The following is a 72,089-nucleotide window of genomic DNA, read 5'->3' as shown; positions in this document are numbered from 1 at the left end:
GTGACTATATAATTAATTACCAACTTGCACCCTATAGTGTATTCTGGTGCCAGACACACTTACGTTCGAACATGGTGTTCATTATGGACTAGCTGTGGCTAGCAGAATAATGTCCAGGGGTGCAGGGGTAGGCAGGGTACAAGCCATCCTGCAAGCAGGAACAGGCCGAGAGACAGGTTCTGGGACGAATACAGGATGAGAGAAGTGATCAGATTTGGAGGTGTAAGTGTCTATAATGACAGTTTTTATTGAAGTTGGTTGATAATAAACAGTCGTAGGTTTTGCTGGGCTAATGGAATGTTGAATAGTCAGCAGACTGAACAGCAGTCTTTGGCTTGTGATAAGCAGGATGGAAAAAATCTGACTCACCCTGGGGAACTGTTCCACATGAGAAGAGTGGCGATGATCGGAGCCTCACCTCCTCTTGGCGGAGACAGTGGAGTGACTGGATGACTGAGCCACCAACAAGCCGAGATAGGAGGCTGAGCTGCTAAGCTACACCGAGACAGAAGAGCTGGTGAGTGAGGAGGCAGGTGGACAAGTGAAGACTGGAGAGGCGGGAGATCGGAGATCAGCAAGGAGGCTCGCATGCAGACGGAGCAGCAGGAGGAGGAGTATGGTGCCTTTAAGGAACCCCCAGAGCCAGCCGACTACCTTCGAAGATGTGCTGATACTCAGGGATTAGATATGGCTTTATGCATTATGCTTTGTGCATTATGTTTATTATAAAGACAGGATGGATAGAACATGAAAGGTTGAACTAAACTGAACAATCGGACTGGACCGAAAACACACATATGAAATTGATAATGATGAGACAAGGAACTGAGGGAAACTAAGGGCTTAAATACACTGGATAATGATGATGAATGGAAACAGGTGAGAACACGGCTGAACAAAGTCTGATGACACAGGAAGTAGAACTAAACATATTGCACACAGACAGATGACCAACACAATAAAACAGGAAAAATACATGTGAAAATAAACAGTGACAAAATGTCCAGAACTGAAAACACTCTTTATCCTCTCGAGGATACTCGAGGGCGCATAGGAGTTTGCCCAACCAGTCTACATGTGTTTTGTGGACTTGGGGAAGGCATTCGACCGTGTCCCTTGTGGGGGGTCCTGTGGGGGGTGCTTCGGGGGGTATGGGGTGTCTGGCCCATTGCTACGGGCCATTCAGTCCTTATACGACTGTTGCAAGAGCTTGGTCCACATAGCCGGCAATAAGTCGGACTCGTTCCTGGTGGGTGATGGGTTCCGCCAGGGCTGCCCTTTATCACTGATTCTGTTCATAATTTTTATAGACAGAATTTCTAGTCATAGCCAAGTGGCGGAAGGCTTTCTCATCTCTGCTTTTCGCAGATGATGTGGTCCTGTTGGCTTCATCAGGTGATGGCCTCCAGCTCGCCTTGGAACAGTTCTCAGCTGAGTGTGAAGCGGTGGGAATGAGAATCAGCACCTCCAAATCTGACGCCATGGTCCTCAGCCGGAAAAGGGTGGAGTTCCCAGTCTGTGTCAGGGATGAGACCCTGCCCCAAGTGGAGGAGTTTAAGTATCTGAGGATCTTGTTCAGTGATGCGGACGCTGTACCGGTCTGTAGTGGTGAAGAGAGAGCTGAGCGTAAAAGCGAAGCTCTCAATTTACCGGTCAATCTACGTCCCTACCCTCACCTATGGTCATGAGCTGTGGGTAGTGACCGAAAGAACAAGATCGCGAATACAAACGGCGGAAATGGGTTTCCTCCGAAGGGTGGCTGGCCTCTCCCTTAGAGATAGGGTGAGAAGTTTGGCCATTCGGGAGGGGCTCAGAGTAGAGCCTCTGCTCCTCCACATCGAAAGGAGCCAGTTGAGGTGGTTCGGGCATCTGACAAGGATGCCCCCTGGGCGCTTCTTGGGTGAGGTTTTCCAGGCATGTCCCACCGGGAGGAGGCCCCGGGGCAGACCCAGGACACGCTGCAGAGATTATATCTCTCAGCTGGCCTGGGAACACCTCGGTGTTCCCCTGGATAAGCTGAAGAATGTCACGGTCCTGGGTCTCCTGACCCAGCGTTTTTAGTTCTTTGTGATTTTTGTATTATTGTACTTGTGTGTGATTTATTCTATGGCTTCTAGTTTTGATCCCTTGCCCTTCATGTCTCTCTGTGTCCCCTCTGTTCTGTGTAATTGTGTGTCTTTGCATGTTTGAGTTTCTTGTTTTCTGTCACTCTGCATTGTGCATTATGTTCTCATGGTTGGTTTTTTGTTACTCTCTCTAGTCTAGTCTCTTGTGTTCCCAGCTGAGTATTTCCCTGTGTATTTTGGTTCTTAGACCTCTGCCTTATGGTTTATGTCTCTGTATTTCTTAGTTGCTGTCTCCACTGTGTCAAGTTCGCGTCTCTGTGTGATACTTCCTGTTTTACTTTGATGGTCCGTGTCTCATGTGAATGCGTCCTGCTTTGCTTGTCTCGTCAGTCCTGATTTCTCCCAGCTGTGCCCTCCTTCTGTGTCTCATTCCCCTCGTTACTTCCCAGTGTATTTAAACCCTGTGTTTCTCTGAGTCAGTGTCGCGTCGTCCCTCATGCTGTGTGTGGATCTCCCTGTGTCTCCCTGTGAGTTCTTAGTTTATGGTTTCCCAGTTTAGTCTAGTTTTGTATGTTTGTTCTACCAGCAAATAAAGCTGTGTTTTGAGTTCACCTCCCCGAGTCTGTGAGTCCTGCATTTTGGGTCCAACTCCTGCCTGCCGCACAGCGATTCATGACAAAGAAAATGGATGGATGAATAGATTAAAACACTAGGTCAACGAGCCAGGAACCCTGACACTAATTAGTTGTAATTTAGCTGTTTTCTTTTAGTTCCAATTGCTTTCTCAATCTATTATTGTCCCATGCCAACTTTTTTGAAGCTGTTGCTGCAAACTCAAAAGTGGCTTTTTTTTGTTAATATGGTATGTTTTCTCAGTTTAAACATATTCATTTTTTTCTGCGTTTTATTGTGACTTAAATATCTAAACATGGTATTGAGTTTTTGTTTTTTTGTTTTGTTTTCAACATTTCAACATTCAACAGCATCCCAGTTTTTGGAATACAAAACCTTGAATTTGTTAAGCAGAAGAGAATGGATGGATAGATGGATGGAAAGTTGTAAACCAAGTTAATTATGTGATATCCTATGACAGAAAATAGGGAACACCTTAATTGGTCAACTTAATGGATTAAGAAAAACATGATGTTTTGAGCATCAAGGAGAAAAAGAGAGGAAATAAGGTTTGCAGGATGGTAAGCAAGCTCAGAGGCAATCTGATTAAACCCTGCTGCATTATTCATCAATAAACCCAGAGTCCATAATACATGACATGTCATGACCATTTTCATTAAGGTAGGGAACTCTATATGTGTAAAAGCACTCAATCAGATACATCTGAGCCAGCTCTTCTCAGACCTGGAAGCAGAAAAAGCAGATGTTTTATCACAGTTACACTTGTTCACTTGGCCAGGGCCCTATGCTGTCCTGTTTCACTCTGAGGGCAGAGATAAGGCAGTTTCTGGCAGTGAAAAAACTGCCAGATGAAGAGACTGTGACCCAGATGGCCTTCTAGATTTGGCGCTGTTTAACTAATCTACTGGCCATTTGAATGCAGTCAACACAGAGAGGTCTGCATAGAGGCAAGGCAGAGGTCTTGTGGACATGTTAGCTGTGATTAACTAGGAACTTACCTCAGAATTATTATTTTTTGACAGAATCTGATAAGTGCAAACAATTTAGTTTTGTTAAATGAGACATATTGAATCAATTGATTTAGTTGATTAAGTGTCACATTTTTAAGGTTAGATTTCCTGTCAGAGTGGTGCAAAGTGGTTAAATCAAGTCAATAATAAAATGTATCATTTTTATTTTTATTATTTAAAGAAAACATATACTTCCATTCCATTTTAGGGGTTCACTGGGTTAAACAGAGCACACCTTAAACTTTTTAACCTTTTTAGGCTCACTCGTCTTTTTCAATGAAGCATTAGCTTACAACATCTATATCTACAGTGCCATGAAAAATAATCTGTCAGCTGGTCTGCACATTCTCTGAGCACTCTTCCAGAAGGACCATCATTGAAAAGAGGGGGTGGCTTATGATGCCAACTCTCTGCTACCTATAATGCAGTTTTGAGATCCCTTCCCAGGTGCCTCAACTCACATGCACACCTTGCTTCAGTTGACCTCAATAGCCCACATGATAGAGCGAACCAAAGTCTCACAGTGTTTTCACCAGAAACCTCCCTTTTTCACACCTTGGCTCATGTGACGAGACACATGTTTGATGGTTGACCCTCTCAAGGAACAACCACCACTGGAGTTTAAATACCCGAGCCTTTCCAACACTTGATTTTGGACCTGAAGAAGCCTCCTGGGCAGGATATGAAATGTCTTCAAAAAAGTTGTGTGATGGTCCTTGGTCTTTGACCCAGGTTTGTTATGTTTTTATTTCTTAGTTCCTGTTTGTTTTGTCACTCTCTCTGTTCATCAGAGAGAGTGATGTTCTTTGTTTTCCTAGTCTTGTCTCTGTCTCCTCCCTCCTTTCCCTATTGTGACAGTCTCTTGTCTCGTGTGCATTATGTTCAGCTTTGCTTCCCCTGTTTTATTATGCCTATTTGCTCCAGCTGTGTATCCATGTGTCTCCACTTTTCCTAACCACACTATACACTGTGTATATATTGTTTCAGTCTCCCCCTTGTGTTCCTGTTTTCTAGCATCTCTACTTTTATTTTTTTTAGTTCAGGTTTCTTAGGGGTTTCCTATTTCCCTTTGTTTTTGTGTGATTGTCTTAGTTTTGTTTTGGACATCAGCCCTAATAAATTTGACTTGTTTTGCATTATCACTGCCAGCCGGGGAGTCTGAGTTCATTGTCATGATCTGTGTTCCTACATGACCAGTGCAAACTGCGCATGATCTGATATCCTCGTGTCGGTATTGTTCCCACATCATCATAATAAATGTTGTTCCAGGTTCAACATTGCAAGTGACCAATCACATTGTTGTGACGTCATACTGTTGCAACTTTGGAAAAAAAACGCCTTTTCCCCCCCAAAAAATCTACTTAACTTGCAAGAAACCGCCTCTGTCCGCCAATCCAGCAATTTGAATTCATTGCATTTCAGGAACTTAGTTCTGTCATAAACGGTAAGCATTATACAGGGAGTGCAAAATTATTAGGCAAGTTGTATTTTTGAGGAATAATTTTATTATTGAACAACAACCATGTTCTCAATGAACCCAAAACACTCAATATCAAAGCTGAATGTTTTTGGAAGTAGTTTTTAGTTTGTTTTTAGTTTTAGCTATTTTAGGGGGATATCTGTGTGTGCAGGTGACTATTACTGTGCATAATTATTAGGCAACTTAACAAAAAACAAATATATACCCATTTCAATTATTTATTTTTACCAGTGAAACCAATATAACATATCCACATTCACAAATATACATTTCTGACATTCAAAAACAAAACAAAAACAAATCAGCGACCAATATAGCCACCTTTCTTTGCAAGGACACTCAAAAGCCTGCTATCCATGGATTCTGTCAGTGTTTTGATCTGTTCACCATCAACATTGCGTGCAGCAGCAACCACAGCCTCCCAGACACTGTTCAGAGAGGTGTACTGTTTTCCCTCCTTGTAAATCTCACATTTGATGATGGACCACAGGTTCTCAATGGGGTTCAGATCAGGTGAACAAGGTGGCCATGTCATTAGTTTTTCTTCTTTCATACCCTTTCTTGCCAGCCACACTGTGGAGTACTTGGATGCATGTGATGGAGCATTGTCCTGCATGAAAATCATGTTTTTCTTGAAGGATGCAGACTGCTTCCTGTACCACTGCTTGAAGAAGGTGTCTTCCAGAAACTGGCAGTAGGACTGGGAGTTGAGCTTGACTCCATCCTCAACCCAAAAAGGCCCCACAAGCTCATCTTTGATGATACCAGCCCAAACCAGTACTCCACCTCCACCTTGCTGGCGTCTCAGTCGGACTGGAGCTCTCTGCCCTTTACCAATCCAGCCACGGGCCCATCCATCTGGCCCATCAAGATTCACTCTCATTTCATCAGTCCATAAAACCTTAGAAAAATCAGTCTTGAGATATTTCTTGGCCTAGTCTTGACGTTTCAGCTTGTGTGTCTTGTTCAGTGGTGGTCGTCTTTCAGCCTTTCTTACCTTGGCTATGTCTCTGAGTATTGCACACCTTGTGCTTTTGGGCACTCCAGTGATGTTGCAGCTCTGAAATATGGCCAAACTGGTGGCAAGTGGCATCTTGGCAGCTGCACGCTTGACTTTTCTCAGTTCATGGGCAGTTATTTTGCGCCTTGGTTTTTCCACACGCTTCTTGCGACCCTGTTGACTATTTTGAATGAAACGCTTGATTGTTCGATGATCACACTTCAGAAGCTTTGCAATTTTGAGACTGCTGCATCCCTCTGCAAGATATCTCACTATTTTTGACTTTTCTGAGCCTGTCAATTCCTTCTTTTGACCCATTTTGCCACAGGAAAGGACGTTGCCTAATAGTTATGCACACCTGATATAGGGTGTTGATGTCATTAGACCATACCCCTTCTCATCGCAGAGATGCACATCACCTAATATGCTTAATTGGTAGTAGGTTTTCGAGCCTATACAGCTTGGAGTAAGACAACATGCATGAAGAGGATGATGTGGACAAAATACTCATTTGCCTAATAATTCTGCACTCCCTGTACATATTGTCCTTGCAACATTGGAATTTCATAAATGAATGAATCGCTTGGCTTGCAAAAGTATGATGTCACAACAATGTGATTGGTCACTTGCAATGTTGAACCTGGAACAACATTTATTATGATGACGTGGGAACAACATCGACACGAGGATATTAGATCATCCGCAAACTCCAGTCACTTTCTACCATGACCTGAATAACTGAGAACATGCACAGAAAACACTTCCCCGAGTTCCAACAACTGAAATCTGCACTAGAATCAAAGATGAATGTAGTAAATAGCCAGTTGCTTTTGAAATAAAGAAAATCATGCACCTCCGAAAATTAACCACCAGACTTTATAAAGTTTCCACTTTCAAATATTGAGGTAATAACAATGCTACTGATAAAAAATTTTTTGAAAAAATGGCTCTACTCATCTTGTTAAAAGTTCATTTGTTAGCCCTCGGAAAACTATCAAGGAAAATTTATAATTTTTTTGTGTTTTTATTTAATTGACTTATTTTACTTGGTTCCCATAAATAAAATAAGTGTTCCTGTTTCAACTTGCTTACCTGTGTGTGTGTGTGTGTGTGTGTGTGTGTGTGTGTGTGTGTGTGTGTAACATGTAAGCATTCTGCTGTGCCTTTGTGTGCCAGTTTTCTTATACCAGCTCCTTTGTCAGCAAAAACAAATCCATTAGTTTGTATAAAAGCTGGCTAGCACTGCTCTTTGAAGCTTTTTGTGTCAATGCATGCATGGAGAAATGTAATTCCTCTGAGTTCAGTATACAGTCCACGCATGTCTAATTGAAATGTTTTTACAAAAACAATAAAGTGATGGAGAGAGGGTAAAATCCAATTTAAAAAGTTGATGAGGATGGGCTTTTCTGGCTGGAATAATTCCTAACACTTCAAGGGTTCAGGTTAATTTCAGTAGCATTTTGTTATACACACACACACACACACACACACACACACACACACACACACACACACACACACACACACGTGGACACACACACTCACACTAGTGGCACATTTTAAAGTAGTAAAAATTCAAAACCTAGCACTCTCATTAAAACTGTCATGTTCTTATAGTCGTGTACTTTTCATGCAGATAGGGCAAGACTCTGTACATTAAGAGATGAGGAAAAAGGAAGCAATTTCTATTACCTGGTTTAGAGGCGAGTAGGGCAGTGGAGTCTCTTGGTAACAAACTTTGCTGTTTTATAGAGTTGCTGATGATCTGTTAACCAAATGTGTTTTATCATTAGCGCCTCGTTGCAAATTACCCTCTTAATTCTTATGGAAATGAAAGCAATATACTTACAGAGTTAACTTATTTCTTCACGCACTGCTTGGCTTCTGTTAGCATTTTTGTTAAATAATGACATAAATTAAAAAAATCAGGTAAATACAACATTTTATGTTGTATTTACCTGATTTTAAGGCCTGCTAAAATGCCAGATTTAACAAAAGTTAAACTTAATAATTGAAATAGGGCATATACCTTCTTTCTAATAAAACTGTATGGAGAATGGGAAAGAGGCAGATTCCTTTCCAGGACACTACAGCTCACTTCCCTGACCTGTGTTTTTTTTTTCACTTTCTTTTTGTTTAGACATTCTTTTTTTGTTAAAATATTTTTTAAGTACTGTAACAAAAGAAAGAAAAATGCCAAAACGTTCTAAATAAACACATTCGACATGTGTTTGTTGTGAACGTTTCTATCTGTACAGCCCCCAATCTATCTCCTTATCAGTTATGACTATGCACAATTAATGCTGACCACTCATTACATAATGTGCTTCAAAGCTACACCCTTACACTGATAGTATGATAGTATGATTAGCTTATCATTCACAATTGTTGTTTAACCATAAAAAAGACAGGATGAATTTATTATAGTGTGCCTTCAGTAAACATTCATGACTTTATGCAAAATTCAAAACTGGTTTGAACTAGCGTCACTCTAGTCCCATCAGTATTGATGAGTATTGATTTGAATTTACCAGTGCCTCATTAATCTCTGATCAATATTTATGTATAACAGAGACCTTTATCTGACCTGGACTTGAATTTCCAATTTTAACCTCAGACTTAAAAGCCTTTAACACTGTGAACTTTTGAGGACAGAATTACCCGTCAGACTTGCACCAAGAAACTCAAGTTTGTTGGAATGAAGACATGGATTCACAGTGGGGATTTTTTTCTCAGAGTCTGACCTGGCTATGAACTCTTCTCTCTTTGGATGTATGTGTATGTGTGGTGACAAATGACATGTCAGAAGGACTTTGATGGTTTTTTTCCTGTGTATTTTAGACAGACACCACCTGACCAGATTTCTTTCTTTTTATCTTTCTCTCTTTCTAGCTATCAAAAAAGATCATTACAGATGGTGAGGCGACTGCATCTAGTCTAACTATCTGTAATGATCTCATACTTCACATGCGATCTAATAATATTTAAAAGTTCCTTTAAAAGATGAGCTCATTATATAAAAGCCTTTTAGTGTTTTCTCTGCAATAACTTTTGATATGCATCCCAGGCTGATTGAAGTTTGTGTATATGCTCCCAAGCCAGTTTAATGTAACCTCATTGTCTTTTAAACATGTTTAATGACAGAACATGACCTCTACAGATGAAAAGAAAGAAATGGTAATTGTTCATGCTTTCTGCTTGTTTCCCACTGACTGTCTTCGTGTGATAGAAAAAAAAATGTTATACAGCATTTAGAATGACTATACCTTGCTACCATCATGTGCCATTTACCATGAAAAGTAGTTCCTGTTGAATGCATTATTCCATTGAATAACTCAGGTTTAAAACACCAGTACACCAATAGGCACTTCTCTAATGATGTGCCACCATAACAAGAGACCTCTTTTCAATAATCTTTTGAGGCAGGTTATAGTGAAATTGTGCATATGCAAAATTTCAACACACTGGGGTACAATCAATCTGTCTGCTTCATCTCATTAAAGTACTGAGCATATGTCATGCTCCCAGCACAGATGTAAATTGTAAATTGTCAAACACAGAAAATGTAACTATGAATGCCATGTACTTTTCTCCTCCTCCTCCTCCTCCTCTCCCTTAGCTTCCCTGCTTAGCCTCTTGTGTCCTTGTCTAGTCTTGTGTTTTTTGTATTACTTTTCCCTGGAACACTCTCTCACAGTCTGTTCTCTAAAACCTAAAAGAGGAATTATGGATTTGATCAACTGGTCCCTGAATGCAATTGACAGCCTTTTCTCAACGAGAAGTCTGGGCTCGGGTGAGCCTGAGTGTCCTGGAGGTACTTTCCCAGCCGGATACACGATGGACGGGTGGCATAACTGGAGGGTCGTGTGCCTGGCGGGACTGTTGATCAAAGATGCTGAAGATATCTACCTATTTGGAACCATGATAACAGGGTTCTTGCTGATCGGAGCTGGCTTTGCACTGGCTTATCGAAGAATTAAGAATGTGGAACCGGCTGTTGAAACCCCAACAAAGCTGCCCACTCTGATTGAAACGATGGGACGAGGCATGAGTTCTCAAAATGGGCTCATTGAGTGCAGCACGGATAAGATTTTGGAGAAGCTTGCGGCTGCCGTGAACACTCAAAATAAGACCTCTGAGCGCAAATTGGATCACATCTTGGAGAAGCTCACTGCGGTCGTGCATTCTCAGAATCTGCTCTTTGAGCACAAGAATGACAACATCACGGAGTGTAAGTTTGATAACATCATGGAGACCTCCAACCTCTCCAACGGGAGATTGAGAGACCAGTGTCGGACTGTTAGAACAGCTTTGAAATTCATATGAGTTGTTCACACTAAAGTAAAAACCACCATCATTTCATGCGGCTACCACTTCGGCGCCAGCTGTGATCTCAAGGCTGGAGCTGAACAAAAACACCCTGATAACAGACTGTGCTTAGACTGTTCCTCCCCTATGCAAGGCCACCTGGGTTGGCTGGAAGACTGTTTACTTAGCCTGGCAGGGTGAAGGACACTGTTTCAGCTGAACTCTGGACACACACACACATACACATACACTGATACACACTCATCCCCCCCTCCCTTTCCAAACGCCTTTGATGCTTGTCCCCTCCTGGGGAAGATGGCGGTCGACTGGACCAGTGCAGACATGCTGCAGGACCGGATGCGCTGTCTACACCCGCCCCTGTTGCTTGCCTTGTGTTTCTATGGTGTATTGATAGTCATGTGCTTTTTGTATGCACTGAGGTGTAATTTCTTCTGTTCTCAAACTGATCTCCCTGTTGGAGCTCAGTCTGGGGGGAGTTCTTTTTTCTCCTCGTCTTTCCTCATGTTGTTTATTTTCCATTGTTATACCTCTCTGACCTGTCTTCCCCATGTGATGTTTGTGTAATGTATGTATGGTCGGAAGGGTAAGATGGCGCTGGCACGTCTGGCAACCTTAACCCAATTTCCCTCGGGATGAATAAAGTATGATCAATCAATCAATCAATCAATCAATGAAATCAAAAATAAAACAAAAATATGAAATAAATCTAAAATGCTAACTTAATAATAATTTAGTTTCTCGTCTCCAAAACATGAGCTTCTCTACACTCTCTGATGCAACAGATCGTGCTCTCCAACAAAACAATACTGCCTATGGAACATTGGTTTTAGCAGCTCTTCAAATTGTGGATTATTTCCCCAGAAAGACAACAACACACACTTACACACACCAAGATGATGGAGTAAACCTAAACTTTTTATTTCACTTTCTTACAGTTTATCACTCAATCCACATATCCCACAATCCCCACATGACTCCTACTCATAATCCCCTTGGAGGTAGCTGTCAATCACTTTCCTCCTCTCTCCGTTTGAATTAGCAGTCTAAATTTTAATCTGCTCCACTCCCTTTGCCTTCCTCCTGTCATTGAAGCCAACAGAGAAACTAAACACTGCACTCCATCTACTTGTTCTCTCATGTACACATTTCCACTCTAACATTATCTCTTCTACTGACACTCGTTTTCTTCCACTCTGCCTAAGGCTTTGGCATTTTTCTCACACTTACACGTTTCAGATCACAGAAATGTTAAATTCACAAAGTAAAAAGCTATCCAAAACTACCTGGCCCCAACTGAATAAGTGAACTTGTGAGACTAACTATGTTATCTATGTGTGTGTGTGTTATCTATGTGTAGAGATACACATAGATATGGTCAGTTTAGAGTCACCAATTAACCTGTCTTTTAACTGAGGGAGGCCACTGAGGCATGGAAAGACCATGCAAACCCCACACAGTCTGGGCCATGGAAGAAATTAGATTCACTAGCTTTTCAGTGTGCAGTATTCTTGGCTTTTAAGTCAGATCCATGCCTTACTCATTACATCTGGTTTCAAAATGATAAGAGAGCAATGTTAAAAATGCTTGCTTGAGAATTCACAACAGTGCTCTGCTTACCAGTGAGCATGACAGTGGAGTTTTTTTTATAAACATGTAGCCTCTAGGAAGGTTTTTATAAACATGATGTAGCCCCTAGGTCATTCTGTTGACCAAACACAGTGACCTAGGACCTACATTAAGGCACAGTATGAGGAAAAACAATTTTTGTTCATGCAAAGCAACTCTAGTAGCGTGCAAGAATAAAAATAAGGAGAAGGAAATGAGCTTACACAGCCTACTGTATTTAACAAGCACCAGGACGGTTTTTCCCTTTGCAGAACACTTCTGTGCATTCCTCTCTTTACCTGCTGGTTAAAACCTAATCTATGCTTTCATTATATCCATATTTAACTACTGCAATAGCATCCACAAAATCCAAAGTAATTCCAGACAGTTCACCTGCTCACAGCCTTCACTAGGTCCCTGTTCCTTAAATCATCAAAGTCAAGGTCATTTTCATCTCTGACAAAGCTCTCCATAACTAGTTCCCTCCACCTGACAGACAGTCCATCACTGCGCTTTTCAATGTCATTTAGGTTCATATGACACACCGACCTTCCACATTAAATGAAAGACTCCTCTGTTTTTAGTGTGTGTATATTTCCACTATTTTCTCATCTAATTTTTTTTTGTCGAAAAAGCTCTTAAAATAAAATATATTTTGATCATTTTTTGACATGCATGGACACTGATAAAGATAGTATTTCATCTCTTCATTCACATAAAAACATGTACAAGATGACATGTGAATGAGAGCCTGACATTTTAGCCGATTCGTGGAAGCAGTAGTTCGTCATTCCATCATTCATCAAACATTCCACACTTGATGGGTATCACAAAGCTGAAGGTGGGTAAAATGAAGAGAGACACATGAATGAAACAGAGTGAGGTTAGTACAGAAAATGTGACAAATCAAGACAGCATCATTCCCAGGCACATGAAAGCAAACATGGCACAATGGTAGATGTGTCAAATGAAATGTGTAATTTGCGCTATTTGTGTATGCTGACATGCTGTCCTCTGCTGTCTGTGTCTTTTTGATTTGGGTAATTTTCATTTTAAATTTCGGAGCTCGTCAATGACAAACTGTCTCTTCATTCTATAATACTAATCCACGCTTGCCTCATAACATGAGGAGAGGTAACAGTGAATAAATACCACCTATTACCAGCTTACCAATAGTGGGCTGTTCTTTTACATGAGCTAAAGGCTTCAGGTCAGTGTGAAGAACAAAAGTATGGTAAATGGTAAATGGCCTGTATTTGTATAGCGCTTTACTTAGTCCCTAGGACCCCAAAACGCTTTACACTACATTCAGTCATTCACCCATTCACACACACATTCACACACACAAAAGTATGTCTGTTTCCTTTGCATAACTTCAAGTATGAAACCCTGACAATGTATAACTTTAAATACACTATAATCGGACAGACTGTGCATCTGCAAATACTTTCAAAATGTAACCTCAACTTGTTGACAATGAAACTCTAGAGCTGGATACATTTAATGTACAATGCAACCAGACAGAACAGGGAACCAAAAGCATTTTCAATTAGTCAAGGTTTTTAGTTTTTCTTTTGTAAAACAACTGATTACTTCAAGTGAAAAATGTAATTGTTGCATTATGTTATGTTGTTTTTTGTTTTCTTTTTAAAGTTTGAGTTTCACTGTCCCGAGTGTGGTGCTTACCACGGGGACTACTGTTGCCTTCACTCTCCACAGGCTCTGGTATTTTTTGATCATCCTTAGGGTGATCCTTACCAAATGAAAGCAACCTGGTGTAGCTTTCATTTGGTATTACTACATCTACACTATGACCTTATTCCTTCTCTGCTATGTCCATTTGGTTGCCCAGTTTGTCCGTCTCTATCTGGAAGTCCCACAGAATTTTAGACTGGTCTGCTGACAATCCTGCACAGTGCTGTTATGTGCTGGGTTGAAGTGTTTTTTTTCTACTGACTAAAGAGCTTTTTTTCTTCCTTCCTTGTGTTTATGTACAAGACAGAGGTGGAGTCTCTTGTTTCTGATGCAGCACCAGTCTGGAACTGTCTGTCCTTTAATGGCTGGGTGAGGGAAGTGGCAAACACACACACACACACTGTAGCAAAGAGTATTTACCTGAGTTTGCCCCCATCATCTGTTGGCTATTTCATTTCTCTCATGGGTCACATCTTTTTCAGCAAAGGGTGAATTCCTAAGAGCAGGGGGAGCAGATAGAGAAAAAGTGGCCACGTAAAATAAAAGTGAAGAGCAGAATGTGGACAGTCTCACAGAATATTTGGTCCTAATTTTGGAAAGCCAAGGAAAAATATGCAAACTTAAGTCTTGGTAGAACACAGAATTCTAGTATAACACTAATATGGCTAAACACTATAATATGTGGTAAGATTAGATGTTCAGGCTACATTTACATTTGATTTAATAAAGGTTTGTATTTTACTGTCATTCAAAATAGTGTACACTCTTGAGATCAGGCATTGTTGTCAAAGCTTTCCTGAAAAGGGTTCTTTAAATTAGCCTTTAGATCACCTGTAGATAATAAATGACCCACAATTTCAAATTAGCTAGTAGTACCTAAACTGCTGTAAAGCAGACCCTTTTCCTGGGATATATTATTGTAGGGTCTACCTTACAATATTAAGCGTCTTGAGGTGACTGTTGCTGTGGTTTGGTGCTGTATAAAAAAAATGAAATTGAAATTGAAGGATGCATCAGATATACAGTATGCTTTGCAGCCCACCCTATCCCAGGATTTATTGCAAGCCAATCACAGCAGATTTTTTTCCCAAAACATGGTGAAGTGAAGCAGCCAAGAAATAAAGTATTGGGTGTAATCCCTTTTCATGACTGCATCCTTGCTGCGGACACGTACAATACAGAATACAAAAAAATGTGTGTAATGCAAACACAGAATGTTGTTTTCTTTTTTGACACTTCGTCAGTTGATCAGCTACTTTAATCTGGAATAAAGGTTGCCACATTATTTAGTACCAGAGGCTGAGTTTTACGATTATTACATTTAATGAGCAGCTGTCCTAATTGAGTCTTTTGAGTTGATGTAATAGGATAAAATTGGAATCTCCTTAATACCTGAACAAGCTGAAATTAGAAAATGAATTAGAAAGGTTACATTTTCTGAAATTTAGTATACTTATAAAAATAAGCATTTAAGTACTAGAAAAGGCAATCAAATCAATCAGTGTATTGTGAAAGCTAGCTAAACACTGAAATGTAATAGTAGAAGTGATACATAGAACAAGATTAGTCTTTTTAAACCTTTGACACTCAGGTTGTCATGGATCGCTGTGTGGCAGGCAGGAGGAGGACCCAAATTGCAAAACTCACAGACTCGGGGATGAACTCAAAAATCACAGCTTTAATGCTGGAGAGGCAGAACGTAGGAAATACAAAACTAAACTGGGAAAACTAAATACAAAGCTCGCCGAGGAACACACACAACATGAGGGAGAACGCGACACAGAAGTGAGGGAGACGCAGACATAAATACACAGAGGGTTAACGAGGGAAGTGGGAGCACACAGGAAACACAGGTGACACTGATAATCATAACAAGACACGGCAGGAGTGAACACCACACTGACGGGGGACGGGCAAAGTAAAACAGGAAGTACAGAGGTTCAGACAGGAGGAGAGAGCACGGGGAAAACACAGACATAACGGGCTGGGGAAAACATAGAATAAAACACAAGGAGAGACGAGGGCTCACAGATACACAGGGGCACACAGGAGGTAACCAAATAAGGAACATCTTAACTAAATAATCCTAGGAACCAAGGCATAACTAGGGAATAAAATACAAAACACACAAAAACTGAGAATACTGGGCCCACATGGCCCAGGACCATGACATCACCCCCCCCCTCAAGGGCTGGCTCCCGACAGCCCAAACCCGTGAACCAAAACACGACAAACAGAAAACAACCCACCCAGGGCGGGAGGCGGGGGACCAGGACGGAGGGCCCAGAACAGGAAACAAAACAGCCGACAGAAAACACAGGAGCAAATGACAACAGTCCAAACAAAGTTCAGGGGGTCGGCCTGGAGGGCGGCAATACAACAGGCCACGCCCTCTCACATCAGGAGGCCGACCCGGAGCCCGCAGGCACAAGAGTTCAAGGGTCACATGGTCGGGGGGCCGACCAGGCGGGTGACACAGGTGATAGAGCCGGTCTGGAGGCCAGCCGTGCGGAAGGCAACGGCGGCGATAACGTAGAGACAGGTCAGGGGGCTGGCCGCGCGGAAGGCAGCGGCGGCGGCGGCGAAGGAGACGACGGAGCAGTTCAGGGGGCCGACCGCGCGGAAGGCAGCGGCGGCGGCGAAGGAGACGGAGCAGTTCAGGGGGCCGGCCGCGCGGAAGGCAGCGGCGGCTCTCCAGTGTCAGGCGTACTGGCCGAGGCCCGGTGGGCACAGGACCAGTCGAGGCTGGACCAGACGAGGCAGGACCAGATGGTGGCGTGGCAGCCACAGGCGACGCTGAAGCAGATGCAGAGGCTGGACCAGGCGACGCTGAAGCAGATGCAGAGGCTGGACCAGGTGACGCTGAAGCAGATGCAGGGACTGGACCAGGCGACGCTGAAGCAGATGCAGGGGCTGGACCAGGCGATGCTGAAGCAGATGCAGGGGCTGTACCAGGCGACGGCGTGGGTGGAGACACGAAGGATGCAGCTGGTGAGGGTGGAGACTCCGAGGCTGCAGCAGGTGGCGGCGTGGATGACACTGCTGCTAACACGGATGAGGTTGCTGGTGGGGCAGCGGGTGGCTGGACGGGCCCCTCGGACCCTCCAGCGGAGACAGGCGGCTGAACGGGCCCCTCGGACCCTCCAGCGAAGACAGGCGGCTGAATGGGCCCCTCGGACCCTCCAGCGGAGACAGGAGGCTGGACAGGCCCCTCGGACCCTCCAGCAGAGACAGGGAGCTGGGCTGCGAACTGGACAGGGAACTGAGCAGTAAACTGAGCTAGTGACCGAACAGGCAATGGAGCAAGAAACTGAGGTGGTAACAGAGCGGATGACTGAGCGGGTAATGGAGCTGCTAACTGTGCTAAAGACTGAACTGGTGACAAAACAAGAAACTGTGCTAATAACTGAGCTACTGACTGCGTTATGGACAGAAATGCCAGTTGTAGTGGTAGTTGCGCTTGTGGTTGAGCAGGTGTCTGACTCTGGGCTGCTCTCCTTCTGGGAACAGGAACAGGTGCTAGGCCTAGCTGAACACCAGCCATCCCCACCCGAGGAACAGATACGGGTGCAGGGACGAGCTGGGCTCTGGCTGCCTTTACCCTGGGGGCCGGTGTAGGTGCAGGAGCTAGCTGGACCTCTGCTGCTCCCACCCGAGGGACTGAGACGGGTGCAGGAGTCGGCAGGGTCATGGCTGACCTCACCCAGGGAACCGGAACAGGCACAGGCGATGGCTGGATGTCCATCAACCCCACCCGAGGAGCAGGTACTGTCATGGTCTCCGTGCCTGCCCGGTCGGCCCCACAAGGCTACAATTGCTGTTTCTGTTTTCTCCCTCTCTGCCTGGGCGGAGCTCACTGTGGGCTCCCGCCCTTGGCCCACACACACACCTGACAACACTCACCCATCATCACCGGGAGCACTATTTGAGGCTGGAACACAGATCCTCTCGTCGCTGGATGATTGTACCCCTAACGTTAGTGTTCTCACAGCTCTTGTGCTTCATGTTCGTGATTTGTGATTAGTTGGTGACCTGCCTTCTCGTCTGCCTCAGATTTCCCCCCCGGACCTGCGACCTCCCTGCTGCGGGAACGTGTGTGAGTGTGAGCGAAGAAGACGTGAGCGAGTTACCCTGTGATTCCCCCCGGAGTTTTGGATCCCTTCACTGTACATTTATTGCACTGGCACTGTAAATAAACTACACCTTGGAGATACCTTACCGCTCTGTGTTTGAATCTCTGTACCAGATCGTGACAGGTACGGGTGCCGGGATGAATGGAGCCTCTGCCAGGCTGGGGACAGAAGCAGGGACCACCTGGACCTCAGCCACCCTCTCCCGAGGAACTGATACGGGTGCGAGGGAAAGCTGGGCCCGCGCTGCCCTGGGTACAGGAAGTGGAGGTGGAGAGCGAAGCACAGGAACAGTAACAGACACTGGGAAAACCAAGTTAGTGGAGCCAAACACAGTTTTAGCAAACAGAGACTTATGGCTGGCCACGTTTAGCAACTCCGCCGTTCTTAAGCTGTCCATGCTAGAAGTAGCAGTCTTTAAAACAGTCACAGTACAGAAGGATCCCGGCTTAGCAAAGTCAGGGTCCGAAATTCTTGGCTCAGGAGGAGCGGTTGTAGAAATAGAAGCATTCCTATAGGCTGTTTCCGAATACGCTGGTTGGAGAGCAGCATAGTCCAGGAGTGAAGAAACACCATCCACAGTCTTATACTCAGCAGGTATAGGAGTAGGGGAGTTAACACAGGTGGTGTCTGAGGCAACTGGGTGCGAAACTAACCCAGGAATAGTCAACCTGGGCTCCCTTAGCAGTTTACACATGACGGACGATAACTTGTTGCCCTTAACCTTAACAACTGTGATTGAATGCACAGTCTTAGTGTTTTCACAACCTGAGTTAACAGACATCGCATCAGCTATAGTAAACTCGAGAGGAGCGACATTCTTTATCCCTGGAGAAACAGAGTCAGAGCTAACAGACAAGGCAGGAAAAGCTAAATGTGACAGAGGGTCGACAGTAACCTGAGGAATAGAAAGTGCAGCCTTTGAAGGTTGGAAGACACACAGGTCAGTTTCCAGGTGGTCCCCTCTGGTTTCAGCAGGAACAGGAACCACAGGACTGTTTGTTTTAATATTCGGTTCACAAGTATGCCACTCAAAATTAGTCTTTTGCTTCTCTAAGGTGAGATTATCAGTCTGTGTGTTAATTACTGCTGACCTGGGAGGAGCAGTCACTCTCAAACATGGGCGTGAGGGTAGGTAATGCAGGCTCTGGATTAACCGACCCAGAATCACCAGACACAGAGTTAATGGCTTCTGGGGTGACGCCCATGGAGCTTACAGTGCCAGAATCTTTTAATTCAGCATGAACAGCAGTCTCTAGGGGGGCAATGAACTCAGTCTCGTGCTTAAACAAAGGTATAACACAGTAAAATGAGCAGTGGTAACGCAAGCCTAAAATAATCCATTTCAACGAAGAGCCAGTGAACATATGGTCCAGCCCCGTACAGTGTAAAAGTTACACTGATCTCTATGTTGAATTTTCAGAGTCAGTTTTACTCTGATTAGAATTAAATTCAGTTATAGAGTAAACTGTCATTAACACTCACAATTGTTACTATATTTTCACTCTAAGAGATGAGTAATTGTCATGGAGAATTGGGTTAAAGGACTCCTTGCAGAGTGACAGTGAATTTATTCACAGTGAAAAGGTGAGCCAACAGTTCGAGTCTGTAATCCAGAAAGGGCAGTGCAGAGACTTCTGACTTCTCCCTGCGGTGACAGTGCAGTGACAATCCAAAACAACTCCTTGTGCCTGCTCCTCCTCCGATCCCTGAATCCTGGAGGCAGATGAGAAAAGCACACGCACAGTAACAAAAACGTTCTCTCCTTCACAAACTGGGTATGCTAGCCGCGACTACGCTACCCGGTTTAGTTCAACATTCCAGCGTTGGTTGTGACTCGACCGCACCGTTAAATAGGTCTGCTTCAGATTAGTTGTAGCCGGCGAAGTGATTACGCACAGGTGCGACGATTCCAGCTCAGGACACTCCCCTCGGGTCAGCTGCCGTTCCGTGCCACGGCTTCCGGAGGTACATGTTCCAGCAGAAAAACACATGCACAGGATGGAGAGGAGAACACGACACAGTACACACAAACACCACCAAAAATTGGCAAGGCGATCGGTGAGGACCGTCTAGCCGTGACAGTAACCCCCCATTAACGGGAGCCTCCCAGCGACCGACCAAACTTGTCAGGGTGCCGGCGGCGGAATTCCTTCACCATAGCATCATCCAGAATCGCAGACCGCGGCACCCAAGCACGCTCTTCCGGACCGTACCCCTCCCAATCCACCAAAAACTGGAAGCCCCTACCGCGACGCCTGGCATCCATAACTTCGCTGTATGGGCCCAGTGTATAACTCTGCTCCGGACCGTTGTGGGGACGAACAGCCGTCCATCAGGGCCCGTCCCTGGGTCTGGTTCCTGTTGCTGGGCCTCTTTGACTATCCTCTCGATCTCCCATGTGATAGCTCCCACGATGCATGTGGCGGGCAGAATGGGTTTCTGCTTCTCTCCGTCGTCCGTGTGTGGTGCAAATTGGCGTGACAGAGCATCGGGTTTTGTGTTGCGTGATCCTTGTCTGTATAACCTGTAAATTGTAAATACTGTAAAACCACTGTCATTTAATGGTCGGGCATTGCATTGCACAGCTACAAGCATTTCACCTCATGTCAAACTGTGTATGGTTGTGTGTGTGACAAATAAAATTTGAATTTGAATTTATGATCTTTGAGTCTGACCTGTAGCCTTTCCTGCATGTCTTCTCCTGCTTTACTGTCAAATAAAGCCAAAAGTCCCCAAAATAAATCTTAAAAAGAAAGAAAGAAATATTTTGGGCTCAGATCTAAACACTCTGAGGACTAAATAAAGAGTGCCAGGACAGAACCATAGTTTTGGCACTGCGCTTTGAGCCATCCTCCAATGCCAATTAAGCATACATTCTGTTTAACATTTCCCTGTCTTATTCCAAATAAATGAACACTCCCAGCAGCAACTATCACACACATAACTATCACACTTATATCAGGTTCAAAACAATAAATGCTTTTCAGCATTAAATTTGTGTAACTTCCGTCCCTTTGGGTGAAGCTCAGAGCCTTTCCACTCCCCGGCAGGTTCACCTGTGCCTCATTGGTGCCATCAGCTGCGGTACAAAGTGTCCAGCTCTGCCAGCCAGTCTCTGCCAGTCTGTTTTTCTAGTGTGATAACCAGGCTGTTTAGTTGCTCTTCATGTTACCATTTCCCCTTTGTGTACTAATGTCATTATTCCTTGCCTCCAGTGTTGATTCCTCCTTTGGCTGTGGGAGTGGTTTTCAGTTTTTACATTTCCTTCCTTCTTCTAGAAGTTCTGATCTTCCTCTTATCAGATGCCAGATTTTGTCCTGTCTTACTCCCCTCATTCTGTTAAGAGCTTTTCCTTCCCACTGTCTCCAAAGCACTTGCTCATCTGACTGTGGGGGTTTTCTCTGTATCATTGTATCATTGTAACACCGCTTTATATTATCCCTTACAATATAAAGCACCTAGAGGCGTGTAATTAAGCTTTTTATTTCCATCCCCTACTGTTTCTGTTTGGATCATGAACTTGAGTTGTGCTAGGTTAGCCAGTTCATGACATCCAAACCTATTACTAGACTTTGACAGACCCTTTCCATTTTACTCTTTGCTACTTTTCTTGTCTTTCTGGTAAAGTTATTTTAATCTGCACAGCCTTTTCCTTTATCTTTATAATATTCAGTGTATGCTCACAGGAAACACACAGACCAATTGCATGCATTGTAACTCACACGTGACGCTTCTCAGCCAGTCAAATCCTTTATTCATTCAGCGTGTGAAAACGGAAAACTCCAGATGGAGATGGAGACGTAAATCAAAAGGTCTTTATTTCTTTGTCAAAAGGTGTTTCATTTTTTAATACAAACCTTATTTTAGTTAAAATGAGAAAATAACAGCTGGCTTAATTTTTGTTTGTTTTTCAACATAAATATTCATCAGATGTCACAGAATGTAATGTTCATCCATGATAGGAACCCAGGGCATTTATGATTTATGTGAATGTTGGACTGAAGTGTCATTGTGTTTCAGCCATCTGTATTTTTTCCAATTGAAAGCTGGGACAGTGACAGAGAAACGAGTGGTGGTGGTGTACTGTAACACACATATTTAATACTTTTGGTAAATTATATCCCTTTAAAGTTTTTATGAATGCCTTTGTTTTACACTTGTATGAATAATTTAAACTGAGAAAATTAAAGCATTTATAAATGAAGTTGAATGCTGAGGGAATTGTTGCCCTCAGAAATGTAATGAACCATGATATGGGCTGATTTACTTTACTGGGATTGTTAGAAGCACTTTTTTCATTTTGTAAAATAATGTTTAAACAAAAGCAAATAAGCTGCTAAAACAGCTGAAGAAAATTGGAAAAGAAGGGTAGATAGGAATACACGTGTTGAACTTGATGTGCAATATTTATGACGGTGGTGATGTGTTTCAAATAAAAATCAATTTAAATCCCAATGTTTCCCAACACAACACAGTGGTCTGATGAGATGATCAATAGGATTCAGCTGCCACCAGGTCCAGTGTTGTGGCACATCCGTGTGTCTTTGTCTTTTGAAACATTTTGACAGGTACTTTTATTACTGAATTAGTCAAGTCAAACTCAAAGTCAGCTTTATTGTCAAAAACCATATGTACAGATCATAACACAGGAATTTGAAATTGCAGTGCTCCAACGGCCCTCAGTGGTCTGTGGTGCCGCTGCAGGGGAGGCAGACAAACCTAAGCAGCATCCGCAATATGCCTTGTCGGTATAAAGAGTCTGTACCAGGTCCTGTCAGATATTGTTGTTGGTGATGTGTTTGTCTGGCGGCTGGAAAGCTGCAGCCATGTGTGTAAAACAGCAACCAGAAGAATAAAGATGCTGAAAAGCATGCAAACGTCATCAGGTCTGCCGTGGTTCATTTACAAACACAAATGATAAAAAGATAAAAATCTTATATAGAGTACAATACAATTTTATGTACACAACAGTGTCCAACACAGTCCAAATGTTTCGTGTGCAAGTGGAGTGGGGGAATCAGTGAAGGGCAATGGTGGAGGTTAAGAGTTTTGTATGTCTGGGGGGTATAGTCGAGAAGGACAGAGCAGGGAAAGAACTCAGCATCCTGACAGCCTGGTGGACAAAGCTTTCTCTCAGTGTGTTGGTTGTAGCCCGGAGGCTCTTCAGTCTCCTTGCAGATGGCAGCAAAATGAAAAAGCTTGTTGAGTAGATGAGTGGAATCACCAGAGATTCAGAGGGCTTTTCGGGTGAGGCGGGTGAAGTAGATGTCCTGGTGGGAGGAAGAAAAAACACGATCCTCTCCGCTGCTGTCATTGTTAGTTGTAGCTTTTTCCGGCAAGTCACAGTGCAGGATTCATACCACAAGGTGATGCAGCTGGTGAGGATACTCTCAACGGTGTCTCTGTAGAAGGTGCTCATAATGGGAGTCGAGTCTCTTCCTCTCCTCAGTTTGCGGAGGAAGTAGTGTCATTGTTGGGTTTTCCTGACCAGTGATGTCATGTTCTTTAACCAGGAGAGATCTTCTGAGATGTGCACACTTAGAAACTTGGTGCTGCTTACCCTCTCCACAGTAGCACCATAGATGGTTTGTTGAGTGTGCAGAGTGTGATCTCTCCTGAAGTGTATCAGAATCAGAATACTTTATTGATCCCTGGGGGAAATTATTTTTTTGTTACAGTGCGCCATTATAAACCAACATAAACCAACATTAAGACAAGACAGACAATACGCTAACTAAGAATAGTACAATATATACATATACAGTGGGGCAAAAAAGTATTTAGTCAGCCACCGATTGTGCAAGTTCCCCCACCTAAAATGATGACAGAGGTCAGTAATTTGCACCAGAGGTACACTTCAACTGTGAGAGACAGAATGTGAAAAAAAAAAAATCCATGAATCCACATGGTAGGATTTGTAAAGAATTTATTCGTAAATCAGGGTGGAAAATAAGCATTTGGTCAATAACAAAAATACAACTCAATACTTTGTAACATAACCTTTGTTGGCAATAACAGAGGTCAAACTTTCACTATAGGTCTTTACCAGGTTTGCACACACAGTAGCTGGTATTTTGGCCCATTCCTCCATGCAGATCTTCTCGAGAGCAGTGATGTTTTGGGCTGTCGCCGAGCAACACGGACTTTCAACTCCCGCCACAGATTTTCTATGGGGTTGAGGTCTGGAGACTGGCTAGGCCACTCCAGGACTTTCAAATGCTTCTTACGGAGCCACTCCTTTGTTGCCCGGGCGGTGTGTTTTGGATCATTGTCATGTTGGAAGACCCAGCCTCGTTTCATCTTCAAAGTTCTCACTGATGGAAGGAGGTTTTGGCTCAAAATCTCACGATACATGGCCCCATTCATTCTGTCCTTAACACGGATCAGTCGTCCTGTCCCCTTGGCAGAAAAACAGCCCCATAGCATGATGTTTCCACCCCCATGCTTCACAGTAGGTATGGTGTTCTTGGGATGCAACTCAGTATTCTTCTTCCTCCAAACACGACGAGTTGAGTTTATACCAAAAAGTTCTACTTTGGCTTCATCTGACCACATGACATTCTCCCAATCCTCTGCTGTATCATCCATGTGCTCTCTGGCAAACTTCAGACGGGCCTGGACATGCACTGGCTTCAGCAGCGGAACATGTCTGGCACTGCGGGATTTGATTCCCTGCCGTTGTAGTGTGTTACTGATGGTGACCTTTGTTACTTTGGTCCCAGCTCTCTGCAGGTCATTCACCAGGTCCCCCCGTGTGGTTCTGGGATCTTTGCTCACCATTCTCATGATCATTTTGACCCCACGGGATGAGATCTTGCGTGAAGCCCCAGATCGAGGGAGATTATCAGTGGTCTTGTATGTCTTCCATTTTCTGATGATTGCTCCCACAGTTGATTTTTTCACACCAAGCTGCTTGCCTATTGTAGATTCACTCTTCCCAGTCTGGTGCACATCTACAATACTTTTCCTGGTGTCCTTCGAAAACTCTTTGGTCTTGGCCATGGCGGAGTTTGGAGTCTGACTGTTTGAGGCTGTGGACAGGTGTCTTTTATACAGATGATGAGTTCAAACAGGTGCCATTCATACAGGTAACGAGTGGGGGACAGAAACGCTTCTTACAGAAGACGTTACAGGTCTGTGAGAGCCAGAGATTTTCCTTGTTTGAGGTGACCAAATACTTATTTTCCACCCTAATTTACGAATAAATTCTTTACAAATCCTACCATGTGAATTCATGGATTTTTTTTTCACATTCTGTCTCTCACAGTTGAAGTGTACCTCTGGTGCAAATTACTGACCTCTGTCATCATTTTAAGTGGGGGAACTTGCACAATCGGTGGCTGACTAAATACTTTTTTGCCCCACTGTATATATATACATATACATAAGTCACTCATTAATAAATAGCTGGAAAAGAAACGTGTAGTTGTAGCAGTAACCAGTGTGTTAAGTGGATGCGTTGTACAGGGAGATGGCCACAGGCAGGAAAGATTTCCTGTGTCGTTCAGTGGTGCTTTTCGGTAATCTCAGTCTCTCACTGAACGTGCTCCTGTGACTGACCAGCATGTCATGGAGTGGGTGGGAGGTGTTATCCAACATTGTCTTTATCTTGGACAGCATCCGCCTCTCCGACACCACCTTGAGGGAGTCCAGCTCCATCCCCACAACATTACTGGCCTTACGGATTAGTTTATTAAGTCTGTTGGCATCTGCTACCCTCAGCCTGCTCCCCCAGCATGCAACAGCATAGAGGATCGCACTGGCCACAACAGACTCATAGAAAATCTTGAGCATTTTCTGGCAGATGTTGAAGGACCTCAGTCGCCTCAAAAAATAGAGACGACTCTGGCCCTTCCTGTAAAGTGCTGTGGTGTTTTTAGCCCAGTCCAGTTTATTGTCAATGTGTACTCCAAGGTATTTATAGTCCTCCACAATGTCAACACTGCCCCCCTGGATTGAAACTAGAGATGGCACGATACCACTTTTTTATGTCCGATACCGATACCGATATCATAAATTTGGATATCTGCCGATACCGATATGAATCCGATATAGTGTTTTTTTAATCAACAAAACTGTTTTTTTTAAATATCTTGCTGCATTTTCTATAAGTTCATACTCAAGTTTAAAACAACAACTACACTAAAGCTATTCTGTTATACCTGTATGCAAAAAAAAATTTTAATAGTTCAGCAATACTGATCAATCTAATAAACTTAAACCTACACCATCCTCCCAATTCTGGTATTTTAAAGAGTACTTAGCGTAAATATTAAGCAACCTAACTAATAGGGTTCCAACTCCCAGCAACAACAAAAATAAATAAATAAAAAATAGGGAACCACCCCTCACGCTCCACCTCATGATGCTTAATCGACGTACTCAACCTTAATTTGATGCAGTGTGAAAAAAAATGCACAGAAATCAATTATTTTTCAAGAAATATTAAATAGATTCAACATCTTTCTTCAACAAAATTACAGACTGCACAGATGGTACCTGTCACGGCTGCCGGCGTGAGCCGTGTGGTGTAGGAGGAAAAGGACCCAAAATGCAGGCAGTTGACTGGTGATGAGAATGAAGTTTTATTTGCAGAAGTGGAGCGACTGAACAGGTAGTGAGACAAGACGAATGACTGAAAAAACCTAGACTGGGAAAACTAAATAACAAACCTAAGCATGAAACGGGGAGCGGAGAATGCAGAGAGACGTAGTTACACCGAGAAACACAGACGATCCGACGATGAACAGAAGCCAACACACACTATAAATACACACTAGGTAATGAGGAGATGACATGCAGGGGTGGACACAGCTGATACTAATGGACATGATGAGAGGCAGACCTACAAAGTAAAACCGGAAACACCCAGACTGTTTTGCAACAAAAACACAGGGACTTGAACGGAGCACAGAGGGGAGACACAGGTAGGGATAATAAACACGACAACCAACCCAAAGAATTAATACAGAATAAGAATAAACACCAAACACAAGATGAACCCAAAAAGAAACACAAAACGCTGGGTCAACGACCCAGGATCATGACAGTACCTTCCCAAAGGAAAAAGTACTATAGCTTACTAGGGTATATATCCATCCATCCATCCATCTTCATCCGCTTATCCGAGGTCGGGTCGCGGGGGTAGCAGCCTAAGCAAAGAGGTCCAGACCTCCCTCTCCCCAGCCACCTCCTCCAGCTTGTCCGGGGGAATACCAAGGCGTTCCCAGGCCAGCCGAGAGATATAATCTCTCCAGCGTGTCCTGGGTCTGCCCCGGGGCCTCCTCCCGGTGGGACATGCCTGGAACACCTCGCCCAGGAGGCGCCCAGGGGGCATCCTTGCCAGATGCCCGAACCACCTCAGCTGGCTCCTTTCGATGTGGAGCAGCAGCTGCTCTACTCTAAGCCCCTCCCGGATGGCCGAACTTCTCACCCTATCTCTAAGGGAGAGGCCAGCCACCCTTCGGAGGAAGCTCATTTCCGCCGCTTGTATCCGCGATCTCGTTCTTTCGGTCACTACCCACAGCTCGTGGCCATAGGTGAGGGTAGGGACCTCACCTAGGGTATATATATTAGACTTAATAGTTACTATATACAGTAATTGACTTCTATTCATTTTACATCAAATTAAAACTTTGGGTGTAAGATTTGGATAATTATTTATTAAAAGCTAGACATTTTAAATGAGAATAAGAAAGAAAAGTATGTCTTTGTGCCCCCTTTTCCCTGTTAATGCCCTATCGGCCCCCCTGGCTAAACTTTGCTAGTTCCGCCCCTGCACAGTTACCAGCTGTCAGCTAAGTAGAAAAAGATCCTCGAGTAGAAAGTAATATTAAATAAATTCTAACAACAGCTTATCAAGCTTAAACGTGCTGGTGTTGTTCAGCCGCTGGTTTCCTCTTTCTTGGTGCAAAGTGGGCCAAAAACAAACAAGAGAGACGGGCTCGCGACAGAAAAGCCGATCAGCTGATCATTAAGCAGTTTCATGATTGAAGTAGCAGCAAGAAGAGGCAGTCGCTTGTTAAGCTTAACGCAGGAATGCTTTACAAACATTCAGAGATGGACTTACACACTTGCTTTACTTCTCTCGGGATAACTTTGTCGGAGATGAAATGCCGGGTTGCTAGCGAAGCTCCAAATGCTATCCAGACCACCGACAGGTCCCGCATGCCACAGCCGCTCTATCACGTGATGCATACTGCTCCAACGTGCTAACGTTCTGAGGTGAGTTACGGCGTGTTGCAAGTTTTGTGAGGTGCTTTCGTGATATTTAATGGATTGGATTACATTTTTTATTTTTCTCCGATATCGGATCTAGTAATTTAGGTCAGTATCAGACCGATACCGATACGTAATATTGGATCGGTCCATCTCTAATTGAAACAGGGGTCAAGTGTTTCCTGGTCTTCCTGAAGTCCACAATCAGCTCCTTGGTCTTTGCCACGTTGAGCTGCAGATGATTCTGCTCACACCACGTGACAAAGGAGTCGACCACAGCCCGGTACTCTGTCTCATCATCCCTGCTGATGCATCCAACCACCGCAGAGTCATCAGAAAACTTCTGAAGATGGCAGGTCTCTGTGCAGTGGCTGAAGTCTGTGGTGTAGAGGGTGAAGAGGAAGGGGGGGAGGACAGTCCCCTGTGGTGCCTCTGTGTTGCTGATTACCTTGTCAGACACACACTGTGGGAGACGTACATATTGTGGTCTTCCTGTCAGGTAATCAACAATCCAGGACACCAGAGAAGCATCCACCTGCATCGCTGCTAACTTATCACCCAGGAGGGTCGGCCTGATGGTATTGAAAGCACTAGAAAAGTCAAAAAACATGACCCTCACAGTGCTCGCCGGCTGGTCCAGATGGGTGTAGACACGATTGAGCAGTTAGATGATGGCGTCCTCTGAACTGAAGGGGATCCAGATGTGGTTTTACTATGGGTCGCAGCTGGTCCAGGATGAGCCTTTCCAGGGTATTAATGATGTGGAGGTCAGTGCCACGGGCCTGTAATCCTGGGGGCCACTGGGACGTGGCGTCTTTGGTACAAGGACGAGGCATGATGTCTTCCACATCACTGGTACCCTCTGCAAACTCAAACTCAGCATAAACAGTTTATGAAAGACTCCACACAGCTGGGGGGCACAGGCCTTGAGGACGAGGGGACTCACTCCGTCTGGTCCAGCAGACTTGCCTGAGTGAAGTCTCCTCATTTGCATCTCAACCTGGTATTGAGTGAAGGTGATGGGTGGGGGAGGGGTGTCAGGAATCTCACAGGAGGCAACAGCGCCATGTGAAGAGAGAGGCTGGCTCAGTGGTGTGGCTCTGGATTCCAGGCTGACTACAGGTGAGGTTGTGGGGGTGGGAGCAGACACTGTGGTGTCGAATCTATTGAAAAACAGATTCAACTCGTTAGCTCTATTCTCACCTCCCTCAGCTCCCCTGCTGTTGGTTGGCCTGAATCCAGTGATGGTCTTCATGCCCTTCGACACCTCTCTCATGCTGTTCTGCTGGAGTTTCCACTCCAGCTTCCTCCTGTAATTGTCCTTAGCCTCTCTGAGCTTGTCCTTTAGTAACACCTGGACCTTCCTCACCTCCTCTTTATTGCCCCCTCTGAAAGCCCTCTTCTTGTTGTTGAGGAGGGCTTTGATGTCCTTAGTCACCCATGGCTTGTTATTTGGGTAACAATGAACAGTCTGAGCTGGAACAATGGAGTCGGTGCAGAAAGTTATGTAGTCTGTGATACACTCAGTAAGCCCATTGATGTCCTCGGCGTGAGGCTCACAGAGTGTTTCCCAGTTGGTCACCTCGAAACAGCCCTGTAGTTCTGCTAAGGCCTCCTCTGACCACCTTCTAACAGTCCTGGTGGTCACAGGTTCCCTCCTCACAATTGGCACATAGCGGAGGTGAGGTGAATCAGGTTATGATCTGACCTACTAAGTGGGGGAAGGGAGGAGGAGCTGTATGCATCCTTGACATACAGTAGGTCTAGAATTTTTTCTCCCCTGGTCGGACAGTCCACATATTGTCTGAATGTTGGTAGTGTATTGTCCAGTGATACATGGTTGAAGTCACCCGAGATTCCAATAAAGACACTCGGGTGCTGAGTCTGTAACTGGGCTATGGCAGAGTGGATAGTGTCACATGCAGCTGTGGGGTTAGCAGAGGGAGGAACATAAACAGCCACCAAGATGACGTGAGAGAATTCCCTGGGTAAATAATACGGCCTGAGTCCAACAGCACACAGTTCAATGTCTGGGCAACAAATCCTTTCTTTGATTGTTATGTTGGCAGGGTTACACCACTGGTTGTTAACTAAAACAGCAAGCCCACCTCCTTTCCGCTTACCGCTAGCGATGCTGTCCCTGTCCGCCCGAACAGTGTGGAAGCCTTCCACGGAAGCATTCTCATTGGGAATGTCCTGGTGTATCCATGATTCGGTGAAACATAACAGGCTACACTCTCGGTATTCCCTCTGACTCCATACCAGTGCTGAGAGCTCGTCGATATTATTCGCTAACGATCGCACATTTCCCATCACGATAGATGGCAGACACGGTTTATACCTCCTTCTCGCTTTGAGCCTCCGCTGTCTCACCGTCTCCTTCTTTCTTCTCTTCTGTCCTTGACCTCTGCATCCCCGATGTGTTTTCCTCCAAATTTCAGCTGGTACTTCTGAGGGCCTGGCCAGCGAGCCGGCCGGCATCAGGGTGATCAGCTGATCTCTGGAGTAAACAGTCCATGAGTGTAGGAGATGTGGCGCGGTCGAGTTGAATGTCGCTGTCGGGAATGTTATTGTTAAGCCATGTTTCCACAAACTTACTTACCCCTCTTCTATTTTCTGTTGCACCACCTGAGACGTATCCACTGTGGGGGAGATCTTGTAGTGGGGGTCGCATTATGGTAAATGCCTCCAAAGCAGTCCTCAGTTCCTTAGTGTAACTCGTAGCGCTTCCATGTATGAAATGTTTATCAATTTATTCCATGCTGATTTTGAGCAGGAGCTCACAACCGCTGTGTGTCCACGCCACCGTTTTTAAAATTTTTCTGAATTACTGAAATTCTGAATTACTGAAAATTTACAGACCTGTGAAAGGATGTCTAGTATTGTCCAGCATGTTTGAACAGTGATAAAAGCAATGTCTTTTTTTGATACTGATATATTAAGACCAGTATTATTAGTGAAAAAAGGGAAATGTTATTGTGGCTCTTTTCGCATACTCTTTTCCCCCCTATTGGTGCTCTATTGCAATTCCAGCTCATTTACACACCTTTTATTGCTTCATAGCTTCCACTTGCACATTGCTTCCGCTTTTGTGTCACTGCAGCTGGGTTCCCTACCTCACTGGGAGAGACACACTTCACACAACAAACACACTAATTTAGGCAGAGTCACAAACACAGGTGCAGTTAGCCATTGTTACCTTGTAAAGAACTTCTTAATTACAATACCAGTTTGTTTTCTGCTCTTCACATCCCTCCTACTTCTCTTTGTTATGGTAGATTGCCACTGTGGTCTGCACCTTGACCTGCAGGTATACCTGCTGTTGAGGATAGCAAGATTGAGTCACTCCAGATTGATAGTTGGTTTAAATTTCAAGATATTTATTTATATAGTATTTGCTTCTATAGCATCCAGTTGTTTTGTTTTTGTTGCTTTTTACAAACTAGTATGAAATATATCACTGACATTAATCTGCACTGGTTTAGCCAACGTAATGCTTTAACCAGCCTTTGCCAAACTTCTGCTTAGACGATCCCTCAAGCTTATTCTGGAAAGAAAATCTATCACATCAACGCAGTAATGTACTGTAATGTTTTTACAGCGCTCAGTTTTGTTGCCCTGAACTTCTCGTAAACTCTGAGAAGGCCACAGGCTGTTACGGGGGAGGGCGTCACTGAAGATCTGTGTGCCTGGTACTCATGAGTGAGGATGACAAACAGATAAAATGTGTGAGAACTAAATCAACAACTAGCAGGTGTATGAGGTGTGTAGATCTTTCTAGACATATAATGGGAAGCAGAGTGTTTGAGCTGTGTTACAGAGAAATTATCTATAATATAGTATTAAGATTAAGGATAGGTCACATTCTACTTCATGTCATCATTTCACTCTTTCAGTATTCAACAATCTGTCTACCCTAGATGTGAGCTAAGTTATTAGACTGTCCAAAGTATGATTTTGCTCTGATTATAAGCAACTGGAAGGCAAATCAGCTGTGAGTTTGGGGACTTCAGTTCTGTTTCAAGAAGAATATTTCTATCTGTGTATCTAAAAATACACAGACATGAAAAAAGTGCATCACCAATAATGAGTTGTTACAAAGAAGTGAGTTTACCAGACTGCTGCAGGCTCCATAGCTGCTAATTGCATGACACAATTGGAGATTATGTATCGGAATTTCAGGAGCCGGACCGCACCTCCAAACACGCTCCTTCCGGTTGTCATCTATATAGGTTCCCCCAGTTCTGCAAGCTGTTCATTCTCATTTATATGCCCCACCCTCCCTCCCTCATTGTTTTCAATTCTTTAACTTCTTCACTTCTATTTATGGTAAATGGTAAATGGCCCGTATTTGTATAGCACTTTACTAGTCCCTAAGGACCCCAAAGCTCTTTACACATCCAGTCATCCACCCATCCACACACACATTCACACACTGGTGATGGCAAGCTACATTGTAGCCACAGCCACCCTGGGGCGCACTGACAGAGGCGATTTTTTCCAATTCTACGAACTGTCTCTCATCTCCATCTCTCATCTCTCTCAACCATCTCTCATCTCCTCCACACATCACTCACTCACTTGGACATTAGAAGGGGGAATTATGTTAAAATGCTCTTCATAGACTACAGCTCTGCATTTAACACCATAATTCCCTCCACACTCACCACCAAGCTGGAGCATCTGGGACTCAGCTCATCTATGTGTCAGTGGATCTCCAACTTCCTAACTGGCAGACCACAGGCAGTAAGGATGGGCGGACATGTCTCAGCCTCCACCACTCTCAGCACTGGAGCCCCCCAGGGGTGTGTTCTGAGCCCCCTGCTGTACTCTTTGTACACATATGACTGTGTGGCCACTACCAGCTCCACCACCATCATCAAGTTTGCTGACGACACCGTCGTGGTGGGCCTGATCTCTGATAACAACGAGACGGCCTACCTGAAGGAGATTAGGAATCTGGAGAACTGGTGCCAGAGGAACAACCTCCTTCTAAACGTCAGTAAGACAAAGGAGCTGATAGTGGACTTCAGCACTAAGCAGGAGAGGAACTACCAGACCCCCGTCATCAACGAGTGCCCAGTGGAGAGAGTGGACAGCTTCAAATACCTCGGAGTTCACATCACGCAGGACCTGTCATGGTCCTGTCACATCAACACCATGGTGAAAAAGGCCCGTCAGCGCCTCTACCACCTCAGACGCTTGAGAGACTTCCAACTGCCCTCCAAGGTGCTCAGGAACTTTTACTCCTGCACCATAGAGAGCATCCTGACGGGAAACATCTTAACCTGGTTCGGGAACAGCACCATGCAGGACAGATGAGCTCTACAGAGGGTTGTGCGATCAGCTGAGTGCACCATCCGCTCCGAGCTCCCTGACCTGCACTCAATCTACAGCAGGCGGTGCTGGACCAAGGCCAGGAAGATCGTGAAGGACCTCAGCCATCCCAACAACAGACTGTTCTCTCTGTTGAGGTCAGGAAAGCGATTCCGCTCCCTGAAGACCAACACAGAGAGACTGAGGAGGAGCTTCTTCCCGCAGGCGATACGGTCTCTCAATCACACCACCACACAATACTGACCCACACATATAGTTCTTACACACACACTGGACATTCTGGATATTGTTTCCACTTCATCACTTAAATCACTTTAAGCATATTTGCACTGCACAAGACATAATGCGGATTGCACAACACTGGACATTATATTCTTCATTTCCAGTTAATACTTGTACAGCTGCTGTTATTGTGTATATATTTATTTATATTTCTTCATACATTCTTATATAGTTCTATATTGTGTATTTTGTTGTACAGTTATTTTATTTTCAACTTTAATTTATATATTTTATCTTATTCTTTCCCAGTTAAATTTACCCTTCATTCTCATTTGTGTTGTACAGTTATTTCATTTTTAACCTTAATTTATATTTTATTCCTTCCTAGTTAAATTTACCCTTTTTAATTTTTCATATTTATTTCCTATCTTATTCATAGCCTTTTCCTTTTTGTTTTCTTTAGGTCACGAGCAGTTGTCCAAGCATTTCACTACATATCGTACTGTGTATGACTGTGTACGTGACAAATAAAATTTGAATTTGAATTTGAATTTGAATTTGAACTGATATTTAGTGCATGGGGATCTGCCAGGCCCGGGAGCCGTCTCCAGTGCCCTTCGAGGCCATCCCCAAACTGCAGCTCAATTCATGTCCAAGCATTCACCTTTCCCTACTAAAACGCTGTCAAACCTAAAATGAGGACGTGGGCCCAGCTAGTGAATTGAGCACTGACTGTCAATAGTGGCAATACACATTGGATAATACTAGCACCAGATTTTTATAAGGAATATCAGTTCGTGGAATTGGAAAAAATAAGGCAAGGGCTCCAATTTGGCAACTTAGCTATGATGATGAAGCCTGTGCCCTGTGAGCCAAATGCTGTTACAGGAGACAATGTTAAATCAGCATATTACTCTTAATTGGCCATGAACTTAATGCCAAAATCCCTGTGTTTTCATGTCCCTGTCACGTCCCTATCAACATCTTTTTATTTAGCTATTGGTTTACAAACACCTTCTCTGTTATATTAGAGTCAAAATAATTATTTTTTTATTTGTGTATTTTCAGTTGGAGAACAAAATACAAAAGTTGAGAACACTTAACCAGAGTCCCGAATTCAGTTATCTACAGTAAAACACAAAAGAAATTGTTTATATCAAAAGCAATTACAAACTACGTAACAACAAAAAAGAACTTCTGTTCTTGTGGATTTGTAAAACATCATCAGTTGCAGCCCAAGTATGGTTCCCATTCAAAGTTTACATCAATAGTTCTTGCTCTGCTCATTCTATCAAAGATGACGAGTTCCTGGTGCAGCCAACAATCCCAGAATGCATTTTGCCTGAAATTCAAAAGTGATAATAGTGGAGGAGAGAATCGAAAGTGGTCAGTAATGTTTGAAATATTAGTTTTTCTGTGACACAAAATAAAGTTTTAAGATGTTTTTAGGCAAGAATATAGATGTGTAAGCTTCAAATGTATGTTCGATTTATCAAGACAATACCTTTTTGCAAAAGTGCTGCGACATTTTTGGAGGCTAACAGCCAGCTCCTCTCACCAGCTGTTAACTGACGGGGCTGTTGAGACTCACGATACCCAGGGAACAAGCCTGATAATTTTCAAAACCCCTGCTGGCCTTGACCACTGAGTGGAGGTATATATAATTCACTTTGAAATTAAATTAAACATTAAACGTTACAAATCATCCAAGTGAATTATATCCATGTTTTATTTGTTCCTGAGTAAATAAGTTTGGCTGAGATAAAATCTCAGTTTCATAACTGGATAGTTTTATTCAACTTTAATGTCTCGCTGAAGAGCTTTCAGTATATCTGGAATTTAATCTTTCACTCATTTTTATTCCCTGATGTAGATATGTACTATACTTGTTTTAACAGCTTATTTTGAATTAAAACCAATTATTAAAATGTTTTAATAAAGGAGTAAAAATGCTAACATTTTCAGTGGCAGCAGAAACATTTCAAGTTTGTTTCAATCATGTAATGATTGTTGGTGCTTAACTGTATGGAGATTATTAAACACTATGAAACACCATATAAATCTTTGGATTTTAGAATACAGCTAATGGTCATAAAGACTAAAGGCAGATAAATGTTCTTGTAAGAGATGTAAAAAAGATTAAAATAATCATAGTCCTAGTCATAGCACCTCTAGATTTATAATACAGTTTTTACGTCACACATATGCACAAAGTCTGTTTATTATTCAGATTTCACTATTGTGGTTATACAGTTCTTTACAACAGGATCACTTCATTGTAAATGAATCAATGAATCAGTCTAGTCTTTACAGCAATCTTTCTAAATGATTTCAAATTGACTGATTAACAAGCATGTTGTGAAAGTGTCAAAAACAGTTTAATAAATATATAGTCTTAAAGAAATTATTTAAAAAATAATAAAGAAATAAAAATTTGGCAGATCATGGGCAATTTCCACTGTAAATATTATTCAGTGAAATTGAAAGGGGATGGCAGGAGCTGAGTTGTACAAACTTGCGTACTTGAACGCTTACTTGAAAAGCTGAAAAAGAAAAAATAAAGGGAGCAAAACGAACTAAAATGAACCCAAACCAACCTAATTACAGGGATACTTAAGAGTGGTTGAGCATTTCCAGAAATTTCCTGTTGGTAAGCACTTTTTTAATGTTAGTTTATAACTAGTTGCTGCTTAGCTAGCTCAGAGATGGGAGCAATCTAGAACATTTTAATAAAACTTTGTTGGGGTACAGAGAGCTGAAAATGTCGAAATTCCATTAAAACAACAAAAAAAACAACAACAAAAAAAAAACAACAACAACAACCACTTGCTAACAACTCATAACTCACAACCTTTATCACTGAGAGAACCCTGGATGATCTCTTTCTGATGCTTAGAATGACCAAAAACATATAAAGTAGGCAATGTTATACTCAGTGTGTCCTAGGTATATTTGAAGGCTTTAAAGAAGATATTAAAATCATGCAGAATGTTAATTGTTTTGGACACACAGCATTGCAGCCACTGCTGTTTTTAATGCTACCTACCAACAACCATGAGGAACACACGAATCCCAGTGTCTTGCTCGAAGATAATTGAGTATGCAGATTGGAGACTGGACCAGCCAGGGATGAAACCACCAACCTTTTGACTAGTAGATGATCTGCTGTAGCCCTCATTTGTGTGTGTAAGCCTCTAATATGGCTAGCTCCTACAAAGCGAACCACTGAGAAACTGTAATGGTATGTTTTTGACAGTTTACAAATGTTTTCTGTGGTGCCTCCAACAATCTCAAAAACGACTTGGAGTTTCAGGCAGTGGAATCCCATGCATATCAGTTTGTCTACATCTCTCCCAGAGATCTTGGCAGCACATGAAAGCCCAGCAGTGCAGCGACAGTGACCTCCTTAGAGATATTTCAGTTTTTGCCAACAAGTTCTATGAATTATAATTTCTAATACTGAAATTAAAGCTGATGCTATAGTGAAAACATTTCTCATATTACTATTGTTATCTCTAGATAACATTATTCTGACCTGGGCCACTCCACACAAGCAGTGCTGTAGGTCTTGTCTTGATAAGTAGGCCTGCAGGGTTTCAGTCAAGCAAATTATGCTACACACATCTTCCCAGCCTCCTAAATAACTGCCCACAGCACACTGAGATTCAAGAATAAGCATCATCCCTCATAAGCCTAATAATCTCTGTAGAGAATCAAAAGGACTGAAACATAGAATTTTGTAACATGTATCTCATCAGGCATTAGGAAGTCTCTGCTGTAGCCTGTAAAGCCTGATTAGGTGTAAGCATTGCTGTCAGAAAAAAATACATTTACATTTTATGGATATATATTAATGAACCAAGCAAAACACTAATGACTAGAAAATAGGTAGTTCTTGAGATATAGAGTTCAAAGAATGAGTGTTGTGTGCTTTAGTGGGATGCCCGTTTGATTATTTAACCTGTGAATAATGATGCAATCACCCCCATTGCACTCTCTTTTCGGTTTGGGGAATCCATTTCAAGGTATGCTGCAAAAAAACAGCATATAAAATCTAAGATAAAATAACTCTTTATTGTCATTGCACAGTCACATGTCAGCACTAAGCCCAACTAAACACAACAAAAAAAGCACACACAGTAAACTTTAAAGAGGACAAAAAGTGCAAAAAGGTATGAATAATAAATTAAAGAATAAATGCTCATTGCACATTATTGCCCCACCAAAAATGTTCAAGGAAGTACCTAATCAGCTGTTAGCATTGATTAGGGCTATTGCCCTGTTGTAAAAGCTCTCCCAGTGTCCTGGATGTGAACAGTCCAGTATGATGCAGTGTGCCCTCTTGAGACAGTGAGTGCTGTACAGGTCCTTCAGGGAGAGAAGAAGATGTCCAGTGTTTTGTTGTAAGATAACCCTTTGAAGTGCTTTTTTGTGTGCCATGGTGCAGCTGGAGAACCACAAAGAGATGCCATATGTCAGCACACTTTGATGAAGCAACAGTAGAAGACGATCAGCAGCTCCCTCTTTTGGTCCATTTTTCTGACGATTCTCAGAAAAATGGAGACACTGTTGGGCCTTCTCTACAACCTCTGACGTGTTTGAAATCCACTGGAGGTCTTTGTCTATGTGTACATGCCATAATTCAAAGCTGGACGGAATTTCCACACACTTCGCGTTGATGCTGTTAGATTATAATATTATTTTATGCCATGTTATACCCCTAATTAAAGATTGTGAATTATTATGTAGTTTTAGTTTGCATTATTCTCCTGAATTAGAAGAAGCTGATAACTATTACATTAGTTAAACTGATTTGCATTACATTAAACTGCTGACTTGTTGTGAATGAATGATATTGTTTTATGATGCATTATACTGCTGAGTTATAAGAAATCTAATTTGTCTGAGTAGAAGAGAACAGAGTGTGCTGGAGTTTTCTGCCCCATTTCAGCAGGAGCAGATAAACAGGGAGCCAAGGTCGTAGCTTAGGCGCTGTGTGAGAGAAAGCATGTGAATGTTTAGGCTTTGTATGATAAGGTGGAGGCACCAGAGGCTATAAAATTTTGAGCAATGCTCCACCATTTTGAGATTTTGAGGCTGTCTGCATCAGTGTCCATCTCCCACGCGTGTGTTCATTAAAATCATCGTTTGACTCAACCCGGCCGGACCAGTGTTGTTATTGTGGTTTTTTCTCTTGTCTCCATCCCCAATATTTTGAACCTTAACAATGCTTATAGGCTGCAGCTCAGACTTCCTCTTTCTGAAGTCGACTACCAGCTCTTTCGTCTTGGTGTTATCAAGGTCCAAATTGTTGACCGCACACCAATCCGACAGCCTCTGAACCCGCAATGACGGGATGCAGGACTGAGACAGTGAATCGTTGAAGATCTTATTGAAGACCCCAGCCAGCTGATCTACAGATTATTTTAGGGCCCTCTCGTCACCCCATCTGGACCACAGGCCTTCCTGGGGTTCAGTTCCCTCACCTCATATTCCTGCACCATAAGGCTTGGGCTGCTGCTGCTGTCAGATGTTTTAGCCGCCGCTGCCTCTGGTCCGTTCACCTCAAACATGCAAAGAAGTGGTTCAACTCCTCCGCAAACCCCGTGCTGCCCTCGGTCATTGTGGTATTGCCAGGCTTGTAGTTGGTTAAGTGCTGGACTCCCTGTCATACCTGTCTTGAATTGTTGTTGCTGAAGTGGTTTTCAGTCTTGGCCTCTCTGATACCTCTTTTCAGATCAGATCTGGATGCACTGTACTGCATACTGTCACCAGATCGGAAAGCAGCATCACGTTGCTTTAGCAGGACCTTGTCATCCAAGGTTTCTGGTTGGAATACAGATGTTTGTCCACATGACACTATTGACACAGAAGTTTGTATAGGGGAGCACAGATGTAGCATGCTCGTCCTGGCCCTGGTGTTCAAACATACTCCAGTCCATCCATCCATCCATCCATCCATCCATCCATCCACCCATCCATCTTCATCCGCTTTGTCCGGGGCCGGGTCGCGGGGGCAGCAGCCTAAGCAAAGAGGCCCAGACCTCCCTCTCCCCAGCCACCTCCTCCAGCTTATCCAGTCTGTGTTTTTAAAACAGTTCTACAGCTGATGTTCTGACCAGGTTTTCACAGTCTTTGTGGCTGGGGGAGGCTCCTCCTGATGGGAGTGTATGCAGGGATCAGCAGCATGGACATGTGGTCTGTCAAACCTAGATGTGGTTGAGGGGTTGCTCTGTAGCCTTGTTGGATGTTGTAATGAAACAGAATTACAATTTTATTTCATTTCAAATTTCAAATGAATTATATTTACCTGCAAATACTTAAAGGTAGGGACACTAGAATAAGGAAATTAAGTCAGTAATAAGTACTGTGAGTAAATTTAAGCACTGTATAAACAGCTGACTAAAGGAATAAAAGTGTGCTAGACAATAAGCATGTAGTCTGAGAGCAAACTCTGTTAGCATGACGCAGTACAATGAGGTCTTAGTTTGGAAAGATCAGCGGAAGAGTAAGATTCTAAACAAATATCAGCAGTTATTTATTTTGCTTTACTTAACAACAGTCACAAGGACAATAAATCAAAATATGGATCTGCCATGTGGTTGGTTGTCACTACCATATGAGTGTGAGGTGTCTCTCAGTTTCACAATCACATTAACTTGTCTATTGTTCAGGTCCAGTTTAAATAATAATGGAGCACTTTGTTTTCAGACTACAGGCTTACTTATGGTTCCTGGAGTTTCTGAAAACCACTATCTTTTTGCACTTTGGTTCTAGATCTTAGTTGGCCTTTTGGCTTGATTTACTTCCTATGGAATTGTGTCAGTGTATGGACTGAATTTATATCTGGCGGAGATTCAACCACCACTGTGATAGACGATGCTGTCTGTCTACTTTGTGTTTCATAAATGTAGGTAGATTTATCTGTATTCATGCTAATAGGATATCCATGTTTGCTGTTATTCCTTGCAGTGTCCCAAAATACTGGAATCAGATAAAACTAATTTGGTTAAACCACTTTGTGTGATTTTAAAAATAGACTTTTGAATAGCAACAGTGCCTACAAAGAAACGTCCTTCAATCTTCCTCAAGTTTTAGAAATCAGAACTTAAACTAGCATTCTGTGTCCACATTCACTTTTAGCACACATATGACATACAGTATGGGAATATAAAGGGCATTTCTTATCTGGTGCCTTATATATATTTTCTTCAGAGACCTCAGAGGCAGGAAAGAATTATTCCAGTCATATATGTGTCAACCTGAATATTCTATCCTATATTTAAAAAGAAAAAAAATCCTGGTTGGGTTTAAAAGTAGAACATATAGGTGAATAGGTGATATAACTGGCTTTAATTTTAGTTGTTGGACAGCTGTGAGAGCAAGCTCTCTGTTTACAAATGAGAAATTTTCAGTTGAAGACGGCACATTTCCAAACTAGAATGAAGCAGGAGAGCTTGAGATTCTCAATTAGATTGGGCTCCATGACTTGTCCCCTATTCTGTGAGTATTAAGGTAAAAAAAAAAAAAAAAAAAAAAAAAAAAAATATATATATATATATATATATATATATATATATATATATATATATATATATATATATTAGCTCGTTATTCTCTACCACCCTTGGGGGCATCTCCCATTTTGACCTCGGGACTTCCAGATTATACTCGGCACAGATGTTCCTGTACACTATGCCGGCCACTTGGTTTTGGCGCTCCATGTATGCCTTGCCTGCTAGCATCTTGCACCCCGCTGTTATGTGCTGGATTGTCTCTGGGGCATCTTTACACAGCCTGCACCTGGGGTCTTGCCTGCTGTGATAGACCCCAGCCTCTATGGATCTTGTGCTCAGAGCTTGTTCTTGTGCTGCCATGATTAGTGCCTCTGTGCTGTCTTTCAGTCCAGCTTTGTCCAGCCACTGGTAGGATTTCTGGATATCAGCCACCTCCTCTATCTGCCGGTGGTACATACCGTGCAGGGGCCTGTCCTTCCATGATGGTTCCTCGTCTCCCTCCTCTTTCTTGGGTTTCTGCTGCCTGAGGTATTCACTGAACACTCGGTCAGTTGGGGCCATCTTCCCAATGTGTCTCATCCTGGACTGTGGTGCTGACACTGACCAGTCCCCGGCCCCCTTCCTTCCGCTTAGCGTACAGCCTCAGGGTGCTGGACTTGGGGTGAAACCCTCCATGCATGGTAAGGAGCTTTCTTGTCTTTATGTCAGTGGCTTCTATCTCCTCCTTTGGCCAGCCTATTATCCCAGCAGGGTACCTGATCACGGGCAGGGCGTACGTGTTGATGGCCCGGATCTGTGGGACTTCCAGATACAGACGGACAAAATGGTGGTGGCTAACCAACCGGACATAGTGGTGGTAGACAAACAGAAGAAGACGGCCGTAGTGATTGATGTAGCGGTTCCGAATGACAGCAATATCAGGAAGAAGGAACACTAGAAGCTGGAGAAATACCAAGGGCTCAGAGAAGAGCTCGAGAGGATGTGGAGGGTGAAGGTAACGGTGGTCCCCGTGGTAATCGGAGCAGTAGGTGCGGTGACTCCCAAGCTAGGCGAGTGGCTCCAGCAGATCCCGGAAATAACATCGGAGATCTCTGTCCAGAAGAGCGCAGTCCTGGGAACAGCTAAGATACTGCGCAGGACCCTCAAGCTCCCAGGCCTTTGGTAGAGGACCCGAGCTTGAAGGATAAACCGCCCGCAGGGGCGTGCTGGGTGTTTATATATATATAAATAAATGGACTTGCCACTCTAGAAAAATCTCAGGTGGAGTACTAAGTAAGATGAAAAACTAATTTAACTGGGTGTGTGCTAGTAAATTTTCACGATATGCAAATTAGCAAGGCAACCACTAACTGGAAATCAGCTATCAGCTGTGCTTTTACTTAGTGCTATGAAAAGCTGTTCCAGCTGTTAGAAAAATACCTCAGTGCTACATGAAAGTGCCACAGAAGTGCTGTTGCCATGATACTTGTAATTTCTGCCTTTCTGTAAGGACCACATTATATAATGCCAGTCCACAGCAGTAATGTTTCCTTCAAAACTACCTTTCCAATAAGTTGGTAATTCTTTTGAGAAGAAGATAGAAACTTGAAAGAAAAGGAGCGAGACCCTTACTAAATAATTGTTTCTTCTACCTCAGTATTTATTTGAAGAAACGTGGCATGCTGAAGTGATTTTAAATTGACCATCTGGATGTTGGCCTGTGATTTACATGTAGCTGGCTAAAGTACTGTTTTTGTGTCAAGGGCTGGTTGAAATCACATTGTTTCTTCCACAAATAACCTTCTCTTCTGAAAGCTGTTGGTATAGAAAAAAAGTGTCTACCATCTTTCTTCTGCCAAGGTATATGCATTTTGTTTTTCCTCACAAAAACAAAAGAATTTAAGTGTTTTCCAAATGAAAATTCAAGCTGATGGTTTTGAAATAGGTTCCTGTGTTATACTGTCAGCGATTTAATTTCTTGCATGTCCAAAGTGTCCTGGAACAAGAAGCAGACAATCAAGCCACACAAAATCTGCATAGACTACCTGAAATTAATATGCAAAAAACAAAAACAAAAAAAACATAGCTGTCTTTGTCACATAACTGAAGAAGAGAGAAAATTGATGTTTTGGTTTTTTTTTTTAGAAATAATACGGCACTTTCACACTCTTTTCAGACCTAACTGGTGGACATCAGGCCTCAAGGCCACTCTTATGAACTCAGTTTTTCAGTGAGAGACATTCACACCACTGTTCTGCTGAAGGTCATTTTGTAGGACTTTGGTATTATTTAGTGATATTTCCATACTTTTACGGTTAGGGTGTCGCACCTTATACAGCCCTGTCAGAAAACAAGAGAAGGAGAAAAAATGTAAGTGGCCTCCACCATTAAAATCATTTATTTTTTTTAAAGAGAGAGAGATTGCACTTTCACTGTCGGGCCATTTTGCAATTCAAACTACTGGGAAGTTCTTGTCTCAGGAACACTTTTCAGGAAGCTGAGGTTACTTCATTGTTGCCACTCTAGTGCACCTGATGTTAATTTTATTAACAACAAAGCAGTTGAAATTGATTAACAGCTCCCTCTGCTACTGAACTGGCTACATCAATATCCCAGAATTTTATCTGACTTCATCTGATTAAAAAGTGTTCCTTTAATTTTTTGAGTAGAGTATATGTTTTATCAGGGGCCATTCTTTTGCCTGCGATGCATACTAAAGTGAGTGACACAGTGGTGCAGTTATTAGCTCACAGCTAGACTTTCATGGGTTCAAAATCCACTAGCCAGTGGGGACCTTTCTATGTTCTCTCTGCACCTGTGTGGGTTCTGTTTGGGTACTCTGGCATCCTCCCAGGGTCCAAAGACGGTGAAAATGTCTCAGTGGGGGACATTAATGTTTGTTTGGTTTCACATGATGCTTCATTAAATTTTAACCTTCTTATATACATCCATATTTTGTTTTCTTATGTTGTTTTGTTCTGTGGTATTTGTGCATATATACCGGCTTTCTACCAAGGGTGTAGATTTGGTTTTGGCATTGGTGGGGACTGATGATTCAACCACCGAACCCTGCCCTGTTTCTTTTTCCCCCCTTTTTGTCTTTGCTTGTTGATAAAAAAAGGAGAAATATACTTGCCTACATATGCTATTCTACATAAATTACTATTAAACAAATGACTGACTACGTATTTTAGAGTTTAGTTTACTTCAGCCATATTTCAAGATGAGTAGTTTTATGGACAAAACCCACCAGGTCATTCAGTGTTCCCTTAGTGATAATGTATAAGAGATGTTGGTGTACTATAACTGAAGTAATGTTGTTAAGTCCTTAAAGTCATATTCTTTTATTGTCATGACTGTATTTGAAGCTATTTTTATGTTTGTATGATACCTGATTTATACACAGCAAAATCTCCAGTGTTAAATTAACACTAGAGAGTGTCTATATGGGTCCACACCTCTGAGTGTTAAATACAACACTGTTGAGTGTTAAATTAACACTTTTGACAATGTTATATGTTTAAAAGTAACCTAGTCAGTTTTGAAGATTAACAATGGCTAACACTGAGCAGTGGTGATTTTCTAACACTGGAAAATAACTCAAAATGTTAGAAATATTCCAGTGTTAGAAAATCAGCACTGCTCAGTGTTAGCCATTGTTAATCTTCAAAACTGACTAGGTTACTTTTAAACATATAACACTGTCAAAAGTGTTAATTTAACACTCAACAGTGTTGTATTTAACACTCAGAGACACTCTCTAGTGTTAATTTAACACTGGAGATTTTGCTGTATAGTTGGCACTGGCTTTGACTTACTTGGTGGATTCCATGCAGGCTTGTTTGTGTTGTAGTGCTCTAAAACCAAACCTTAACCTTCCCCAAAAACTCTGGAAAGAATTTTGTCTGATGTAAAAATGAAATGTCAGAATGAGTTGGCTTTTACCCTGCTGGTACAAAGTGACTTTGTATGCTGTTTGTCCAAAGTGACTGTAATGGCCAACCCCATCCGAGAATATGCTATGTATTTATCCAGAGAGTTTTCATCTTAATATGCTATTTAATAGATTGTCTAAGTGGGCACCCCCTTTCATTTAGATCATCTCAGCCAGCCTTCCATCTCTTATCTGGCCTCAAGACATTGGGGCAGCAGTCTAAGCAGATGTGGTCAAACTTCTTTTTGCATGGTGAATTCTTCCAGCTTTTCTAGGGGGGCGCTGCGATGTTTCCAAGCTAGCCAATAGACATAATATCTGGAGTGTGACTATGGCCTGCCCTGGTGTCCCTTCCCAGTTGGACACTCCTGAAACAACCCAACTAGGAGGTTGTCAGGGGCCATCCTGGTCAGATGCCCATACAACTTCAGCTGATGCCTTGAAAAAGTCATTTTTGCATCATTTGTAAGCAACACGTTCTCACTCCCAAAGGGTAACATTTTACGCTAGGTGACAAATCGTCAACATATTATGTTTTCGGCTACCCACCATGTCCCTAAATGACGACCTCGGAAAAATGAGGGAAAATGAGAACCGTATGGACTCAATCTACACATGTTCGCTCTTTTTCTGCAAACAACAACTCTAAACATATTGCCGAAGCTGATGGGAACTGTCCTCAAACACAAGAAGGACAATGAGTTCCGTAACAGATGCTATGCCTCATCTCAGCAACATGTAGTCAGTCTTGGATTACGCAATACAAAAGCATATAAGACAACTCAAACCCACAGACCAACAGCGGTGGGTTTTCTTGAAACAAACTACTTGCTACCCAAAAAACTGTGTCCAACTGGTGGAAGTAAATAAAAAAATGTTAGGAATGAGAAAGAAAAGGCAAAAGAGAAAGAGAGAGAAAAAAACGTTGATTTCGTACTGAATCAGCGAGACTACAATGACTAAAACTAACATTGGTAAATGCAACAATGCTTGCACTTTACAAAACGTGACAAAACGTCGGCATGTTACGCCTCGGGAATGAGAACGCCCTGTTGTAAGCTAAGTGATCTTTTATAAGCAATATGAAGATTAGAGGAAATGCAATAATCAAAGCGAGGACTGTGACTTGCCCATGGGTTTTGTTTTATTTGAGATAAACTATAAATGCATCCAGTGAAGTGCGTGTTTGGATTATGAGGAGCCATTGTTGAATTCCTTTGAGAATCTTTTTTTTAAAAATAAGAGCAGAAAATCCCCAAAGGGTTCGACAATCTTAATTAAATGAGTCTGGCAGTTACAGAGATATCCCCATATCCTGAATCTAAAACTATACAGACTAATATGTGTTCAACTTCTTCAAGACTGAAAGCAACATTTTCTAATTTAATGTTATTGATTAATTTGATTTGTTAATGACAACACTATAATTGGTTTAGCCATTTTTTTGTCAAATGCAAATGGCATTGGGTAGAACACCGGACTGAAGGATTTCTGAAAGAAATTTGAAAGAATCTTGATATTAACATTAACTATACTTCCCTTTCCACTTTCTGTTGTCCTTCTGTCACACATCACCCCTCCATCCATCCATTTATTCCACCTTGCCTGCCAGCACTTCTTCACCACTCTTGGGCATTGTCCATTGTTTTGGATGAGCCCAGGCCACCTCACTACTTTCTTGCTGTCCTCAAAGTTGTCCTGAACCACCCCTCACAAATCATGCCATTGACACATAGGAAAACAAATACAGAGACCAAAGAGGTTTGACACAGGACCTAAGATATGCATCTGACCCATGCATCTACTGTTTTCTGAATCTTCATCAGAAATGGTCTCAGTGAAAAGGTGGCATTCTTAAGGAAGGGAAACTGGGACAAAACGCTAAGGTACACCATTTTATAAAAGCAGTTCAATCCCAGTTCAAACCAGTCTCAGGAGAGATGATCTGGTTAAAATCATCATCAGTATCTGCGCAGGAATTAGATCCTAACAAAGTCAGAAAAATACTATCAGATTTAGATGCATCTATATATTATGTTACGACCCGTCTAGGGCTAGGCAATAACATGAGTGAGGCACTCGCTTCCCCCCCAAGACCCAAGCAGACACAGGAAACAAACCCGTTAGTTACAATGTGATTTATTTACAATGTGAAAAAAAGGGATAACAAAACGGGAGTGTCAACACTTCAGGGTGAGCCAAGGCCAAAACAATAAACAAAACAAATCTACACAAATCCCGCACCCCTGACCTTATCAAAACAAAGTCAAAAATAAAGACAGAGTCTGATCTCCTTAACTAAGTCAAAACAGGAGAAAACGGGTGATCAAAAGACACGGCAGCTCACCCCTACCCACTCCACTTCCACAACTTTTAAGCCGCACTGCAGCCAGCGGCTGCCACAGGTACACTGCTGGGTCATGAGGAGAAACGGACCTCTCCCACCGTAGCACTCCAGCCTCCTTTTAATGGGCGGGTCCTCCAGCTGGAACCAGTCACGTCGGGGCGGTGTATCCACGCACCAATCGGAGCAGGGCCCTGGCACAACTAAATTAACATAAAAAGATATAACAGCTGCACAAAACAAACACATGAACATGCAAGTTCGTAACACCCCCTTCCATAAGAATTCAACAACCCTCCTGTTGTTTAATTCCCAAACTATGAGATTGCTCTCAACAGGGCATCAGCGATGACATTTTCCGTCCCTTTCTTATGTTTGATTTGCAGGTTAAAATCTTGCAAAAGAAGGGACCAACGCTTAAGTCTCTGATTTGAGTTTTGCATCTGGGAGAGAAACACCAATGGGTTGTGGTCAGTGAATACTTGAACGGGGATAGAGCTGGATCCAATATACACCTCGAAATGCTGCAGGGCTAACAACAAGGCAAGGGCATCCTTTTCAATAGTGCTGTAGTTCATCTGATGTTTGTTGAACTTTTTGGAAAAATAACAAATTGGGCGATCCACACCGCGATGGTCTTCCTGCATAAGGACAGCTCCTGCACCAGACGCACTAGCGCCAACCTCGAGCTTGAAAGGGGACATGAAATTAGGTGCTGTAAGAACAGGGGAACTGCACAGTAATGCTTTCGCAGACTCAAAAGCAGTCTGACAACCAGGCGTCCACACAAAAGGCTTCACCGGACTGATCAAATCGGTGAGAGGAACGACAGTGGCGAAGTTCTTACAAAAACCTCTGTAATAACCACACATTCCTAAAAATCGGCGCAGCGCCCTTCTCATTTGTGGGACTGGAAACTCGACGATCGCTTGTATTTTCGCAGTCACCGACCGTACCTGTCCCTGACCCACCTGTTTTCCCAGGTATGTGATGGTGGCTCTGCCAAATTCACATTTGGCTAAGTTTAGTGTAAGCGAGGCTTTCTGAAAACGGCTGAAAACGAGAGAGAGTGTTTGTAAGTCGTCAGACCAGGTGGATGAGTAAATGACAACATCATCCAAGTAGGCATCGCAGTTATTCACGCCTGCCAGTACTTTGGCCATAAGGCGCTGGAAAGTAGCGAGTGCATTACGCAACCCAAACGGCATAACCGTGTACTGGAGAAAATGATCTGGCATGACAAAAGCAGATATTTTAGATGCTCTGGGAGTTAAAGGTACTTGCCAGTAACCTTTTAACAGATCGAGTTTGGTTACAAAAGATGCCGATCCCACTCTATCAATACAATCCTCCATTCTAGGAAGAGGAAATGAATCAGGTTTGGTAACAGCGTTAACTTTCCTGTAATCATTACAAAACCGAGGAGTGTTGTCAGATTTTGGTACCAGCACACATGCTCTGGCGCTCGGAATGGCTAAACCGTGTTCTAAGAGATAGTCAACTTCCTTCTGCATTATCGCTATACAATTATATAGAACAAAAAAGGTGTTTGACTGATACTCACTACAGTGGATGGGTGCCCTTTGGGACTATTCATCCTGTACTGGTGGGGTTTACCCCATTGTCCAGGTTGTGCTGGCTGGTGTCCTTCCTGGGCTTTGTGTCTGTGAGCTTCTTTTTAAGCTGTTAAAGATAACACTGATAAACAATGGAGGATTTGGGGCTAGTGCTCTCGACAACATCATCAAAGCACTGAATGCAGTTTTATCTTCAAGAAGGGAGACTTGAGACAATCAGTGCCAAGGTGCGGTACAGTGAACATTGTTGTCCAACACCTTACTAAGATATTTATGTGTTTTTTCTTATTTGTCTGTGTGTATGTGTGTATAAGGCTTTTTACTGTGGTATGTAACTGATATATATAACAATATAGACCTGTATTTTTTGTCCTCATTTGTAACCTTCAATTAATCAATACTTTGAGAACTCATTATACAAAACATGCTGGTTTATGCTACATGTATTTTGCAGTAGCTAATAGTGGCTGCAAAAGTAGGCTTTGAACACATGCCTGTTTTTTTTTCCTCAGTGCTCAAAAAAGGTTTTGGAAAAGTCAGAGCCCTTCTAGAGAGCAACTGTTGTAGTATAGAGGTCAGTGGTCATATTTTTTATTTTGCTTGAACTGAAAATGCCTCCTTGGCTCAGGGTTTTTATTCTGTTGTGCAGTCAGACATCACCTTACCAGTCACTTTCCCGTCAAAACAATAAAGAATCACATTTTCCCAGCAGAATTCTGTCTAGGCCTTTATTTGTAATGCAGGTTTTCTTGATATTCACGTCTGGGAATCTTTTGTTGTTGTACCTGGTTCTTTCCAGCTTAGTTATGTCTGCTCTCTCATAAATTATAACCCCGCACCCCCACCCAAGTTCAAGTTTCATGCTGATATGGTTTCTGTTTAAATCAAATGTGAAATAATGACATCAAATATATTTCTAAGTGACATAGTCAATAATAAAAATCACCTAGCTGTTCTCTATTCCTGGAAAGGTGAATTTTGCTCTCCTGGGAGTGAAATGTTATGCTGGCTCCTCATTCTGAAATAGTACAAAATCCTCTTCAGCCTCCATTCTTTCCACTAGACTAACACTCAAAAAAAGAAAAAAAAATCAATCCACATCAATAAATAAACATCATAAATGGCAACTGAGTGTGGTGTGAAAGTAGAAAACCCTGTTAGTGTTTGCCCTCAGCCTGGCAAGGCTTTTCCCTTGCTGCAATGCCTGTCTCCATCCACAACGCCCTTAAACCCACCAGGAAGCCCTAGGTGATACTATTGCTTGTCCTTACTTTGAGTCATGCTGGATGGGAAAGTCACCTAAGTTGCCAGCAGTAGGTATATACTCGGGTTATGCACAAGCACCTGCACAATTATGCCTCGAAAACTAAAGCAGAACACGTTCACTTAGATGCTGCAAAAACTGTTAAAAATAACAACTAAAAATCATACACTGTAGACTATTTGGGGAAAATTTTGGTCGTCAAAGTGATTCTGGAAAACTGTTAGACAACTTCTCCACAATGTTTATGGTGATAGGACCCTGCTGGCCTCAACTAATGACATAGTTGGTCGGTGGAAGGAAAACTTGAAGGATCTCTATGTTGTTGTGTTTTTCTTTTCTTTTCTTTTTGTTTTTTCATTCAACTGAACCTGTGCATTACATACTCCATCTTTGTACAGTGAAATATAAAAAATTCAAATTTTATTTGTCACACACACACACACAACCATACACAGTATGACATGGGGGTGAAATGCTTGTAGCTGTAGAATGCCCAACCATTAAATGACAGAAGAAAAGTTTTACTATATTTACTATATTTACAATTTACTACAAAAATTTACAAATTAACTTGGGAATTTACAGTAAAGAATGTGCAAATAGCAGAAGAGATTATAAAGATAAGGATTATAAATTATAGGAATTATAGGATTATAGGAAATGTGTGGTGGTGCGTGTGGTGACGTGTGTGAGAGTCCAGTCTTATAGTGACGTGTGTGGGAGAGTCCAGTCCTACACCTGGTTCAGGCCCCGAATAGCCTGGGGGAAGAAGCTCCTCCTCATTCTCTCTGTTTTGGCCTTAAGGGAGCAGAAGCGCTTCCCAGACCTCAACAGTGAGAAGAGTCCATTGTTGGGATGGGAGAGATCCATCATAATCTTCCTAGCTTTGGACTTGCACCGCTTGGTGTAGATGGACAGCAGGTCAGGGAGCTCTGATTGAATGATGCGTTCTGCCGAGCGCACCACCCTTTGCAGATCTCGTCTGTCCTGCTTGTCTGTCCTGTTCCCAAACCAGGTGCAGATGTTTGCCGTCAGAACGCTCTCGATGGTGCAGGAGTAGAAGTTCTTGAGCACCTTCAGTGGCAGATGGAAGTCTCTAAGTCTTCTGAGGAAGAAGAGACGCTGACGGGTTTTCTTAACCAGGGTGTTGATGTGACAGGACCATGACAGGTCCTGAGTGATGTGGACACCCAGGTATCGGAAACTGTCCACTCTCTCCACTGGCACGCCAGTGGAGAGAGTGGATACTGTCATATTTGTTACTACCTTGACAATGCTGTCTCTGGTGGCATGCACACAAAGCTCTCCAGTGATGCGATATGTTTTTGGCAGCAAAGGGTAAACACTGGTTTGGCCAGTTGTCAGCCAATAGTGTCAATTTATCAACTTCACCCCACAGATGTCATTGTGAATATAGTAAAGAGAGTGCTGCTACAATCCTAACCTTAAATATGTCCTGTTATCTGGTGGATGACTGTGGGATGTCTGTGGGCTTCCTTAAGCTATGAGTAATATTCTTGCCTAAAGAATGTAAGCTTGATTACTACTTTTAAGTCATGTATTAAGGATACATAGACAAAGGTACTGAGCCACCTCCACATTATACCTACACACGCTGATTTGCCATAGAAACCATGTTATGAAGCTTGGAGGAGAGGAGGCTTGGAACTTTGCAGTTAATGTGTTGGTGCAATGTTTTGGTGATTTTTGAACTCGATGCATCTCAGCAGTCAACGACCAACCTCATGAGTTGCTGTGGTTCCTAAACACTTCCACTTTACAATAATACCACTTACAGGAAGGAAGAATTCTCACAAACTGACTTGCTGAAATGGTGGCTTCCTATTACAGCATTATGCTCAAATCTACTGAGCATTTTAGAATCACCCAATCTTTCACAGCCATGTGTAAAACCAGACTGGATGGCGAGGTGCTTGATTTATACAACCATTACAGTTGCAACAACTGTCACCTCAAGGCGCTTAATATTGCAGGACATATATACAATATTAAAGATAAAACCCTTGGTTCTCTGGGGCTCTTGCCCTCTGGCACTAAGGACTCCATCTGGAGCCAACTACTTCCTTCTGCTGTGGTGGAGTTGTAGTTTTTATCAGGATGTGTGGCCTCGGGTCTTCAGTACTCCTGGGGATCTGCAAGCGACCTTGGGTCTCCTGGGCTTTTTTCTGTCTGCCTCTGGCTCCCAGAGGCCGTTGTTGTGGCCTCTCACCATCAGTATCATGTACATTTCATAACAAATGTACACACACAGACACCACATGACTGGTTGGGGAAGAGGGGAAAGAGAAGCGATCAGAGAGACGTAGAAATTCCCACTGTCGCCAAAGTGCTTGCTCATAGGGAGTCATATGATTGCTGGGTTTTCTCTGTATGTATTATTGTAGGGTCTACCTTACAATAATGCCTTAGGGCGACTGCTGTTGTGATTTGGCGCTGTGTAAATAAAAATGAATTGAACTGAATCACTTAAGTTAGGTGTCTTTTTTATGTTCAGAAAGATTGGATAATGATAGCTCAAGATCAGTTTAAAAAAATTACAAAAACGTCAGGCTCCATGGAAGTAACATAGAGTTTAGCAAGTGGTGCTCACAGGACAGCTACTACAAACAGACAGTTTTATAGAATATGATCCATTGCTGTTTATTAAACAGCATTTGCAGCAGTAATATTAATCCATATAACTCTGAGTGGAAACATTTTACTTTTACTTTTTGTACTTCATGTGCAGTTGGCCAGTAGTATAGCTTTATGTGGAATGCAGTATTTCCATAATGCATGACACTGATACTGTTACAGTAGTACAGGAATGTGTCTAAAATATACCTCCAGCATTTGTCATTGTCATCTAATGGAATATAGACGTAATAATATTTTATAGTTCTTCAGCCAGGAAGGAGTGCAGAAAGGTGAATGCAGAGTGCAGCAAGATGCATGAGGCTGTCAGAGAATAAAAGACAGCACAAAATCAAGAAATGTTCTTTTTTCTGATGTGTGTCACAGCAATGATTTACATAATGTGTTAAAGGAAATCTCACTTTGTCACATTCCTGTGCACCATACAATACAAAAGTTCTTGCTTTATTATTTTGCGCCTCCTTCTGAATGAGAATACTACACACACATTTAGAAATTTTAAAATCTAAATACAACTTACATGATCGCAACAATACTTATTTAAAGATTTTAAGTTGAGCACTAACCCTGCTGTCATGGTCCGGGTGAGTACAGGTGTTTTGCCTTGGAAGCCCTGTGTCCACCTTGGGGTGGAGTCACCGCACACTGACATGGCAATTGAGCTGTCAGCATTTCAGGACCAGCACACACCTTTACTCCTTGCCAAGTGCTCTGCTAACCCCAGTTAATATCGGCTTTCGTAGTTCTTGTTAAGTGATAACCTCACAGAAAGAAACTCACCATGTGTTTTTGCTATAGCCGTTCGGCCAACTTCCACTCTTCACTCTTCTTCCACTCACCCTCCATCTTCCCCTGGTTCTTGTCTGGTTGCTCTGTCTTCTCGATTCTTGTCAGCTACCCTCACCTGCCTGCGCTCCTGCCTTAAACAGTGTCCACGTTGGATTGCTGACTGAAAACCTCCTGTCTAACCGGACCACTTACCTTCCCTCTGCCAGTCCTCCACCCGCAAAAAGTAAGACAAGAACCTGTTGTTGTTCCAAGATTCCCCTGGATCCCCTAGACTTAATCATCTCTTTGCAGCATTCTGAGACTCCTGGTTGCGTTTCGTGCAGCTTCTGTCCTCCCTCTATGCCCAAGAGTTAAAGCATTACTCATGAAGATTTAGTTTTCGCTAAGTTGATATCTTGTGTTCTATTCAAGTCATAGTTTCATGTTAATTTCACAGATCTAGGAAACCTTATTTCATTGTTTAATTGTTATTTCATTCTATGCTTGGAAAATAAAGTCTTGTTTTTGCTCATTTACTTGTGCCTCCCTATGAGTTCCGCTTTTGAGTCCTTCAGCTTGCTCGACCTCGGCCTCAGCCTCAACACCTCCTATGAGTCTTTGTGCTTTTTATTGCAGAAATAAAACACACATATCAAGTTTAAAAAACTAATTGATAAGAATTGAAGTTTAGCGCACCAATTTTAAGAATCCATCATTTCACCACACAGACAGCTGTTGTCTTCATCTTACAGCAGAGTGCAGTGAGCTGTCTCCCTTCTTTCTTCTGCACCTGCAGTTTAAAGGGACTGCACTGATGGCACCTTTAATGGATAGTTAATGAGCTAATGAGCGTTACAATGTGAGCCAATCATCTCGCCCCTTTTTGTCCACTAATGGCCATTCTTAATGGGGATTTGATGTGCTCAAGATGTGTTAGATGTGGGTCTGTCTTTTCCCCCCAGCATCTTTCTTTGTGTCTAAAATGTCTTATGTCTCTTTAGAAGTTAGAGCTTTGTATAAAAGGCTGTTTCTGTGTTATTGCAAATGTTATTCACTTTTGAATTGCACTTTGCATAATTTCACAGTTGATACTTCTGATTGTTCCCATGTGTGACACAATCTGAGTCAAAGCCTAAATCACACCATTCACTCTGATGAAATTCATGATGAAATGTTTCTAACGTTGCATAATGACAGCTTTTAACTTCCCCCTATTTATTAGAAGTTATTAGAATACAGCCTCCTGGCTGTGTATCTCAATGTGTGTGTGTGTGTGTGTGTGTGTGTGTGTGTGTGTGTGTGTGTGTGTGTGAGTGCGTCTATGGTGGTATGGATTGACATTTGACCTGCGCTGTACCTGGGCTCCGGGGACATTTCGACTTTTTGCTGTGTATTCATGTGTCCCCCTAAAACATGACTTGTAAATGCATTTTTAAGTGTCTAAATAATAATTTTTTCTACTTCTTATGAGGTCATTATTTATCTTTTGACCTGTATTTGCTTAAACTGTAGTGTAAATTCATTTATTAAACTATAATTAAAAGATTTTCTGATTTTCTTAAAAGTCCACCTATACCCCTCACCTGATTTTTGTGTATTCCAGTGTATTGCACAGCGACGTTTCGAGTTAGAGTGGATGTGTGTAGGTACTGCAATTTAATACACATTTTCAATACACACGGCCGGAAGTCATTGTGATTGGTAGGCTATATATATAGGCGGTACCTACAGGAAACGGCGCCACAACTTTCGCGCGCGTGCCCTTTAACAAGTGTATGTCGACGGCAATACGAAGACGGATTAAAAACACAAAGGTAAGCCTTTTTTAATGTAAAATGCACCATGACTTTAATACTATATGAAATTATAGGTGCACAGGCCTATATTAAACTGGTTTAATTTATGCTTTATGGACTGTTAGTGAGTCTTTGAAGAAGTAAAACGGCCCCAGCGTTTGTCATTGAGTAAATAAAATAGGGCTGACGACTAACCGCGTCAACGCGATAAAGCGGGCTAACCCGTGTTAGGATTTACTCGGTGTTAAAGCATTATTGTGGCTTAAACGTGTTAATGCCGACATCGCGACTAACGCGATTAACAATTAAACCAGCGCAGTCTGAGTCAAAATCCCTGATGTCGCTGTTAGCTAATTTCGGGCAGTTTGTCCAATGTCTGTCCATTCTGCTGACAGCCCTAAAATAAAAGCAAGGGTATAAGTGTATTTAGTCGTGTATTTATTTATATGCCTGAAGAAAAAACTTCTTACAGTTTTGATGCCTAAGCTTTCTCAGTACTTGTATCACTCTCTGCAGTCGCCATTACAGAAATGTCACATGTCGCCATTTTGAGTACTAGGCCTTTAACATTTTAAAAGAAGGCATAAATTAGCACTATGAATAAGTCAGCTGTGTTTATGCTGTAAACTACACTACTGCTAGTTCTGCTACTACTGATGATGATGACAATGATGACGATAATCGTAATACTTTATATGCTTTGGTAATACAGCCAATCAAAACGTACAGGAGAACATGCGAAGGAGACGCATTCCTCCACGGGAGGATGCAGTCTGTCATGTTTCTGCTGGAAGGGACAAACTGGGACTTGATATCCACTACATAAATGCCTTCAAAGGTAAGTTGGTCTTTAGTTTGGATTAGATTTGGAGTTTGTCACTTTGTCTTTTGTCACTCACTTGGTATGCCTCTGCAATTCAGGTCGGGGCATTTTCACGACTGTTCCATTCCAAAAAGGAGACTTTCTTTTGGAATACAGAGGTAAACTCATAACAAAAGAAGAATGTGAGCGGAGACACAGAGTTTATCATGACAGCCTGAAGGTGTTCATGTTTGAATTCAAGTTTGATGGAAAACTCTGGTGGTGCGTATTATATCAGTGTAGTTTGATTAAGATTAAATTACACATTGCTTTTGATTTATGAAAAAAAAGCTTCCTAACTAGTTAAGCTAATACTTTTTTGCCTAACCCCACAGTGTGGATGCATCTCAAGAAGATGGGTCATTAGGCAGACTTGTCAACGACAACCACATCAGTCCAAGTGCTAAGATGAAAATATTAAATATCAATGGAAAGCCCCATCTATGCTTATTTGCAAGCAGAGACATAAGTCCAGGTGAAGAAATAGACTATAATTATGGTGACTCGGATTGGCTCTGGAGATGCAAGGTATTTCTACAATTGTACTTTTTGGAACTGATAAATTGCATACCCTAAGCCATTTTTACATTTGTACCTACTCAAATTGGCTTAACGTGACTTAGGGCATCTAGTTTTTCACTGAAATTGAGTATCACCTACTGTGCCTGGGGTAACTATAGCAATGCAGCCGAGCATCCAGTGATATAAATGCCACAGCAAGCATGGACGTCAAGGTGACAAAATGCCTGCTGCTCAGTCTATACTTTAGTGTTCAATTCAGGGATCACGCTGTTAATTTTGGTCGCTATTTCAAACATTTCAGAGTTTCAAAAATGATGGCTTGGATTTTCACGAAGGAGGCGCACTCATAACTTATCGAGTGACACCATTGACCAGCCACCTGGTGGCATTCAGTCTATGTCAAATTTTCTGATCACTTTGGATCACTTGGAACCTTGGTGCAGTAGTTACTGAAAAACTACATGGTACTATAACCTACTGGAAAAACAGGGGTAGGTACTAATGGAAAACAGGCAATTGTGATGGCTGCCACATCAAAGCCCTCTAAAAGCACTAAAAAAATATCAGCAGGTATGCAGAAATAAAAAATGGCTTTCGGTTTCTAAATTTTAACAGTGATTGATGTTTAATGTGATTCTACACAGCAAAATCTCCAGTGTTAAATTAACACTGGAGAGTGTCTATAAGGGTCCACACCTCTGAGTGTTAAATACAACACTGTTGAGTGTTAAATTAACACTTTTGACAGTGTTATATGTTTAAAAGTAACCTAGTCAGTTTTGAAGATTAACAATGGCTAACACTGAGCAGTGCTGATTTTCTAACACTGGAAAATAACTCAAAATGTTAGAAATATTCCAGTGTTAGAAAATCAGCACTGCTCAGTGTTAGTCTTTGTTAATCTTCAAAACTGACTAGGTTACTTTTAAACATATAACACTGTCAAAAGTGTTAATTCAACACTCAACAGTGTTGTGTGGACCCATATAGACACTCTCTAGTGTTAATTTAACACTGGAGATTTTGCTGTGTAGCCTCTTTAGTTAGATTCATTTTAAATTTTGTCCCTCGAAGATAAATGGGCCCTAGTGACAGTTCGTTGCTGCTACAGGTGATTGTTTTACTCCTTTAGCAATGGCTTAAAAAATAAAGAAATTTCACTGACTATTTGTCTCTTAATCATAGGGCCTTAAATTCTCTACACATGACAGTGAATATTTTAAAGACAATAGCTTGAAACTTATCTTTCTCATACAGTTTATTTAATGTTTCAAAAGCCTCTTCAAAAATGCACTGTATATTCATTTTCTATCTGTTACACACGAAGACGGAGACCAGCCAGATTCAGAAGACTGTGAGCTGCCTAAAGCCGCAACCAAACAGCTTTCCAAACAATGATCTGGACCTGAAACATCCAGAGCCTGAAAGGGTAAATATAATCCAGTGTACCACTTAATGAACTAATAATTTAATCTATCATCATTCTTTATGGATGCTGTGTGTGTGTGTGTGTGTTTGGCAGTCACCTGGGTGTGATGTGATTTACATGGACCGTGGCTTGTAGGTCCTTTTCATTGTTTCAAAGTGCAAGTCTGGATAACATCTGAGTGTGTGTGTGTGTGTGTGTGTGTGTGTGTGTGTGTGTGTGTGTGTGTGTGTGTGTTAACCACCCAAATGTGACTTAGGAGGACCACACTGTTATTGGGGGACTCCGTCAAAGTTTGCTTCATGGTGACATCACTCTGGTTTTAGGAGGGGTCTTCTCGTATGTCTTGACAGTTTGACCTACAGCATGCAGAACTGACTGCATGTGCTTTGTTTCTATGTTGAAATTTTTTGAAACTCAGGCTTGAACATTAAGATAGATAGTACTATACAACTTCTTAACTTGTTTTAGGCACTTTTTACTGCTTTAGTGCATGGGCTCTCTCTGGCTGTGTACTCTGGCTTCTTCCCACAGTCCAAAGATGTAGCTTATGGGGTTAGGTTAACTGGTGATTCAAAACTGCCCTTTGGTGTGAATGCAAATGCTTGTCCTTCCATGTTAGACTGGTGATCTGTCCAGGTTGTACTGCCCTATGGTAGCTGGTATAGGCCCCAAAACTGCTACCCCACAATCCTGATAAGGATAAGTGGAAGAGGATGGATGATTGCAAAGGAATCAGTTGTTAATTATTGTAGCCAGTATTTTTTTCAGAAGAAAACATTTCTTGAGTGGAAAGCCCCCCCCCCCCCCCCCCCACACACACACACACACACACACACACATGCAAATTAAAGACAGAAGCACAGGCCTGCCCAGTACAGTTGCAAGAAGAGCACTTGGTCTAATCTTTGTGCCATCTTTTCTTTGTTGCAGGATCTTGATGAAGAAATGCCTCAGCAAGGCTCAGAAGCCATGCATTCTTCTTCAGTGCAAGATTTTGAAGAGGTAACATTGACCTAGGACAGATTTTAATGAATGTTTCTCATGCACGATGTGTACCTTACGCTATTTGCCGATAGTGAAATGGTCTATTCATCCTCTTGAGTGATGCATTTTTAGTAACTGTCAGATTACTGTTCTTTTGTCTTCATTCTCTATCTGTCACACACGAAGACTGAGACCAGCCAGATTCAGAAGACTGTGAGCTGCCTAAAGCCGCAACCAAACAGCTTTCCAAACAATGATCTGGACCTGAAACATCCAGAGCCTGAAAGGGTAAATATAATCCAGTGTACCACTTAATGAACTAATAATTTAATCTATCATCATTCTTTATGGATGCTGTGTGTGTGTGTGTTTGGCAGTCACCTGGGTGTGATGTGATTTACATGGACCGTGGCTTGTAGGTCCTTTTCATTGTTTCAAAGTGCAAGTCTGGATAACATCTGAGTGTGTGTGTGTGTGTGTGTGTGTGTTAACCACCCAAATGTGACTTAGGAGGACCACACTGTTATTGGGGGACTCCGTCAAAGTTTGCTTCATGGTGACATCACTCTGGTTTTAGGAGGGGTCTTCTCGTATGTCTTGACAGTTTGACCTACAGCATGCAGAACTGACTGCATGTGCTTTGTTTCTATGTTGAAATTTTTTGAAAATCAGGCTTGAACATTAAGATAGATAGTACTATACAACTTCTTAACTTGTTTTAGGCACTTTTTACTGCTTTAGTGCATGGGCTCTCTCTGGCTGTGTACTCTGGCTTCTTCCCACAGTCCAAAGATGTAGCTTATGGGGTTAGGTTAACTGGTGATTCAAAACTGCCCTTTGGTGTGAATGCAAATGCTTGTCCTTCCATGTTAGACTGGTGATCTGTCCAGGTTGTACTGCCCTATGGTAGCTGGTATAGGCCCCAAAACTGCTACCCCACAATCCTGATAAGGATAAGTGGAAGAGGATGGATGATTGCAAAGGAATCAGTTGTTAACTATTGTAGCCAGTATTTTTTTCAGAAGAAAACATTTCTTGAGTGAAAAGCCCCCCCCCCCCACACACACACACACACACACATGCAAATTAAAAACAGAAGCACAGGCCTGCCCAGTACAGTTGCAAGAAGAGCACTTGGTCTAATCTTTGTGCCATCTTTTCTTTGTTGCAGGATCTTGATGAAGAAATGCCTCAGCAAGGCTCAGAAGCCATGCATTCTTCTTCAGTGCAAGATTTTGAAGAGGTAACATTGACCTAGGACAGATTTTAATGAATGTTTCTCATGCACGATGTGTACCTTACGCTATTTGCCGATAGTGAAATGGTCTATTCATCCTCTTGAGTGATGCATTTTTAGTAACTGTCAGATTACTGTTCTTTTGTCTTCATTCTCTATCTGTTACACACGAAGACTGAGACCAGCCAGATTCAGAAGACTGTGAGCTGCCTAAAGCCGCAACCAAACAGCTTTCCAAACAATGATCTGGACCTGAAACATCCAGAGCCTGAAAGGGTAAATATAATCCAGTGTACCACTTAATGAACTAATAATTTAATCTATCATCATTCTTTATGGATGCTGTGTGTGTGTGTGTGTTTGGCAGTCACCTGGGTGTGATGTGATTTACATGGACGAAGTTTATTAGTTGATATCTGCAACTGAATTGAAAACACACCTTTCCAACTGTCCAAAACAAATAAATGTTGCAATATTTTGCTAACAGTGTCACAATCATCGTCTGGTGTGCACAACAATATCATCTTTGGACAAGTGCATTCAGTGTGTGGGACCGGTTTCCTCCCTCAAGTGGCTTGGCTATAAGTGCAAAGGTGAGACATTTAGTGAATAGGTACAGTGTATAGTAAAAAGCATTAATAGAGTTCAACAAGTTAAGACTAGCTGAAATGAACACTGCTCCCTTTTTAATTAATGGGTGGTCACGTCTAATTAAAGAAATGCAGTATTACCTCATTGGTGCAGGACCTTGTAAAAATGGTATACTTGGGATTGTCCTCAATTCCCCATTCCATAACATAAACTGCTCAAAATAATAAAGGGAACACTTAAACAATGCGATGTTACTCCAAGTCAGTCACACTTCTGTGAAATCAAACTGTTCACTTAGGAAGTAACACTGACAACCAGTTTCACATGCTGTTTTGCAAATAGAGTAGACAACAAGTGGAAATTATAGTCAATTCACCATAATAAAGGACTGGTTCTGCAGGTGGTGACCACAGACCACTTCTCAGCACCTATGCTTTCTGGCTGATGTTATGGTCACTTTTGAATGCTGGCGGTGATTTCATTTTAGTGGTAGCATGAGACAGTCTACAACCCACACAAGGGGCTCAGGTAGTGCAGCTCATCTAGCGTAGCACATCAATGTGAGCTGTGGCAAGAAGGTTTGCTGTGTCTGTTAGTGTAGTGTCCAGAGCATGGAGGTGCTACCTGGATGTGGAGTAGGCCATAGGAGGGCAACAACCCAGCAGCAGGACCGCTACCTCCACCTTTGTGCAAGGAGGAACAAGAGGAGCCCTGCAAAATGACCTCAAACAGGCCACAAATGTGCATCTGTCTGCTCAAATGGTCAGAAACTGACTTCATGAGGGTGGCTTGAGGGTCCAGCATCCACAGGTGGGGATTGAGCTTGCAGTCCAACACCATGCAGGATGTTTGGCATTTGCCAGAAAACACAAAGTTTGGCAACTTCAGCACGGGCACCCTATGCTCCTCACAGCTGAAAGGAGGTTCAAACTGAGCACGTGACAGTCTGGAGATGCCGTGGGGAACGTTCTGCTGCCTGCAACATCCTCCAGCATGATCATATTGGCAGTGGGTCAGTAATGGTGAGGGGTGGCATTTCTGTGCCTGCCAGAGAGCCTGACTGTCATTGGGTAACAAGATGAGGTCCTCGGACCCTTTGTGAGACCACATGCTGGTGCATTTGGCCCTGGGGTCCACCTAATGCGAGACGACACTGGGCCTCATGTGGCTGGAGTATGTCAGCAGTTCCTCCATGACAAAGGCATTGATGCTATGGACTGGCCCGCCTGTTCCCCAGACCTGAATCCAATTGAGCACATCTGGGACATCATGTCTCACTCCATCCACCACAAACTGTCCAGGGGTTGGCAGATGCTTTAGTCCAGGTCTTGGAGGAGATCCTTCAGGAGACCATCCGCCACCTCATCCCGAGCATGCCCAGGCATTGTAGGGAAGTCGTACAGGCATCTGGAGGCCACACACATTCAACTACACACTTTCATGCCACTCAACTACCTAAAGAACAAAGTATTTAATAAGAATAATTCCTTCATTCACATCTGGGATGTCCTTTTTTTTGGGGGGGGGGGGGGGGGGGGGAGGGGGATTAGCAGTGTATGTGTAGTCATTAAAATATCCTTAATGTGAACAGTTTTTTGTTTTTGTTTTTTTCAGCATTTGACATTACTGCAATGCTTTGACCTCAGCTGTGCGAAATGACTTTACTGTTATTCAGTTTGCCCAGTCCCTATTTTAACTACTTCACTTAAATAGAACTGCAAAGCTAAATTAAGTCTATCAAAATGTGTTTCAGTTTGTTTAGGGGTCTGGCACAAATCTTGCCTTGCAAAATTGGCAAATCAGAATTGCCACCAGTCAACACAGGTGTGTATCCCATTCATATTTGGCTTGACTTTTTTTCAGTTTATTTTTTACCTGTCTAAAGTATTGATCAATTAAAAAAACTTTTGTTCTTACATTCCAGAAAGAAGAAATTTCTGAATATTCAGGGGAGGATGGATTGCCACATTCAGTTCTGGATCAAATATCAAGCGATGATGATGGCAACCACAGCATATCAGAAGAAGAATATGTGCCAGATTCAGAGTCATATGATGAAGATTCAGATGAAGACATCTCATTATTGCCAAGCACATCAAAAGGTCTGCTATGCCAAGATGACATCTCCAAAGCGCATGAACAATCAGATTCAACGAATTTAATCCACAACTTGACAAAGGACAAGCCACAAGATAAAAGTGAGCTTTGCGAAACTGAATCAGAAAAAATGACTTTAAGTAAAAGAAATTACTGCTATTTTTGTGGCAAACCACAAGCTAAAATTTCCCGCCACCTGAAAACGCACAAAACGGCTCCTGATGTTGTGCATGCATTTTCCCTGCCTAGAGACTCAAACGAGCGTAAAAGTCTGTTAGAGAAATTGAGAAATAAGGGAAATTTTAAGCATAATGCTGCAGTTTTGCATGGTGGAGTGGGACCACTGAAAGTGAAGAGAAGACCCAAGATTAAAGCAGTAGAGGGAAAGTTTGCTCATTGCTTTTATTGTCAAGGGATGTATGTTCGCAAGGATCTTCGGAGACATGTCCGCAGATGTCCTAACAAACCAAAAGATGACACAGATAAAGAACCTGGAAGAACCAAAGTACTCGGCCTGGCTTTAACTCTGGAGTCTCAGTGTTATCCGCAGGTGTCAAGTGGAGTCTGGAAGGTTCTTGCTGTTATGAAACAAGATGAGATTGCCTCAGCTGTGCGAAATGACTTTACTGTTATTCAGTTTGCCCAGTCCCTCTACAATAAACATGGACAAGACCCTACAAAGTATGATTATATACGACAGAAGCTTCGTGAAGCGGGACGTTTGTTGTTGTGTCTGCGCACAGAATTCTCAGTGCATAACATGGAAGAAGCTATTAAGCCTGCTAATTTCCAGAGAGTTGTGCAAGCAGTAAAGAAAGTTTCAGGTTTTGATGAAGAGACACTGTCATACAAAACTCCAAGCCTTGCGCTGAAACTGGGACATACACTGCATAAAATGTCTGACATTATCCAGGTCTTGGAGGAGATCCTTCAGGAGACCATCCGCCACCTCATCCCGAGCATGCCCAGGCATTGTAGGGAAGTCGTACAGGCATCTGGAGGCCACACACATTCAACTACACACTTTCATGCCACTCAACTACCTAAAGAACAAAGTATTTAATAAGAATAATTCCTTCATTCACATCTGGGATGTCCTTTTTTTGGGGGGGGGGGGGGGGGGGAGGGGGATTAGCAGTGTATGTGTAGTCATTAAAATATCCTTAATGTGAACAGTTTTTTTTTTTTTTTTTTTCAGCATTTGACATTACTGCAATGCTTTGACCTCAGCTGTGCGAAATGACTTTACTGTTATTCAGTTTGCCCAGTCCCTCTACAATAAACATGGACAAGACCCTACAAAGTATGATTATATACGACAGAAGCTTCGTGAAGCGGGACGTTTGTTGTTGTGTCTGCGCACAGAATTCTCAGTGCATAACATGGAAGAAGCTATTAAGCCTGCTAATTTCCAGAGAGTTGTGCAAGCAGTAAAGAAAGTTTCAGGTTTTGATGAAGAGACACTGTCATACAAAACTCCAAGCCTTGCGCTGAAACTGGGACATACACTGCATAAAATGTCTGACATTATCCAGGTCTTGGAGAAGATCCTTCAGGAGACCATCCGCCACCTCATTATCCATTGTCGTGCCCTCATGACAGAGGATGAAGCCCTAATCAAGTCCACTGATGCGTTCAAGAAGTTGTATGTCTCCAAATGGTCTGAGATGGTGTCTCACCGTGCCTTGAACACATTGAGTGAGGCAAAGTTTAACAAGCCATCAACATTGCCCTTTACAGAAGATGTTCGGATTCTCCATCACTACCTTCAAAAATCTGCAGAAAGTGCCTTTTGCAGCTTGGAGAACGAAGCCACAGCTCAGAATTATGCCCAACTTGCACAAGTTACACTCTCACAAATCATTGTGTTCAACCGAAGACGTTCTGGAGAGGTTTCAAAGATGCGCCTCAAAAGTTTTCTTGAAAGAGAAAGCACTCCACACAGATGTTGCCATGGGGCTCTCAGAAATGGAACAGAGACTCTGTAACTATTTCTGTAGAATAGAAATAATGGGAAAAAGGGACAGAAATGTTCCAGTTCTGCTAACACCAAGTATGCTGGATGCTCTGTCACTACTGGTTAGTAGGAGGCCTGACTGTGGTATTTGTGCCACTAATATCTACCTCTTTGCAACACCCCGATCAATGAGTCATTACAGAGGAATGGACTCCTTGCGTGTTCATGCACACCAGTGTGGAGCAAAGCAGCCTGAGTATCTAAGATCGACACAGCTCAGAAAACATGTTGCCACACTCTCACAAGTCCTTAATTTGAAAAACAACGAACTTGATCAGGTTGCAGATTTCCTGGGTCATGATATCCGCGTTCACCGCGAATTCTACAGATTACCAGTTCCCACAACACAGCTGGCCAAGATTTCCAAACTGCTTTTAACACTGGAAAAAGGACAACTTTCCCAGATCCAGGGGAAATCACTGGATGAGATCAAAATAGAAGGTTTGTATTGAAAGGAGCAAATATTAGGGCAGTAGTTGAATATTATGCTTTATCAACAGAATTAAAACCTAAAAGCACAGACCATTCTGTTAAATGTCCATGATTTAAGGTTCTTGAAGTCTATTGTTTCATCACTTTGCAACATTTGGCAAACTGCAGAGTGGTGGCCTTAAATAGTAAAACTATGTACTATAATTTCCAGTATTTGTTCTGTATTTTGTCATATCTCGTTGTTAATGTTAGGTTTTTGGGGGGTTTGTGTTTGGTTTTTTGGGGGGTTTTTCCCACAATTTCTCAGATGAAATTGCATTAAGTGATGCTGAAACAAAGGACAGTGAGAGTGAATCAGATGATGATGACACAGCACTCACAATGTTGGCGTGTGGCACCAGTGAGCCTGTACATGCAGTAGCTGATTCCACAAACACAGCGCAGCTCCAAGACACTGTAGATTGTGGTAAGTTACCACTAGCTTGGTTTCTGTGGATAAAATGTTTGTTACAAATATTAAAACTTAATCAAATTGTGTAATCAGCAGATGAAGGACCACTCACAATGCCTGCAGCAAGTGAGACTGCTGCTCCCTCTGAAGGTAAGGGGTGCAGTTGGTTCTCTAAGCTTATTATTGTTTCATCACTTTGCAACATATGGCAAACTGCAGAGTGGTGGCAAAAAGTCACTTGGATGAGTGACAAAATGTTTCTCCCACTGAAAACGCTACGTCCAGATTAACAGAATCAACGTTTTGGGATTTACTTACCTGGATGATTGAGCATGCATCAAGAGACTTTTATTCAACTTTTTATTCAGTCTTTTATTCACAGCGGAACACTAAATGTCTCATTTTAGAAATTTGATAAATTTTCAAAGAGAATTTTAGCTCGTTTTGATATTGATGGTAGCAACACATTTCAGAAGTTAGTACAGGGTAGCATCCATTCTTTTAACCACCAAATGTTTTTTGTTTTTTTTGTTTGGTTTTTTGTTTGTTTTAACTACTACTACTTTATATATCTTCCAGAGAAAAATGCTGCTCAATCCCACAATTCCCGAAGAGCTCCCAAAAACATGTGGTCCAAGGCTGAGGTTGCTGCAGTGATGAGGCATTTTAAAGACCACATAAACGAAGGGAAACTAGCCACCAAAAATGAATGCAGTCATTGCAAATTGGTAGAAGATCCGGTGTTGGCAGGAAGAACAGTTCAAAACATACGAGATTTTGTAAGAAACAGAGGATTAACTGCAAAAAGGCAGAAAAAAATGAACTAAAATAACAGTTTAGCCAGATGTGGTTTTACATCTTGGTCAGATTGCCAATTGTTGTTAACACTGATGTTCTGTTTAAAGAAAAAAAAAGTTCTTGTTAATTACAGAAGTAGTTTGTATTTCATAATTTTTACATTTAATTTATTTAGGGTTTTTTTTTTTTGACAGGTTATATTTAAAATAAAAAATTATAAATGCATATTTTCTCCCCTTAATATTTACCTTTAGACTATTAAAATTCATTTTAAATGTTTTTAATTTTTCTGTTTTCTATATTTTTATATTTCTGTGGGAAGCGTGGGCATTTTTGTCCATAGATTTCTTTTTTATTTATGGTTAAAATTAATGTTCAGATCCAAGAACACTAATAAAATGATGTTCCAGTAATCCTGTGTCCTGTCAGATATGTATTCATGGTAATGATGAGCTATTTAAATATTACATCATTGTCCCTTTAAAGACCCAATATTGTTTTTTTTGGACCTCATAAAACACATTGTTGTCAAGTGGACAATGTCTCCAGAAAACACAATAGAGTCTGGTTGATGTGTATCAGTGTATCTAGACTTCTATAGGGAGTGTATGAGGTCTGAAGTGACCCAAACTTTTTTCAGATTTTTTCGAACACTTTAACCTCGCTCCCTTGGCTCTAAGTCCTTTGAAAATGGTAGTCCACTTAAACCACCACCGGGCGGATTGACGTAGTATAGTCCCTCCATACCACATAGACCCGTATGTGTGTGTGTGTGTGTGTGTGTGTGTGTGTGTGTGTGTGTGTGTGTGTGTGTGTGTGTATTTGTTTGGTTCCCTCGGGCTGGGACATTTGCAGAATTGCTACAGAGATTGGGCATACTCATCAGAGTAATAAGGCGAGTTTGACACCATAGTTTTCCACTCAACCAGTGTAAATATGTAGTAGAAAGCTAGCTGATGCCATTAAAGCTAAATTAGCAATTAATTGTCTTTCCATCTACTGTATGTACACTGTAAACATCTGACACTGCATTCCTGTGATTTTAAGACAAACTTACCAAGTTACAAAAATCTATATTTAGACATTAACTCAAATGATCATGGTGGACTTTAAATTAGAGTCCTCATCCTCACTGTCACTTTTGATTTATTTCTTGCCACATTATGTCATTTTGTGTTATAGATATTCACACACAAATAAATTAATGAATAAATAAACATAGAATAATAAAATCATCCACTGTCCATGAAGGTTCTCAGTCATCCAGGTAACCGTAGTCCAAGGAGCTTGGAAAGAAAAGCGTCTGGACTTCTTTAAATTCTGAAGAGGTCTGGGAAGCTTCTTCAGTTCCAAGGTCAGTGGTGGCGAGTCCTAGATTTTAAGCCCTACGGGAGTGTCCCCACGAGGGTCATGGACCCCCTATTGATCCACTACCTAATCACACAAGCCAAGGTGTGAAGACATGTGGGTCATAATCAGCCATTTTGAAACCTAGTCCCACCCTATCATGTGATTTACTGAGCTCAAATGGCCCAGGATGTGAGTAGGTGTTAGGTCCCAGGTGTTCTGGGAAGGGATTTTAAAACTGGATTATAGATGGCAGACAGTTGGGGTCATAAACCACCGCCTCTGTTCAAAGATGGTCTTTCAAGAGGAGCTTCTATCCCCAAGCCATCCGGGCCTTAAACACACACACCGCCCTCTCACATCGTCTATAATTGACTGAGACAGGATTCTTCCAAACACTCTAAACCAAGGCACAATGTACATTCCAAATTCCTTTAATTTTAAATATGTTTATATTGTCTATTCTGTAAAATAGTCAGATGTCTATTCATAATAATGTACAGATGGCGTCTTTCATTGTGTCTGAAGAGCCACTGGCGTACCACTGATGATCAGGGGCTCATAATTCATCACCTGCTTTGTAGTGAAGTCCACAATCAGCTCCTTAGTCTTGCTGACGTTTAGGAGGAGGTTGTTTTCCTGGGACCAGTTCTCCAGGTTCCTAATCTTGGTGTAGGTCAGCAAGCTCTGATCAAATGATGCGTTCGGTCGAGCACACCATTCTTCACAGATCTCGTCCGTCCTGCTTGGTGCTGTTCCCAAACGAGGTGCAGATGTTTCCAGCCAGAACGCAGGAGTAGAAGTTCTTAAGTACCCTCAGTGGCAGATGGAAGTCTCTAGGTCTTCTGAGGAAGAAGAGACGCTGGCAGGCTTTCTTAACCAGGGTGCAATTGTGACACGACCATGACAGGTCGTGAGTGATGTGGACACCCAGGTACCGGAAACTGTCCACTCTCTCCACTGGCGTACCACTGATGATCAGGGGCTCATAATTCATCACCTGCTTTGTAGTGAAGTCCACAATCAGCTCCTTAGTCTTGCTGACGTTTAGGAGGAGGTTGTTTTCCTGGGACCAGTTCTCCAGGTTCCTAATCTCCTCCAGGTAGGCCTTCTCGATGTTGTCAGAGATCAGGCTGTCAGAGTGTCGTCAGCAAATGGTAAATGGTAAATGGCCTGTATTTATATAGCGCTTTTCTAGTCCCTAAGGACCCCAAAGCGCTTTACATATCCAGTCATCCACCCATTCACACACACATTCACACACTGGTGATGGTAAGCTACATTGTAGCCACAGCCACCCTGGGGCGCACTGACAGAGGCGAGGCTGCCGGACACTGGCGCCACCAGGCCCTCTGACCACCACCAGTAGGCAACAGGTGAAGTGTCTTGCCCAAGGACACAACGACCGAGACTGTCCAAGCTGGGGCTCGAACCGGCAACCTTCCGATTACAAGGCGAACTTAACAATGGAGGTGGTATCCAATGTGGCTACACAGTCATAAGTGTACAGTGAGTACAGCAGGGGGCTTATGTTCATGCTCATACTCGTGTTGGGATTACTTCACAGTTACGTTTTCGCATGTTCCCGTTGAGTTTCATGATCTTGTCTTTTGTCATCATTTTCATGGGAAAACTAAAACAGTTTAGTTCCACTTTTATTACCTTGCCTCATTTTTCTTTTGTGTATCAGCCATAATAAAGGATTGCTTTTTTTTTAACGTCAGATCGTTTCTCTTCTGTCTGCTTTTGAGCCTGATCCATAAACACACCCATCCCCGCCGTGATAGTTTTATGTTTGTAGGGGTTTTCTGACATTCTTTGTCATGTCAGTGAAGAGTTCTGTTTTTGGTATGCGGTGCATTTTCTTGCACTAAAGCCGGTTTTGGCTTACTTCTATTAAGATGTTAAAGGGTAGAATCTTTCCTTTTATTAAAGTTTAGTTTATACAGCACCAAATCACAACAACAATCACCTAAAGGTGCTTTATTTTGTAAGGCAGACCCTAGGATAATACATACAGAGATAACCCCAACAGTCATATGACTCCCCTATGAGCAAGCACTTTGATAACCGTGGGAAGGAAAAACTCCCTTTTAACAGGAAGAAACCTCTGGCAGAACCAGGCTCTAGGAACAACAAGTAAGCCTGCAGTGCGAGAGTGAAGTGCTCTAATAGGGTGATATTGTACTCAGAATCAGAATCAGAATCAGAATACTTTATTGATCCCTGGGGGAAATTATTTTTTGTTTTTTGTTACAGTGCTCCATTTTAAACCAACATTAAGACAAGACAGACAATACGCTAACTAAGAATAGTACAATATATACATATATATACATACATACATACATAAGTCACTTATAAATAAATAGTTGGAAAAGAAACATGTGTAGCTGTAGCAGCAAACAGTGTGTTAAGTGGATGCGTTGTACAGGGAGATGGCCACAGGCAGGAATGATTTCCTGTGTCGTTCAGTGGTACTTTTCGGTAATCTCAGTCTCTCACTGAACGAGCTCCTGTGACTGACCAGTATGTCATGGAGTGGGTGGGAGGTGTTATCCAACATTGTCTTTATTTTGGACAGCATCCGCCTCTCCGACACCACCTTGAGGGAGTCCAGCTCCATCCCCACAACATTGCTGGCCTTACGGATCAGTTTATTAAGTCTGTTGGCATCTGCGACCCTCAGCCTGCTCCCCCAGCATGCAACAGCATAGAGGATCGCACTGGCCACAACAGACTCATAGAAAATCCTCAGCATTTTCTGGCAGATGTTGAAGGACCTCAGTCGCCTCAAAAAATAGAGAAGACTCTGGCCCTTCCTGTAAAGTGCTGTGGTGTTTTTAGCCCAGTCCAGTTTATTGTCAATGTGTACTCCAAGGTATTTATAGTCCTCCACAATGTCAACACTGACCCCCTGGATTGAAACAGGGGTCAAGTGTTTCCTGGTCTTCCTGAAGTCCACGATCAGTTCCTTGGTCTTTGCCACGTTGAGCTGCAGATGATTCTGCTCACACCACGTGACAAAGGAGTCGACCACAGCCCGGTACTCTGTCTCATCATCCCTGCTGATGCATCCAACCACCGCAGAGTCATCAGAAAACTTCTGAAGATGGCAGGTCTCTGTGCAGTGGCTGAAGTCTGTGGTGTAGAGGGTGAAGAGGAAGGGGGAGAGGACAGTCCCCTGTGGTGCCCCTGTGTTGCTAATCACCTTGTCAGACACACACTGTGGGAGACGTACATATTGTGGTCTTCCTGTCAGGTAATCAACAATCCAGGACACCAGAGAAGCATCCACCTGCATCGCTGCTAACTTATCACCCAGGAGGGTCGGCCTGATGGTGTTGAAAGCACTGGAAAAGTCAAAAAACATGACCCTCACAGTGCTCGCCGGCTGGTCCAGATGGGTGTAGACATGATTGACCAGTTAGATGATGGCGTCCTCTGTTCCGAGACGAGGCTGATAAGCGAACTGAAGGGGATCCAGATGTGGTCTTACTATGGGTCGCAGCTGGTCCAGGATGAGCCTTTCCAGGGTCTTCATGATGTGGGAGGTCAGTGCCACGGGCCTGTAATCCTGGGGGCCACTGGGACGAGGCGTCTTTGGTACAGGGACGAGGCATGATGTCTTCTACATCTCCGGGACCCTCTGCAGACTCAGACTCAGCATAAACAGTTTATGAAAGACTCCACACAGCTGGGGGGCACAGGTCTTGAGGACAAGGGGACTCACTCCGTCTGGTCCAGCAGACTTGCCTGA

General features: G+C 42.5%; 1 protein-coding gene and 2 long non-coding RNA genes across 4 annotated transcripts; all 3 read left to right on the top strand.

Annotated features, from left to right (window-relative positions):
• The first annotated feature begins 55,097 nt into the window (after window positions 1-55,097).
• Window positions 55,098-57,639, top strand: LOC113032581 (uncharacterized). Of its 2 annotated transcripts, XR_013911101.1 has the most exons (4): window positions 55,098-56,400; window positions 56,484-56,646; window positions 56,760-56,952; window positions 57,248-57,638. It is a non-coding gene; the product is annotated as an uncharacterized LOC113032581 (long non-coding RNA). The 2 variants fall into 2 exon arrangements; XR_003273903.2 differs by having other exon boundaries at window positions 56,760-57,639.
• A 515-nt stretch (window positions 57,640-58,154) lies between these two features.
• On the top strand, window positions 58,155-61,685 carry LOC145420551 (uncharacterized). Its single transcript, XM_080289878.1, has 7 exons — window positions 58,155-58,375; window positions 59,306-59,377; window positions 59,546-59,647; window positions 60,531-60,602; window positions 60,771-60,872; window positions 61,084-61,189; window positions 61,675-61,685. Exons 1-7 carry the CDS (start codon window positions 58,235-58,237, stop codon window positions 61,683-61,685), a joined length of 606 nt encoding a protein of 201 aa, XP_080146004.1. The 5' UTR covers window positions 58,155-58,234.
• Window positions 61,686-62,723: 1,038 nt separating this feature from the next.
• LOC113028198 (uncharacterized) lies at window positions 62,724-67,751 on the top strand. Its single transcript, XR_013912734.1, has 5 exons — window positions 62,724-63,011; window positions 63,112-65,742; window positions 66,041-66,199; window positions 66,278-66,334; window positions 66,764-67,751. It is a non-coding gene; the product is annotated as an uncharacterized LOC113028198 (long non-coding RNA).
• The last annotated feature ends 4,338 nt before the right edge of the window (window positions 67,752-72,089 follow it).

Source organism: Astatotilapia calliptera, chromosome 2 (assembly GCF_964374335.1).
Source record: "Astatotilapia calliptera chromosome 2, fAstCal68.1, whole genome shotgun sequence".
Taxonomy (NCBI): domain Eukaryota; kingdom Metazoa; phylum Chordata; class Actinopteri; order Cichliformes; family Cichlidae; genus Astatotilapia; species Astatotilapia calliptera.
The sequence above is the reverse complement of the archived record's forward strand: the minus strand, read 5'-3'. Positions and strand labels throughout refer to the sequence as shown.

Coding starts and splice junctions, on each gene's coding strand:
- LOC145420551 (XM_080289878.1), top strand. CDS start 58,235: ATGCACTGTATATTCATTTTCTATCTGTTACACACGAAGACGGAGACC. Junction 59,378..59,545: donor CAGTGCAAGATTTTGAAGAG/GTAACATTGACC, acceptor TCACACACGAAG/ACTGAGACCAGCCAGATTCA. Junction 60,603..60,770: donor CAGTGCAAGATTTTGAAGAG/GTAACATTGACC, acceptor TTACACACGAAG/ACTGAGACCAGCCAGATTCA.